Source organism: Vicia villosa, linkage group LG3, assembly GCF_029867415.1.
Source record: "Vicia villosa cultivar HV-30 ecotype Madison, WI linkage group LG3, Vvil1.0, whole genome shotgun sequence".
Taxonomy (NCBI): Eukaryota; Viridiplantae; Streptophyta; class Magnoliopsida; order Fabales; family Fabaceae; genus Vicia; species Vicia villosa.
The window spans coordinates 155,033,580-155,105,668 of record NC_081182.1 but is presented as its reverse complement, the minus strand read 5'-3'; the positions used below and the strand labels follow the sequence as shown (position 1 = coordinate 155,105,668).

The 72,089-nt window shown below is 40.4% G+C and overlaps 2 protein-coding genes across 2 annotated transcripts in view; one reads left to right on the top strand and one right to left on the bottom strand.

Annotated features, from left to right (window-relative positions):
- Window positions 1-26,230, bottom strand: part of LOC131659207 (uncharacterized) — a 43,091-nt gene extending 16,861 nt beyond the window's left edge. The window contains exon 1 of the mRNA XM_058928432.1: window positions 24,886-26,230. Coding sequence (XP_058784415.1) covers window positions 24,886-26,230 — 1,345 coding nt within the window. The remainder of the gene's footprint in view (window positions 1-24,885) is intronic.
- A 10,531-nt stretch (window positions 26,231-36,761) lies between these two features.
- On the top strand, window positions 36,762-62,918 carry LOC131659206 (uncharacterized). Its single transcript, XM_058928431.1, has 7 exons — window positions 36,762-36,800; window positions 37,269-37,434; window positions 37,768-37,967; window positions 52,477-52,642; window positions 52,976-53,175; window positions 61,806-61,890; window positions 62,653-62,918. Exons 1-7 carry the CDS (start codon window positions 36,762-36,764, stop codon window positions 62,916-62,918), a joined length of 1,122 nt encoding a protein of 373 aa, XP_058784414.1.
- The last annotated feature ends 9,171 nt before the right edge of the window (window positions 62,919-72,089 follow it).

Here is a 72,089-nt window from a genome sequence, read left to right as displayed (position 1 = left end):
GATAACACAATCCTTAAATGTTAAACATGATCATCGTCGCTCTTTGAATCAAATATCCTCAAGAAACATTACCTCATAGAACTTTCTTTCTTCTTACTTGACGAACAGGGGTAACTCTACGACTATACACTCAGACAATGAACCTCTTCTCAAACAATTCCTCAAATCTACTCTTCAACTTCTCCTTAGTCGCTTTACACGCTACCAAGTTAGTAAGAGAAGTCTATCTCGTCCAATACGATCTCGTCTTCTATCAACAATAGATTAAGGGTGATCAAGTCCTCAATTTGTCAATAGACAGTCGACAATCATAATGAAACATAAACCATCGTTACTAAACCATAATAGTGTTCCTTCAGAACTCGCACTCAAAATCACTTAAAACACCAATACCCAAAATCTCTCTTAAAGTTACAATTACTTGCTTCAACTCCAAACAGTTCATACCAAAATTCTCATCAAATTGGTCTAGCGGAAAACAAACTAAATCAATCCCAAAATATCTACCAAGATGCTCAACGGATAATTCAAACACGTAAAAGAAATAGAAACAAAGCCACATCAGTTGTGTCAATAACTACACTTCCATGCATAATAGATAAAACATGATCCAATCTTATAGTACAATCCAAAGAATAAAATAATGCGTTGCACCATTATCAATAATAAAGCACGTACCTCAGATTAATTTATCCTTAGAAGTAGTCTCAGCACCAGGCAACGCAAACACTTTTCCTTTCGCTTTATCCTTCTTTGGCTTATCGCACATGGCAAAATTGTGTCCTTGCTCACCACAACTGTAGCAAATCCTACTCGAACCAACTCCACAATCAACAGTTTTGTGACCCGTCTCACCACACCTGTAGCACTTAATCGGAGTAGAAGCTCCTCCCCCACTTGGCTTCTTGCCAAGACCAGATTGTTCCCTCATGTCATCATACGATTTCTCACGGAACTGTTCTCCTCCTCGTTTCAACTGTAGAAACCTCACTTCTTTCTTTCCACGCACATCTTCTGGAAAATAGTTTCCCAAAAATGCATCACGGAAAAGAGTCCAAGTAACTTCAATACCTTCTATTTTAAATCTCCGCACAGTATTACTCCACCAAACGTCAGCTTCTTTTGTCAGCATGTGAGTACCAAATTGTACCTTCTGTTCATCAGTACAACTCACGACTTGAAAGATCTTCTCAATTTCTCTCATCCATGCGTGCGCTTTGTCCGGTTCATACCCTCCTTCAAAGATCGGCGGGTTGCACCTTCGAAAGTCTCCAAAAGCACGGAACTCATCCTTTCCTCCATAACCGACATTCTCTTGCGACGCTTGTCCAATCGCACTAGTCCACCTCATCATTGTCTCAGCATTAATGTCAACATTCCTTCCCGCAGCCATCGTCCTAAACAACCAAACAACCAGACAAAACAGTATCGATCGTGTCAGATACACGAATCAAATACAGCAGGATAAAATACATTAATAACCTTGACCAACTGGTCGACCATGCTCTGATACCACTAATGTAACACCCCTTTTATACCCCAAAATAAATAAGCATATAATCAGAGAATGAGCATGCATATAATAAAAGGGCGTCACATCGATGTTTTCAAAAACTAAAAGCCTTTAAAAACCGACAGCATTTACTTACAATATATGATACACCTGGTCATTTCAAATAACACTTCTCAATTAATCATATGTTATCCAGAATATGCATTCACAGCGGAAACTACTAAATACTCATGTGTTTCTTAAAATGATCCATGTCCCATACCATGATCAAGTCTCAATAATCATATCAACATAAATTAAAACATAATTCAGAATATTTGGCTTGAAAGCCTCTCAAACAACAAGTAGCCAAATAACAAGTTCTCAAGTCATAAACATAATACATAACCAAATAGAAACATGAGTTCAACACGACTAATCTACCCAGTGTTACATGACCAGAGCATCGACTCACTACCTAATCTCCAACAAATACGGAAGAATCTCCGACTAGATCACGCACGAGCTACTAAACTCCAGAACCTGCATGTCGCCAAACGAGGGCAACATTAAAACAGAAGGGTGAGAATACGAACCATTATGAAGAAAGTATAACAGAATACAATGGTTAAATCAACACTTCAAGTAATTAATCACACTATGTTTAACCATGTAGATAATAGTGATCAATCCATATTTCACATGTTATCAAGTATACAACAAGCTTAAAGAGTATAATATTTCAATTCTACTATTATATTCTCAATTATGTACACAATCATAATTCTCACATATTCACACATCTAATCAAATAAGTATTCAAACTACACTCGTTTTCAATTAACAAACTCATACACATATCACAACTACATCAACTTCACATACTCAATTATCGCATAATTTTAATGTGACTCAATGCAAGATATGTGACACTATGCATGTGGTACCGAATTGTGAACCCAAAGTTTCACCGCTTTCCGATTCAATATCTAGAATCCAAGCCACGCTTCCGATCCGGACAAGACCAAAGCCCACCAAACGTAAACATATAGTTTACCGCTTCCGACTCACTTTAGAATCTAAGCCTCGCTTATGTTTCAAAGCAAACCACCTTTGTTTCAAGGCATCCATGATATGAATGTATGTACAATGTTAATCAACCATATGCAATTAAGATCATCTCTACCATCTTAATATTTAGCATATCACAATAATTCACTCAATGAATTATTCCACAATATTGTACACAACATTCTCATCACATAAGCATTATTCACATATAGTAGTCAACACAAAATTCCAATCCACATTGCAATTAACACTAATAATTAATATAATCACATACTATCTCTCAACTTATCAATTATATAGAATTTATTCATTTTCATGCTAAACTAATGATTCATTAAGATTTTTATCATCTAGTTATTCATGAAATTAAATTTTTAAACCATAATAGATATATGCTCCATTTATTATCTCTATTAGGAACCTATTCTTTTTTTTCCCTAGAATTTAATTCCATTCAAACACACATATTTATCAATTATTCTAATACATATATATTTACCATGCATTTTCTATTAATGAAGTGTGATGGTAGTCCATGTCCTTTTATTTATTATTTGACTCAATAACACAGCATCCCCTCACTAAATGGGTTTAACTCACTTTCCCTTTTGGCCAAAGAAGCAGCCACGTTCCCATCATGAACACCAAGAAAAGTTCATTTTCTTTATAGCCAAAAGTACATCATTACAGCATATTGTTTCATTCAATGGCATATATGTCACTCACATTTATTAATTAAATAAACAACTAGCATGTTCTTTCAATTCACTAATTATGTTACTACTAGCTACTTCTATTGATAAGCATGATAGGGTGTTCCACCTATAGACTTTATTAAACTAACATCATTAGCCAAGGTATGTATATACTTAGCATATCATTCCATGTGTTTTACTTGAATCAATGGCATTACTATATATATTCTCTACTAGTCAAAATCGGAGCAGGGCCTAGGGAAAAAGGAAAGATATTAATTCATTCCCCATGTGAACTACACTACAGTAAGTAGCCATAACATCCACATTTCATTGATATATCGTACAGTGAAGGGAAATACATACAACAAGTAGTAGCACTCCCATCACTAAGTGGTGGTACTTCACATTTTCTTTTGGCCAAATGCACACCAACAGTGGCGTTTCCATTTAATAAAAGGTGTTGATTTAAATCACCATGTGAATAAAGCTAACAACTGTAGCGAGTATGAAAAGAAATGAAACGGATACGTTTTTTTAGTGAATACGTTAAGCAGTAATGCTGTCCAGCAATACACTCCTTCCGTCATCAATTCCCCTGCGTGACATCATCCGGGTCTCATTTCCATTCTCAAAATTATATGAATACAACAACGTTTAGTTCCGACATTAAGCTATGGTTTTCATATTTCAATTTATCAACAGATCCACTATACTAAACAGAAATCAAACCATGTATTTTATAAGGTTTAACTATGGATAAATATCAATATGTCAATCTACCAATTACCCCATTATACTAGCCCACAATGATTAGGGATTCTCCCCCTTACCTCTTCAATGTGCTTCAAACCCTAGCTTTTGCCCCTTGTTGCTCTTCCCCTTTCTTCTTCTCTTAGTCTCCTTTCTCCTCTTTTTTTGCAAATGAAAATTATGATACCTCTACTCTTCCAACCCTTACTATATTACTCATATTGGGTTTACCCAATTAATTCAACTTCCTAACTAATTAGGCCCAATTGAAAAAATAGAGTAGTCAAATAAATAATTATGCTCCAACAAATAATATTATTACCCTCAATATTATTTTCCGATTAATCCAATTAAATCCGACTTTATCTCAAATAAATAAAATCCAATAATAATATTATTTCTCTACATATTCCACTTTATTAATTCTTCGATTAACCGAATAAATTCCAACTTCACTTGATAATCCGAACATGTTTCTCAATAACACCGACGATCCAATTAATTATTAAACTTCGTCCAAATTAGGTAAATAAATCCTTATTTAATTTAATTAGCCAAATAATAAAATTCGGGCTGTTACACGTAGCACTCAGGGGGATTAGTCGTTATTACTTGATTGTTGTATTCTATGATGATATTTGTGTTGAGTTGAATTGAAAGATGTCTATAAGTTGAAATTGGAAGTTATTGGATAAAGTTTTGTTTCCGAATGCTATGTATCTTTGTTGATTGCAATATGAGTATGTTTGTTTGGTTAAGTCGAAATGTGACAACCCATCGTTTGATGAATATTTTAAATGCACTCTGATTTTCGATTATATTTGCGGGGTAGATTTAGGGTGTTACAATAGTGGTATCAGAGCAGGTCGGTCTGTCCGGCCAATGTTGTTTATTCCTGTGTACGCGACAAGTGTGTGAAACACTATCGGTACTTGTTATTCTTCTGATCGTTGTCTGCAGGAGTTGGTTTGAAGCTAAGTGGGGGAGAAGCTATGCTTCTCGGATATGTTCAGTTGTAAGGTGTTAGTATATTGCTGCTAGCGACAGTGCAAGTGTTGTTGGAGGTTGCTGTTTCCCGAATCGAAGGTGACTTGGATTTAAGATTTTGGTTGCTAGTTAAGTTGGAATCTCTTGAGGAAGAGGGTGAGCAGGAATTGTTAATGTTTACTACCCGAAGGATGAGGATCAATGTAGTGATTCGTGATATGCAAGTGTGGTTCAAGTTACGGATGTTTCTGAAGGTAACTGTTAAGTAACAAGAATAAATTCTAGAAGATGGAATTTAGAAATTGTGATGTTCCACCACTACTGATGGACTGTGAAGTTGTTGGTTGAGTAGCCTTGCGTAAGATGTCGATGTTGGATCAGTTATTAAGTAAGGTTCTGTTGTAGACCTTACTGTATGATTATTGGTAAGTGATTGGGACAGTGGTAGAAGCTATTATAGTTGTTGAAACATTTTGAAGCGCGAGTAAGAATTGGAAATGCGAAGAGATGAGCATGATTTCAATAATAAGAAGTGTTGATAATGGCATACAAGAATTTTGTTTGGATGTATCGTCAGAGGTGTTTTAGTAGGAAGCTGCAAGACCTCGATGTTAGCTTGTTCAGATGATTTTGGAAGATTAGTGGATTATAGAATTATAGTGCTTCTGGTGATATGAGTACAAGTTGGAAAAGAACATTATTAATGTTGGTAATGATGGCTTATGCCCCATTATGATTGTCGGCTATCTATTGACAAATTGAGGACTTGATCACCCTTAATCTCTTGTTGATAGTGGACAAAATCGTGATTGGATGGCATAGATGTATCTAGCTAGCTTGATAGTGCGTAAAGGGATGAATGTTATGTCGTGAAGATAATTGCTCTCTGGTTGGTGTGAATTAATGGAAAAGTATCCATGAATGGTTGAGAAGCAATGAACAAGTCGGAGAAGCTGATTTATAGGCGAGATAACATCGTAAAGTGAAGGATTGAGAATGTCGAGTGAGCCACGATTTTGTGATGGATGTTTAAGGTAGTCTGAACTAGATTAAGACTTGTGAACCATGTAATTGAATTAAAGATTTAACGTGGACAGTGGCTTAAGATGGATTATCAGAGTTGCGCAGCGGATGTGTAAGTTGGCGCAGTTGCTATGCGTGTGTGTTTGTTAGAGGTGAAGAACTAGGTATCGGAAGCCTAAGAGAATGATATGTTTTGATCTGCATGTTTGATTTGGTGAGTGTTGAGATAAGAACGATGTATCGGAGATATGGTATTTACTCGTGAATACTTGCCGAGTTTATAAGAATAATATAAGGGATGTTAGTTGATGGTGGAGTTGGGTGTATTCGTCGAGTAATCTTGTTAAGTTGATGTTATAGTGATTTGGTTTCTGTTGTCATGATATTGTTGTTGGACTCTATAAGTAAGAAGTGATATTTCGTATCATGACTGAGTTGAGTATGCTGGCTATGTTGATGTCACTATAAGAGTGATACAACGAGGCGGAGAGAAAGTTGTTGGTGTTTGTTGAAGAATGGCATGTATAATTATGGGAATAAAAGTGTGTATGTGTTCTGATGTTAAGGATGTTGTTACGATAATGGTATGGCGTTGAAAACCCAAGTGTATGAGGGTTACGAGTGTTACTACCTTAAGGATCATATGTCAAGGTATTGTTGAGCAAGTGATGATTCGGTTGCTAAGTTAATGACATGAGATTGTATCTCCACGTTTAAGTGTGTTATAGTAGTTGCTACCTTAAGCATTGATAAACCGGGAGATTCCTGAGGTGGTTAGTAAATTGCTAGCAAGTATGTCTTAGAAATGTCGAATAATTGACGTTGGATTTAAATCGGATTGAGTTGTTTTGGTAGTCGAAGTGTTGTCAAACACAACTGAGAATCGGAGAGTTGGAAGCGAAGTTGAGGATGGTTATGTCATATAGATTTTTGAGGACGAAAATATTCTAAGTGGGGGAGAGTTGTAACGCCTCGAATTTAATTAATTATTTTTTTAAATTAAATCAAGGATTTATTCGTTGGAATTAGTCGAAGCCGGGATTTATTGGTATTATTCTAAAGGCGTAATTGGATTAATATGTTGATTTGAGCAGTTAAGTTTATGGTCAGATTAATTAGTCGGAGAAATACAATTGCGAGTTGGAATTAATTAAGTTAAGAAGCAATTGTAGTTGGGGATTATTATTGGGAATAATATTCGTTATGTTATGTAATTATTCAATTATGTGTGTTATTTGGCTTAATTGAGTAATTATAGGAATATTATGAATTGGGCCAAAGTGGAAGAAATATAACAATGAGATTAGATTGTGGGTTAAGCCCAATTAAGAAAAGAAGGATAGTAAGAGAGTTAGGGATTTAGAGACATAACTCTCATTTGGTGAAAGAAGAGAAAGAATATGAAGAAGAGAAAGAGGAGAAATAAGGGAAGAAAGAGGAAAACTATGGCTTGAAGAGGAAGGACTCCATTGAAGAAGGTGAAGCTTTTGCTAAGGTAAGGGTGGGGTTCTTGCTCTCTAAGGGTTGGCATGATGATGTTTATGGTGGGTTAGATTGTATGTTATTCTCCATGGATGTGTGAGTTTGAAATTGTTAGGGTTTATGATTGAAACCATGGAATTGTGCCATTAATCATTTTGTTGATGTTTGTGTATGAACCCATGATTAGAAATATGTTTAGGAACCTTACATGTGTGCTAAATTTGCTTTCAAATGATGTATGGATGGTGTATGGGTTAATGGGTGTTGTATGAGGGGATTAGGGAAGAAAAATAGTGAAATCTGAGTTTTCACGCAGCTTGGGTCGACCTATGCAGAATCTGAGTCGACCTAAACAGTCCAGAAAGCCAAAAATCTATTTTTCCTCCAGTTACATCGACCTAAAGGAGTTTTGAGTCGACATAAAGTAGTTTGCGTCGACCTGGGAGATATTTGCGTCGACCTAGGGGTTCAATTTTGACAGATTTTGTAAAGACCATAACTTTGGATCCGTAACTCCATTTTAGGCGCCGTTCGAAGCTTTGGAAAGCTAACGCAATGAACTATACCATGATGCATTAAAATGATCCATATGATATAGTTTCCTATTATGTTAATTATGATTAAGTGATGAACTATGTTGTGTTAATATATGAAGTATGCTCTTTGCGATGAATTGACATAACTATGTTGTAGTATAACTTGATGTATGTTTTCTTATGATGATACAATGTTATTGAGATAATGATGCATGGGATGATATGCATAATTGATAAAGATGTTGTATGCTATATTTGATTAGTTGTGCGTATTTGATATGTATGAGTCGCGATGATGACATGTGATGAATTAACAATATATATGAAGTTGAATATAACATATTATGATGATTACTTGAATTAAGGAATATGATGAATGTGTTGGTGTTGTTGGCTATATGATGAATTTGTTGTTGTTGTTGTCGTTAACATAATGAATTTGTTGTTGTTATTATTGTTGTAGTTATTGTTAACATGATGAATTTGTTGTTATTGTTGTTGTCGTTAACATGATGAATTTGTTGTTGTTGTTGTTGTCGTAGACCGTATGGTCAATGTTGATAAGTTGTATTGTGATGTATTATGAGGTGAATTATTGTTGTATGACGATGCAACATAGTGATGTGATTGTGAAGTGATGCATTATTATGTATGATGATGATTTTGTTGTTGTTGAAGTTCGACATTATATTGATAATGTTCGATGGTGATTTAGACGATGTTGTGACGTATTGTTTATGTGGTTTGTACGGATGTTGCATTTATTGAGTCACATCCATTGCATAAAGAGACGGTGGCCTTAATGGCAAAAGCGACGGTGGCCTTAACGGCAAATAGCGACGGTGTGCCCAATGGCAAATTTTGAGACGGTGGGAGTTTTAATCCAAATGGTACCACATGCATTTGCACAAGTTTGAGTCACATTCGAGTCGCATTTAAATTGCATTTGAATTGTGTTTGTATTGTCGTGATGATGAGATGTTTGTCGTGATGTGTTGGAATCTTACTTGTGAATTGCATAAATTGTCATGGTTGATTGTTGACATTGTTTCCATTTCATGAGTTGATTATGTGATTTGAATTGTTGAGACGATGATATGTTTGTTGTGACGTGATGATAGTATAATCATGAATTTGAATATGTTGTCCTAATTGATTAATGACATTATTGTCGTTTTTGAAAGTTGTATTATACTGATAAGTTGTTTTGCGATGAAAATATGTTGTGAGATATTATGTGATGTGAAGTGGTGAAATTATGTATGATCTATATCTCCTATATTATTTATCATGCATTCCTTTATATTGTAAGATATCTCACCCCTTTGCTGATATTTCCCCTACCATGGGAAATGGGCAGGTACTCAAGATTAGTCGTGGATGTTCGAGGTTATTGATGTGAAGTCTTTATGTTGATTTATGGCAAGTCGAGTTGGTGTCCATTGCTCTGATACGTAGCACTCGTGGGGATTATTCGTTATTACTTGATTGTTGTATTCTATGATGATATTTGTGTCGAGTTGAATTGAAAGATGTCTATAAGTTGAAATTGGAAATTATTGGATAAAGTTTTGTTTCTGAATGCTATGTATCTTTATTGATTGCAATTTGAGTATGTTTGTTTGGTTAAGTCAAAATGTGACATCCCATCGTTTGATGAATATTTTAAATGCACTCTGATTTTTGATTTTATTTGCGGGGTAGATTTGGGGTGTTACAATAGTGGTATCAGAGCAGGTCGGTCTGTCCGGCCAATGTTGTTTATGTTAGAACAAGATTTGTTCTGATCAATATTCTTAGTTTTGATGATAACAAGCATATGAATTTTGTATGAGATAATGTGGTACTCTAATACTATGCAATTTCCATTTCAGGAATTATATAAAGAGTATGCACAAAATCAGCGCAAGAAGCACTGACTCAGAAGGTTCAGCATGCAACATCAGAACATGGTATGGCAAGACATCAGAAGATGGTCAAGCAGAATCAGAACATGGGTCTATGGAAGCATCAGAAGAACTTGAGATCAGAAGCAGAAGCACTGAAGTTCTCATGGTATCACGCTCAGAAGCACCTCAAGGTAAGAAGACAAGAAGATGCTCTGCACCAAGCTGTTTGACTCTGATGACATTCAAACGTTGTTTACACAAACATCAGATCAGAAGCAAGTACTTGTCGCACGCTCGCGAAAAATGAACAGAGTCGCCACCAATATATTTATCCCATAAGGGAAAGGAATACCAGGAAACCTAACAAAGGAAGGAACAGGGTCTTGCGACCAGAGAATCAAGGTACGGGAGTCGGTTACGCGAGGGGAAGGTATTAGCACCCCTCGCGCCCATCGTACTCGATGGTATCCACCTATGTTTGTTTCTATCTAAAGGGTGTATACTATGTCTATGTCTAAATGCGAATGAATGCCAAATGTAGGGAAAATAAAGAATTGTACTCGCACGGGCCCTACCCCGCTGCCTACGTATCCTTTTCAGGAATCAGAGTTACCGTAGCTCGGCTCAAGATTTTCTGTTTGTTTTTGTGTTTTTTAGTTGGGCGGCGTTAACGCTCACGCTCTTGCACAAGGGGACAGCCTAGGATGCAATGGAGCGGAGATAACTTGCCCTTAGAAAGGAGAAAAAGAGATTGGTTTGTATCTTTTAAGGGTAATTCCATGATGACGAGAACCCACTACAAGGTCTCGCATCACTTCCTCACTTTTGTTTTAAGTCTGAACATTTATTAGGTTTTTTGAAGTGTTTTTGGTTGGTGTTTTTTAAGGGGATTTAATTTGTGACTTAGATCATACCAAAAAGAGTTTTTGTTTTGCATATTTAGAGAACGCACATCGAGGCCTACGCCACAATCGTTTCTCTAAACAACGGTTAAGAAATACATCGAGGTTTCACACCTCAATCATTTCTTCTCCGCTAAGTAAAGGAGATACAAAAAGAGTTTTTTGTGAATATTTAGAGAATGCACATCGAGGCCTACACCACGATCGTTTCTCTAAACAACGGTTAAGAAATACGTCGAAGCTTCACACTTCAACCATTTCTTCTCCGCTAAGTAGGAAAGAACATACATCGGGGCCTACACCCCAATCATTTCCTTCCTACTATGAAATATAATAACGGTATGATCTTCATCGATATTTATTAAGTATTTTAAAAGTCGAAAGGGAAAAGAATGAAAGAAGGGAACTATTTCTAAATCTAGTCTAAGTTGTCTAATATAAGGGATTTAAAATGATAAACTATACAATTACATGGAATAAGCAAAAGAAAATCAATATGCGACAAATGAAATTGAGAACTATAGCAAACAAACGATATTCACAAGCACACATTCATCTATTAATTCTACACAAAAAATCGAGACTAAAAATCAATTCCTAAGTCTATTAGAGAATTATTTACAAAGAAGCTCAAAAACAAAAGAGAATTCGAACATATCGTGAAAAAAGATTTATTAAAAGGATTAAAACAATTAAGGAAAATTAACAAAATCATGAAAATTATTTACACCCTCTAAAATATCTAAAACCATTTTTACGTATTTTTATTTGAGTTAAAAAGAATTAAGAAGCAAAAGCAAAAATAAAAGAAAACAAAAATTAAAATGAGAACTAGAACTAAACTACCAGGGGGTGCACCAGCATTTTCAAATGGATTAAAAAACTGGCTAGAGGAAAATCTGGGCTCAAAACAGGGGGAGGTGGTAAGAGCAATAACGCTCAGAGGCCCGTTCCAGAATGTGGTGGTGCGCTAGCAGTATGAGGGTGCGGTTTGAGAAACGTTCCAGGCCCAGAATTTTCGTGACCCAACTAATCTTCTATTTCATTCACTAATCAGCATGTATTCCATTTTTTTCTCAGCACTTATTTTTATGTCATATGGTTTTTTCAAGAATGAAACGTGACATGCATGCGTAGGAGAAGAAATCAATTGGTCAATTGTGTTTTAAGTGACTAGCAAACAAAAACAAAGCTGAACCAATCACACTGCGACACGTTACCTGCCAATCATTTAAGTAAGATAAAACGCACCAAGACAAAAGGGGAGTGATCCAATGGTGTGGCGCCACCTCAGCGAAATAGAAGTGAACGTGAAAACATGCAGACGCCGGAATTCACTATTCCGGTCGTCTTCCCCAACTCTCCTCTCGCCGGAGATACATGAAACTGCCCAGAAATTAAAGTCGCGGCCACCGATCGACTCGGTTCTTACCACTGAGTTCGAATATGCCCTTAAATTTTGTTAATTCTCCCTTTAACTTGCAAACCGAATAGAAAAATCAAAGCTAAAGCCTCTAACAAATTAACAAGACCCCGAGCTATTTACACCAAAACATTCCCCACGCTGTGCATGATCTAATAACACAATTCATACGTTCAAGTAACCATTATTTCATGCAATCCGAATCATAGTTCAAGAATTGAAAAACTACACACAAATTGCATCGAGTACCGCCACAACACAGCTCATACATTTGCTAACATGTGAGAGGGATCAAGGCTTACCTACTGGTGATTCTTGCAGCAGATCTTTGAAAAAGACTTCCGCTCTTCTTGGAATGCTGACGATGATGATATCAAGCGGAGTAGCTTCAGACCTATGGATGATGATGCGAAGACGATGATTGTTATGACCGAAGGTGATGATGAAGATCAGTGAAGGTGATGAGCGCAAATCGCATATGAAGGTGCAGTTGCGTTGTTGTTGCTCGCGGCGGAAGGATGAGCCGGATGGTGGTGCAGTGGCGGTGATGAAGGTTGTTGTGGTTGCTGCGTAGTGGTGATGAAGGTTGTTGCGGTTGCTGCGTGGTGGTGATGAAGGTTGGAAGGAGTTAGTTATGGTGGAGGGAAAGTTTGTTATGGTGGTTAGAGATGTGAGAGAAACAGTTATGGGAGATGAGAGAGAAAAGAGAGGGAAGAGAATGAGAGTGTGAGGATTCTGAAACTGAAAAAAGAAGGAATGAAAAGCGTGTCTGGATTCGTGAAGGTGGAATCTTTATATAGTATGAAGGTGCATGGTATATGTGGTGAGGATGAGTGTAGTATAGATTTCTCTTCCTATGCTTAGTGAGTTGTAGTAGTGGATGGGTGCATGCATATTGCAACACTAGGCTCATGCCAATGCCTGGTCTAACATGGCCATAACCTTCACTTTGGGTCCCTATTTCTTTCTCCCTAGACACTCTCTCGGCCTAAACTCGGGTTCTAATTCAAGTGGACATGGAAGAGAGCAACAATGGTGTTGCAAATGTCTCGAGAAGATGCCTTGAAGTGAGGTAAAACGATCATGAACATGTGACACCAACACTGCTAGGGATGCACGCACGTGGCATGAAAGCTGGCCCGTTCTTTAGTCCAAAATGGAGTCTTGCGAGGGCATGACTTTAAGGCTTCGTAGCTCGCTCGATATGCGTCCAATTCCCATGATTTTGGTACTATTGGAAAGAGGAGATGGAGATGAAGGGATTAGTATCAAGTTAGAAGTCAAAGGATCCTTGAATTTCTCCAAAACTTGCTTCCATTATGGCACACCACCTGTTTGTGTAAATGCTTCGCGTGACCTGGAATTCTGGCTTTGCTGGACGCGTGACACGAACTTCGCGAGGGCACAACTTTGCAGACTCATAATTGGTTCAATATGTGTCCAAATAACTTGGTTCTTGGCTTATTGAAGAGAAAACATGGAGGAGAGTATAAGCATACCAATTATGTATTTCAAAGACCCTCGTACTACTCTAAAATTAGATTCTAATATGGCACACCACATGTTCGATGAATTGCTCCACGCGTACCCAGCAATCTGCCCAGCTTTGTGACTTGTATTAAATGAAACCTCCAACTTTGAACATTAATAACTCTCCAGCCATGCTTCAGGTGCAAAAACTTTCAACTACAAAGTTGTAGTATGCCATGATGTGAACAATTTTTATGTTGGGAATTTTCTCAAATAAGGCCTTTTGGCACGTGTAAATCAGGACTGAAGTGGGCTGTTCATCAAGATTTAAACCCTCAAAAAAATTCTAAGTATGAAACTTTCCCTTTTTGTTATTCTTTCTATTTTTGGCAACTTTTTGTCAGACTTCCGATTTTATTCATTCTTTGACTTTTCTTGACCGACTTTCCACTAAAAGTCAACATTTGAGTAATTCTTCTGATTTTGACCCGAAAGTCAACTGTTCCGATTTTTCCGACTATTGATGAAATTCCCGATTAAGTCCCTTCCACTCACAATCAGTCAAACAAACACGTCCACACAGTCAGTATGAGAATTTTTCCACACATAGAAGCCATTTCTGATTAAATGTTGACCAGAAAGTCAACTGGTTGACTTTGGTCAAAGAAACCCTGATTTAAAGAACCGGATGATTTGCAGGCTTGTACCCTTTAATCAATGCCCTGATTTGAAGCAGAGAGACACCCCAATCCAGGAGGACTTCAATGAACATAGAGCCACATGGTTATACCTCAGTTTCCTCATTCTCTGATCAAATTTCTTTGCAATGGAGCCTTTTCTTGCTAGCCTTTGAATAGTACCCATGGTATGGATGCATGCATGTGGATTATGACCTAGATGATGTATGTACATGAATGCAAAGCCTAAGCCAGTTAGAAGTAAAGGGGTAGGACAAATTTGGGGTATGACAGCTGCCCCTATTTAATCGTCTTAAACCTGAAGGTGAGATTGGCGTTAGCCTTTCGAACATTCAAGGTAGAAGAAGGTTAAATATCAAGACCTGAAATTTGTCCTGAAGAAAAGATAGCGTGAGTGTTATTTTTGTTTGATATCTGCTGGGGAAAGAGATTTTTGTTTTTCTGATGGAAATATTTACAACGGGTAATGGGTTCGAATGGTGGTATCCGGTGATGTGGTAATGGTGCCGATACAAGGTTCTCGGAAAAGGTGGTATTTACATGGAAATGATTGGGAGAGAAGCAGGTTTGACAGAAAGATAAGGTGACATAGACAATTGTTTTGAGGGAGATACAGACGAGCATCAAAAGGAGGTACAGACGAGTATTGAAAGGATGACACATACGAGCATCAAAAGAAGGTACAGACGAGTACAAAAGAATGACACATACGAGCATCAAAAGAGATACAGACGAGCATCAAAAGAGATACAGACGAGCATCGAAGGAGATACAGACGAGCATCAAAGGAGATACAGACGAGTACAAAAGAGACACCGACGAGCATCAAAAGAGGTGCAGACGAGCATCAAAGGGAGATACAGACGAGCATCGAAAGGGATACAGACGAGTATCAGAGGAGATACAGACGAGCATCAAAGGAGATACAGACGAGTACAAAAGAGACACAGACGAGCATCAAAAGAGGTGCAGACGAGCATCAAAGGGAGATACAGACGAGCATCGAAAGGGATACAGACGAGCATCAGAGGAGATACAGACGAGTATAAAAGAGACACAGACGAGCATCAGAGGAGATACAGACGAGTATAAAAGAGACACAGACGAGCATCAAAAGAGGTGCAGACGAGCATCAAAGGGAGATACAGACGAGCATCGAAAGGGATACAGACGAGCATCAGAGGAGATACAGACGAGTATAAAAGAGACACAGACGAGCATCAGAGGAGATACAGACGAGTATAAAAGAGACACAGACGAGCGTTTGAGAAGCTTGGTAGATGGGCTTACTGGGGATTGGGGATTGGTGACAACCAAGTATCGGCACTGTGGGTGGAGGAGGTTTGCGACGTAGTAGCAGATATCAATTGGAATTTGCGAGGGCGTTTTATGGAAGGATGTATCATTGTCCTGATAGAGGGGTGATTTGTATGATCTGGCTTATGCTTTGTATGCATGTTTGACTTTCTCTATGGCGTAATGTTCCATTTTGATGGATATGCTACGCTTCTGAGGATGCAAATGCTATATGCAATGGATTCTATATGCAAAAAGTGCCAAATAAAGGCATTAGTGAGGGAACCGGAGAGTAGGATCATTGGGGTCCGTTGCCCTGTGATCTTGAACCATCATTGTGGGTGGGCGCTGGAAGCTTCATGGTGCCAAAGATTATTGGCAACTGTGTGGAGGATTAGAACATAACTCTGTTGGGGAGGAAGTGACTTTGCTCGACTTTCTTTACATCCTATACTGCTCGGGGAATCACGAGCTTTTGAGAGACCATTCTTCGTCTGCCCTATGGAAGGGGGATATGGACCTTTTCATGTGCTCCATGCTTACCAGTACTGATGAATTATATTCTGGGACTTTCATGCGGGATGATGATGACCTTTGTGACACGTCCTGAGTCAAGATGATGGCTAGAACCTGCAACCTGCACAAAAAACAACGTTTGGATGCAAATGGTGCCCCTTCGAGCACTTTTATGTTTACGTAACATCATGTTTCGTTTTGATTTTGTGATTATTATTCCCCATGCTTTCAATGCAATGTTTAATAACGAATTAAATCACACCTCGCATGCGCAAAAAATGAAAGGAAAGAAATAAAGCTTTTGCATCGAAAAATCATTTTATTGATGGAATGCCTGTGAATAGGCTTCTGTACACGGAAGCAACTCCTAAATGAGGTAGTTGCGAAAAAGAAAATACAAACGCAAAGAGCGAAATGGCAAAGAGAAATGCTCGGATTTCCACTAAAACTGATATTGCTACAGTTCCCATATCCTTGATCCTCTCAATGCTTTGCTTCAGAAGGGTAGCGGTTGGATTGATCTGTCCGTTTTGCCAAAGGCGTATAGTGGTCTTTGTGAAGGATATTCAGACTGCAGCCTCTCGCTTTTGATCCCTAACTTTTGCCTGGATCGCCCTTTCGGGTTTTCCATCCAGCGGGATACCCCTTTTTGCCTAAGTCGCCCTTTCGGGTTTTCAACTTAGCGGGTTATTCTCTTTTGTTTCATCCCTAATTTTTGCCCAAACCTTTTTGGTTTGCCGGGATGCCCTTATTTTTGCCTAGGTACGTCGACCTAGCGGGTCTTTTATGCGTAGTATTTTTTGACTGAGTCTGAATTGACTGGAAGCGGAACGTCTTCCCCATCCATCTTTGTCAAGATTAAAGCCCCACCTGAAAATGCTTTCTTCACAATGTATGGTCCCTCATAGTTGGGAGTCCATTTGCCCCTTGGATCGGTATGAATTGGCAAGACCTTCCTTACGACTAGGTCACCTGTGTGGAATTCTCGAGGCCGAATCTTCTTGTCATACGCTTTCTTGATCCTCTTTTGGTACAACTGGCCATGGCAGATAGCAGATAGGCGTTTCTCCTCAATTAGATTGAGATGATCAAGCCTCGTTTGAACCCATTCTGTTTCATTGAGTTTGGCGTCCATCAGGACTCTCAACGAAGGAATTTCCACTTCGACAGGTAATACAGCCTCCATGCCGTAGACAAGAGAGAAGGGAGTTGCCCCAGTTGAAGTACGAACAGAAGTTCTATAGCCATGCAAAGCAAATGGCAACATCTCATGCCAATCTTTATACGTTCTAACCATCTTCTGGACAATCTTCTTTATATTCTTGTTAGCAGCTTCGACGGCGCCATTCATCTTTGGCCGATAGGGTGATGAATTGTGATGTTCAATCTTGAACTCTTCACACAACTCTGCCATCATTCTGTTATTAAGATTGGACCCATTATCAGTGATGATCTTGTTTGGAATCCCATATCGGCATATGATCTCTTTCTTGATGAAGCGAGTAACGACTTGCTTGGTCACGTTCTTGTAAGAAGCAGCTTCAACCCATTTGGTGAAGTAGTCGATAGCAACAAGAATAAATCTGTGTCCATTTGAAGCTTGCGGCTCTATCCGTCCAATCATATCTATGCCCCACATAGCAAAGGGCCAAGGTGATGTCAGGACATTCAGAGGAGTCGGGGGAACATGAATTCTGTCAGCATACACTTGACATTTGTGACATTTCTTCACGTACACATAACAATCACTTTCAATCGTCATCCAGTAATATCCTGCTCGCAAGATCTTTTTGGCCATAGAATGTCCACTGGAGTGAGTTCCAAAAGATCCTTCATGAATTTCCCGCATGATCAGTTCTGCTTCGTGTCTATCCACGCATCTGAGCAAAACTGAATCATAGTTTCTTTTGTACAGGACGTCTCCTGACAAGAAGAACTTGGATGCTAACCTTCGAAGCGTTCGCTTATCACCAATCGTAGCATCTTCGGGATACTCTTGCTTCTCAACATACCTCTTGATGTCGTAATACCATGGCTTTTCATCATACACATCTTCAGTAGTGAGACAATGAGCAGGGAATACATGGGCAGGTTCCTTGTAACGGAGGATCGTTATGTCTGGTACTTCTTTAGGGGAGCTAACTCTGAACATAGCCGCCAAAGTAGCCAAAGCATCTGCCAATTGATTTTCCTCTCGGGGGATGTGATTGAAAGTGATTTCCTCGAAAGCGGGCAACAACTCCAAGATATAGTCCCTATAAGGAACTAAATTGGGGTGTCGTGTTTCCCAATCACCTCTTACTTGATGTATAACCAGGGCAGAATCCCCATAAACCTCAAGAATCTTGATCCTCATATCAATGGCCGCTTCGAGACCCATTATGCAAGCTTCGTATTCTGCGACATTGTTTGTGCAATCAAAGCATATTCTAGCTGTGAAAGGGATGTGGGTTTGACTAGGAGAAGTCAAAACTGCCCCAATACCATGGCCCATAGCATTTGATGCACCATCGAACGTGAGAGTCCATCGCTCCCCTGGTTCGGGTCCTTCATTATCATCCAGTTTCATGATATCTTCATCAGGAAAGTCAAACTTCATCGACTGATACTCTTCTAATGGCTGATGAGCAAGATGATCTGCAAGGACACTTCCTTTGATGGCCTTCTGTGTGACATACTGGATGTCGTATTCTGATAAAAGCATTTGCCATCGGGCTAGTCTTCCTGTAAGAGCCGGTTTTTCAAAGATGTACTTTATCGGGTCCATTTTGGAGATCAATAGAGTGGTATGAGTCAACATATACTGCCTCAGTCGGCGAGCAGCCCATACCAAAGCACAGCAAGTTTTCTCGAGTAGTGAGTAGCGGGATTCACAATCGGTAAACTTTTTGCTCAGGTAATAAATGGCGCACTCTTTTCGACCAGACTCGTCATGTTGGCCCAACACACACCCCATAGATCCTTCAAGCACAGTTAAGTACATAAGAAGCGGCCTACCAGGAACCGGAGGCATGAGAATTGGCGGCTCTTGGAGATACTGTTTAATCTTCTCAAAAGCTTCTTGACAATGATTATCCCAACGGATATCTTGATTCTTGCGCAGCAGTTTGAAGATGGGTTCACAGGTATCAGTGAGATGAGAAATGAACCTGGCTATGTAATTCAATCTCCCAAGGAACCCTCGGACCTCTTTTTCATCCTTTGGTGCTGGCATATTCTGTATTGCTCTTACTTTGTCAGGGTCGACCTCAATCCCTCGTTGGCTCACAATGAATCCGAGTAATTTTCCAGATCGCACTCCAAAAGTGCACTTGTTTGGATTAAGCCTCAACTTGAATTTACGCAAACGAGCAAACAATTTCCCAAGGTATACCAAATGTTCCTCCTCAGTTTGGGATTTTGCAATCATATCATCGACGTACACCTCAATCTCTTTATGGATCATATCATGGAAAAGGGTCACCATAGCTCGCTGATATGTTGCACCAGCATTCTTAAGACCAAAAGGCATCACCTTATAACAATACGTACCCCACGGAGTGGTAAAAGTAGTCTTGGTCATATCTTCAGGAGCCATTTTTATTTGATTATAGCCAGAAAAACCATCCATGAAGGAGAATACCGAATACTGAGCAGTGTTGTCGACTAGCACATCAATATGAGGCAGAGGGAAATCATCCTTCGGACTTGCCCTATTCAGATCTCGGTAGTCGACACACATGCGTACCTTTCCGTCCTTCTTAGGAACGGGTACTATGTTTGCAATCCAAGGAGGATACTCACACACAGATAAGAAACCAGCCTTCAACTGTTTTTCAACTTCTTCCTTGATTTTCAAGGCCATATCAGGTCGAGTTCTCCGTGGTTTTTGTTTTACCGGCGGACATTCTGGTTTGAGAGGTAGCCTGTGCATAACTATATCCGTGTCTAAACCAGGCATGTCTTCATATGACCAGGCGAAGATATCAACATACTCTCGAAGCAACTCAATCAACCTTCTTTTTACATCACTTTCCAAAGCGGCGCCTATCTTGACTTCTCTCTTTGCTTCTTCTGTACCGAGGTTGATGATTTCTATGGCTTCCTGATGTGGCTGAATAGATTTCTCTTCTTGTCTCAAAAGTCTTGCCAATTCCTCGGGGACTTCACAATCTTCCCCACTATCCTCATCAGCTTGGTCAATTGGATTCTCAAGGATATCAAGACGTGGAACTGTAACATTATCATTTTTGATGGAATTCGAGCCGGATCTGCACGATGGATGATTTATGCCTTAGAATGTAATACATAAAAGAAAAGGAAAAAGCTTTGCCATTTTTGAAAAAGTTTTTAAAGTAAAACAAAAAATGAAAGAAATGGAACAGTAATTGCATGCGAAGATATGATTTTCATTCAATATTAAACAAATTGAAACAACATGGGGGCCCTTCTTTATACAAGCGGTCAAAATGCTTAGGGCGAAGCATATGACTTATCGAAACAAGAAAATTACATCTCCATAAAAGTGACTCTGGGGACGTCCAAGATAGTCCAATTGTTGAGCTCCTGTCCAGGCGCAGCATGGCAAATGAATCTGGAGAGATCTTCTTCATCATCATCATCCACGGCGAGAACCTGGCTTCCAGAACTGGTGCTTGCACTGACGAACACTTGAGAAATGGGGGGAATCACCTTCTTTCCAGGAATTATGCTGAGCTGAGTAGAGGAAGATGGTTGATACCCAAGGCCATACTTGTCTCGCTTCTCATGAACATCAATCAGCTTACCCCAGGCACTATGGGGAGTACCAGCTTCTAAGAAGGCCTTAGCATCATTCAGAGACGAGAGGGGTGCTCCGAGTTCTTTCTTATTTTCAACCACGGGGAGTTTATCAACCGACACAATCTCTAAGGCCTGAAAAGGTGTCTCTTGTATCTCTCCCTCCACTTCAACATAACGGTATGACGCCAGATTATTGACGATCAAATCCTCTTCACCAGTGATCACAACAATCTTGTCATTCACAACAAATTTCAAACACTGATGGAGGGTAGATGTCACAGCCCCAGCAGCATGGATCCAAGGACGACCCAAGAGGCAAGTGTATGAAGGACTTATATCCATGACATAGAAGGCAATATAGAACATGTGAGGGCCAATCAAAACAGGCAGATCAATTTCCCCTTCTACGGACCTTCTGGAGCCATCAAACGCTCTGACACTCATAGTGCATGGTCTCATCATAATTCCATCCATACTCAGCTTAAACAAAGTAGTCTTGGGCATCACATTAAGAGAAGAACCGGTATCAATCAGAACTCGAGACAACACAGCATCCAGACACTTGACGGAGATATGCAACGCTTTGTTGTGTGCTCTACCCTCAGGTGGAAGCTCATCATCAGAAAAACCCAAACAATTACCGGCAGCAATGTTGGTCACAACCCCTTCAAACTGAGGCACGGTAATGTCTTGAGTTACGTGAGCGGAAGCCAGGACTTTCATCAGAGCATCACGATGGGCTTCGGAATGCACCAAGAGAGACAAGATGGAGATCTTGGCTTGGGTCTGATCAAGTTGGTCAATCACTTTGTAATCACTTTTCTTAATGATCTTCAAGAGTTGCTCGGCATCTTGTGCATTACGTGTTACAGGAGGATCAACAGCAACTTGCTTTCCTTTTGCTTGTGTACTAGCCTCTTTATTGGTCTCTTTAGGAAGTGGAGGAGGGGCAGCAAAGATCCGACCACTACGGGTAATGCCACTAGTGCCAGTAATATTGGTGATGCTCGAATTACCCACTGGAGGGCAATCATATTTCTTCCCTCGAATATACACGGCATTATAGCTCCAAGGAACAGCCTTAGAATCATTCACAGGAGAGGGAACAAGAGACGAGGTTGGAGGAGTTGAAGGAACATTTGGAACCTGAATAATCAACGGAGTCCTCGGAGCCTGAATGACCAAAGGAGTACTCGGAGCATGAATGACCAAAGAAGTGTCCTGAGTCTCTGATATCTCAGCAGGGTAGTAAGGGATCTCTAAAGTAGCCACATCTCCGACAGGAACGACCCTTTCCACTCTAAGAACACCTTTATCCATTAATTCCTGGATTTCTTCTCTCAACCTAATGCACTCCTCAGGATTAGAAGAACATTGCAAACAGTAGTCATGTAGTTCACACAAAACCTTTTGTTGCTCAAGATACTCTCTGACAACTGCTAGCGGCATCCTTACCTCATTAACATCACTTACTAGGATCTGATCATCACATAACTCAATAGCATGGGTCGCACCGGCATGAGGAGGCATAGGATTATTCTGCACATTAGGACCAGTAGGAGTGAACGAGATGAGCTTGTCATCGAGAAGATCCTGGACTTTCCACTTGAATGCCCTGCATTTCTCAATTGTGTGGCCGGGAGCCCCAGAATGAAATTCACAGTGAGCATTCGCATCATACCCAGGAGGAAGAGGGTCAGGTGGAGGACCCATTTCGCGGAGTTGCACTAATTGACCAGCAAGTAATTGGGGAAGAAGCTGAGCATACGACATTGGAACCGGATCTATACGCCTGTCAGGGTATCTTTGCCTCTGTGGACCTCTTTGACCTTGAGGCCTAGGATTCTGTTGGCGATTCTGAGAAACAGCAGCTTGTTGTTGTGGTACGAAAGGCTGTTGGGGTGCCATCCATGGTTGTGGAAGAGCAGCAGCATATGCTTGAGGGACATACGGACCTGGAACAGCATAAGGCATCGGATAATAAGGAGGTGGAACAGCAGAATATGCAGGAGCTCGACCTTGGTCAACAGAGGCAGTGCTAGTCTCACCTTCCTTCTTCTTCACGAACCCAGAATACGGCTTCTTACCATTACCACTTGAGTTGCTAGGATTAGTAACACCTTGAATGGTACCAGCTTTGACACAGTTCTCAACCCTCTCACCAATGATGACCACATCCGAAAAGGAAGGAGAAGTATTACTAACCATGTGCTGAAGATACGGCCCTTTTAGAGTCCCCATAAACAGATCAATCAACTCGCGGTCCAAAAGAGGAGGTTGGACACGGGACGCAAGTTCACGCCACCTCTGGGCGTATTCTTTAAAAGACTCTTCAGATTTCTGTGACATATTTTGTAGCTGGGCACGGCTGGGAGCCATAGCAGTATTGTAGTGGTATTGTTTCAAGAAGGCGTCGACAAGTTGTCCCCAAGTACTGACATTAGACCTCTCAAGTTTCATGTACCATTCCAACGGGGCTCCAGTGAGACTATCCTGAAAGAAATGCATCAGCAGAGGCTCGTTCTCAGCATGAGCAGCCATCTTACGGCAGTAGGAACGAATGTGAGTCTCTGGACAGGTGACTCCCTTGTATTTATCAAAATCTGGCACTTTGAATTTCGGGGGAATAACAATCCCAGGTACCAAGCACATAGCAGCAGTGTCGAAACTCGAAGTTTTAGCAACCTCAACAGCCTTAAGACGTTCTTCAAGAGCTTGGTACATCTTAGCAGTCTCAGTCAACTCAGCAGTAAGATCATGTTCAAGATCAATAACCTCATGGTGGTCGTCCACTACTTTCAGTGTCTCATTAATAGGAGTCTCTTTAGTTTTCACCCCTCCGTCAGCAGAATTGGTAGGAGTATCTTTGACCAAACTAGCGACGCTCTTTCTGAGTTCATCCTGTCCTTGAACGACGGCATGGAGAGTCTCCATAAGTTGGGCCATTCTTTCCCCCATAACATCCATATCCCTACGGAGGGCAGCTTGATTCTGTTCAAATTGTTCCATGATTCTCTCGTTACTCCTGGTGCGGTAAGGATGTAAGAAAGTCAGCTTCGTCGTCGGAAAAGAAATCTGTTGCTGAAAGGGACCCCAATTAGTTTCTTGTACAATAACCTGAAAAATGCAATGTGATAATGTGAATGTATGAGTGCATGTGTGCGTATGACGTGATGTGCCATTTTCAGAGTATCCAAGATTTAATATTGATCCAGAGTAGCTAACAATGTGACAAAAGATAAGTGTCAAGAGAAACTAGTTCTTTTTATTCATAACAAGAATTTTAAACTTGGGCAAGCCATACATTGACAAGATAGTTCAACAAGGGAAATAAAAGACCCCATCCAACAAGTCTGGTGGTGGTCGAGACATACAGACTCAAACATCAATCCATCTGAATATAAAACAGAGGTCCTCCTTGTCTGAAGTGCTCATCGCTCCATTTCTTAGTTTCATCAAACAGCTTCTTGGTTGCTTCTCGATTTCTTCCTTTAAGAAGGCTTTGGATTACCTCATCTTTGCGAAACAAATGCCCATCCAGCTTCTTGCAGCACTCCCTGAGTTCGTCACATCCTTTGCATTCTGGGAGATAATCCTTCTCAGATATGTCCTCCATCATTCGATCTCTGAGCTTGGCATTTTCTTCTGTTAGTCGAGTATTACGGAGGTGACTTCCTTTCAGTTGAGTCTCAATTGCCATTCTTTTAGTGGTCTCTTCTTCCAGTTTCTTTTTCAGATTCTTCACTTCAACTCTAGCATCCCTTTCTATCTTGAGCTTATAAGCTTTCAAGTCTTCTCGGTACTCTCGCTTGAGTTTCTCTTCTGCCTCTTTCATGGCCCTTTTTAGGATCTTCTGGTGATCCTCAACAATAACAGTAGTGTCTCTTTCACCTTTTTCCGTTCTAGCCCTCTTTTGAACTCTGGAAGATCCTCCCTTCAGCATTTTGGCTTCGTGTGTCAACTCAACTCTTTTCTGGTCCACAAGACAATGTTTCGGTTGCGCATCTGACTTCTTTTCGTGCAATTGGGTGCATTCCATATCTACCTGGATACGATTCTCAGCAGGTACAGTGGCAATTGGAATCTTAGGTGGTTGCTCGTACAATGGGTTAACCTTCGGGAAAGGCAACAGGCGATTTTTAACTCTATTTTCAACCCAATCCGTGTAGGCTTGTTTGGCAACGGCATTCTTTTCACCTAGAGAAATCTGATCACTCGTATGGATGTCATTCCAGGCACTCACCACTTTTTCTAAACCTTTTAGATCGGTTCCCTTCTCAAAGCAAACGGATTCAAATATCTCTTTGTCCAAAGGCTTGTTTTCAAGTGCAAAACCCAATTGACGCAGCGCCAGCTTAGGATTATAATTGATAACACCTTTTGTTCCTATGAGGGGAACATTGTCAAAAGCACCACAACTAGTTATAACCTTCTCTAGGTCCATCCCAGTAGGACACCAGACAATGTCATTTCCGGTAAGCCCCATGATCCTTTGAGGCCATTTCTGAGTAGAAGTAATGAAAGGACCACTTGTAGGTAGGTGGGACTTAAACCAGGTGTATAACAACGGCAAACAATTTCTTATGGCTCCTCCTTTCCCATATCGAGAGTGAACAGAATAGTACGTATCGGCTAGCAAAGTAGGGACCAGATTCTTCTCCATAAAAAGACATATAGCAGCCAGATCAACGAACTTGTGAATGTTAGGGAACATCACGATCCCATAAATCAAAACGGCCAGAAGGGCGTTGAAGGCCTCCCACATCTTTTTGTTAGCCAACTCTTGGGCCCTCTCAACCAAGAAACTCATATAGAAACCATGGGTGTTACCATTCTTCTTCCAATTCCCAAGGACGTCTTCTATGCTCAAATAAAGAGCGTTGGCAATGTTGTTCAAATCAGGTTTCTCTGGGACACACACGAAAGGAACCTTGTGTTGAATCTTGATATTGAGAAAGTGAGAGTACTCCTCGAGAGTGGGAGCCAACTGATAGCCTGAGAAGGTGAAACAACGCAAGTCAGGATCGTAGAACTGGAGAAGAGTAGACAAACCCCATTCGTCGACGTGTGAGTCCAAAAGAGTCAAGATGTTTCCATAATTCTTAGTGAACACAGTTTTATTATGACCAGTGATCAATCCACCCAATTGCCCCAACTGAACCAAACCTTCGCGATGGAAACTGTAAGTGTGAGTACGCCTTGTAGCTTCTCTGGTAGCGGTCACGTTGCTAGCCATCCTGGATGAAAAGTAATAACCTCGGATACCCTGAAAAATGGCATGCATATGAGAAATAATACTATTTTTCTTCTTTTCTTTTTTCCTTTTTCTTTTTTTTTTTTACTACATCTTTTCTTTCTTTTCTTTTCTCTTTTCTTTTGGAAGGTAAATATGCCATGATGTAAATGATGCAATGGAGGTTTCCCCACATAGGAGAAGTGTATGTTGCCTCTGGATAAGATCGGACGTTGCAGGATCAAAGGTCCGGCATAGGCACAATGAAACCATGAGAACACAAGTCATCAGCAGAACAGAACGGTCACCAACGGTACCTGTCATGTATATCCCTCCCCACTCACGGGTGTAGTCTAGGTCAAGGTAGGTCAAAAAAGCCAACAGAGGATTGAAAGTAGGCGTAATCATACGATATTGCCTCTTTCAACCAAGCTCTGCCCGTGGATACATGATCGGATCAATCAGACATACGTCTTCTGTCCGTCATGGCCACTCTATTCCTAGTTCCTAAGGTATCACTCATGGCCTGGGTATTGGGCCTTTTACCTCATAGAACAATCCCACCCAACCTGCAAAACAGAACAGAAGACCCCAAGGAACACAGAATATAATCCATATGCATGATGTGCAAACAGAAATAAACATGATATGCAGGCAGAACAGTAAACATGCAAACATATATACAAGGTATAGACATAAAAACAAATAAACACCCAGTAAATAAACAAACAAACGCAGGCTAGGATCGACTCACTAAGGATGGACCAGCAACAGGTCTAGCAACATCCCCAGCAGAGTCGCCAGCTGTCGCACGCTCGCGAAAAATGAACAGAGTCGCCACCAATATATTTATCCCATAAGGGAAAGGAATACCAGGAAACCTAACAAAGGAAGGAACAGGGTCTTGCGACCAGAGAATCAAGGTACGGGAGTCGGTTACGCGAGGGGAAGGTATTAGCACCCCTCGCGCCCATCGTACTCGATGGTATCCACCTATGTTTGTTTCTATCTAAAGGGTGTATACTATGTCTATGTCTAAATGCGAATGAATGCCAAATGTAGGGAAAATAAAGAATTGTACTCGCACGGGCCCTACCCCGCTGCCTACGTATCCTTTTCAGGAATCAGAGTTACCGTAGCTCGGCTCAAGATTTTCTGTTTGTTTTTGTGTTTTTTAGTTGGGCGGCGTTAACGCTCACGCTCTTGCACAAGGGGACAGCCTAGGATGCAATGGAGCGGAGATAACTTGCCCTTAGAAAGGAGAAAAAGAGATTGGTTTGTATCTTTTAAGGGTAATTCCATGATGACGAGAACCCACTACAAGGTCTCGCATCACTTCCTCACTTTTGTTTTAAGTCTGAACATTTATTAGGTTTTTTGAAGTGTTTTTGGTTGGTGTTTTTTAAGGGGATTTAATTTGTGACTTAGATCATACCAAAAAGAGTTTTTGTTTTGCATATTTAGAGAACGCACATCGAGGCCTACGCCACAATCGTTTCTCTAAACAACGGTTAAGAAATACATCGAGGTTTCACACCTCAATCATTTCTTCTCCGCTAAGTAAAGGAGATACAAAAAGAGTTTTTTGTGAATATTTAGAGAATGCACATCGAGGCCTACACCACGATCGTTTCTCTAAACAACGGTTAAGAAATACGTCGAAGCTTCACACTTCAACCATTTCTTCTCCGCTAAGTAGGAAAGAACATACATCGGGGCCTACACCCCAATCATTTCCTTCCTACTATGAAATATAATAACGGTATGATCTTCATCGATATTTATTAAGTATTTTAAAAGTCGAAAGGGAAAAGAATGAAAGAAGGGAACTATTTCTAAATCTAGTCTAAGTTGTCTAATATAAGGGATTTAAAATGATAAACTATACAATTACATGGAATAAGCAAAAGAAAATCAATATGCGACAAATGAAATTGAGAACTATAGCAAACAAACGATATTCACAAGCACACATTCATCTATTAATTCTACACAAAAAATCGAGACTAAAAATCAATTCCTAAGTCTATTAGAGAATTATTTACAAAGAAGCTCAAAAACAAAAGAGAATTCGAACATATCGTGAAAAAAGATTTATTAAAAGGATTAAAACAATTAAGGAAAATTAACAAAATCATGAAAATTATTTACACCCTCTAAAATATCTAAAACCATTTTTACGTATTTTTATTTGAGTTAAAAAGAATTAAGAAGCAAAAGCAAAAATAAAAGAAAACAAAAATTAAAATGAGAACTAGAACTAAACTACCAGGGGGTGCACCAGCATTTTCAAATGGATTAAAAAACTGGCTAGAGGAAAATCTGGGCTCAAAACAGGGGGAGGTGGTAAGAGCAATAACGCTCAGAGGCCCGTTCCAGAATGTGGTGGTGCGCTAGCAGTATGAGGGTGCGGTTTGAGAAACGTTCCAGGCCCAGAATTTTCGTGACCCAACTAATCTTCTATTTCATTCACTAATCAGCATGTATTCCATTTTTTTCTCAGCACTTATTTTTATGTCATATGGTTTTTTCAAGAATGAAACGTGACATGCATGCGTAGGAGAAGAAATCAATTGGTCAATTGTGTTTTAAGTGACTAGCAAACAAAAACAAAGCTGAACCAATCACACTGCGACACGTTACCTGCCAATCATTTAAGTAAGATAAAACGCACCAAGACAAAAGGGGAGTGATCCAATGGTGTGGCGCCACCTCAGCGAAATAGAAGTGAACGTGAAAACATGCAGACGCCGGAATTCACTATTCCGGTCGTCTTCCCCAACTCTCCTCTCGCCGGAGATACATGAAACTGCCCAGAAATTAAAGTCGCGGCCACCGATCGACTCGGTTCTTACCACTGAGTTCGAATATGCCCTTAAATTTTGTTAATTCTCCCTTTAACTTGCAAACCGAATAGAAAAATCAAAGCTAAAGCCTCTAACAAATTAACAAGACCCCGAGCTATTTACACCAAAACATTCCCCACGCTGTGCATGATCTAATAACACAATTCATACGTTCAAGTAACCATTATTTCATGCAATCCGAATCATAGTTCAAGAATTGAAAAACTACACACAAATTGCATCGAGTACCGCCACAACACAGCTCATACATTTGCTAACATGTGAGAGGGATCAAGGCTTACCTACTGGTGATTCTTGCAGCAGATCTTTGAAAAAGACTTCCGCTCTTCTTGGAATGCTGACGATGATGATATCAAGCGGAGTAGCTTCAGACCTATGGATGATGATGCGAAGACGATGATTGTTATGACCGAAGGTGATGATGAAGATCAGTGAAGGTGATGAGCGCAAATCGCATATGAAGGTGCAGTTGCGTTGTTGTTGCTCGCGGCGGAAGGATGAGCCGGATGGTGGTGCAGTGGCGGTGATGAAGGTTGTTGTGGTTGCTGCGTAGTGGTGATGAAGGTTGTTGCGGTTGCTGCGTGGTGGTGATGAAGGTTGGAAGGAGTTAGTTATGGTGGAGGGAAAGTTTGTTATGGTGGTTAGAGATGTGAGAGAAACAGTTATGGGAGATGAGAGAGAAAAGAGAGGGAAGAGAATGAGAGTGTGAGGATTCTGAAACTGAAAAAAGAAGGAATGAAAAGCGTGTCTGGATTCGTGAAGGTGGAATCTTTATATAGTATGAAGGTGCATGGTATATGTGGTGAGGATGAGTGTAGTATAGATTTCTCTTCCTATGCTTAGTGAGTTGTAGTAGTGGATGGGTGCATGCATATTGCAACACTAGGCTCATGCCAATGCCTGGTCTAACATGGCCATAACCTTCACTTTGGGTCCCTATTTCTTTCTCCCTAGACACTCTCTCGGCCTAAACTCGGGTTCTAATTCAAGTGGACATGGAAGAGAGCAACAATGGTGTTGCAAATGTCTCGAGAAGATGCCTTGAAGTGAGGTAAAACGATCATGAACATGTGACACCAACACTGCTAGGGATGCACGCACGTGGCATGAAAGCTGGCCCGTTCTTTAGTCCAAAATGGAGTCTTGCGAGGGCATGACTTTAAGGCTTCGTAGCTCGCTCGATATGCGTCCAATTCCCATGATTTTGGTACTATTGGAAAGAGGAGATGGAGATGAAGGGATTAGTATCAAGTTAGAAGTCAAAGGATCCTTGAATTTCTCCAAAACTTGCTTCCATTATGGCACACCACCTGTTTGTGTAAATGCTTCGCGTGACCTGGAATTCTGGCTTTGCTGGACGCGTGACACGAACTTCGCGAGGGCACAACTTTGCAGACTCATAATTGGTTCAATATGTGTCCAAATAACTTGGTTCTTGGCTTATTGAAGAGAAAACATGGAGGAGAGTATAAGCATACCAATTATGTATTTCAAAGACCCTCGTACTACTCTAAAATTAGATTCTAATATGGCACACCACATGTTCGATGAATTGCTCCACGCGTACCCAGCAATCTGCCCAGCTTTGTGACTTGTATTAAATGAAACCTCCAACTTTGAACATTAATAACTCTCCAGCCATGCTTCAGGTGCAAAAACTTTCAACTACAAAGTTGTAGTATGCCATGATGTGAACAATTTTTATGTTGGGAATTTTCTCAAATAAGGCCTTTTGGCACGTGTAAATCAGGACTGAAGTGGGCTGTTCATCAAGATTTAAACCCTCAAAAAAATTCTAAGTATGAAACTTTCCCTTTTTGTTATTCTTTCTATTTTTGGCAACTTTTTGTCAGACTTCCGATTTTATTCATTCTTTGACTTTTCTTGACCGACTTTCCACTAAAAGTCAACATTTGAGTAATTCTTCTGATTTTGACCCGAAAGTCAACTGTTCCGATTTTTCCGACTATTGATGAAATTCCCGATTAAGTCCCTTCCACTCACAATCAGTCAAACAAACACGTCCACACAGTCAGTATGAGAATTTTTCCACACATAGAAGCCATTTCTGATTAAATGTTGACCAGAAAGTCAACTGGTTGACTTTGGTCAAAGAAACCCTGATTTAAAGAACCGGATGATTTGCAGGCTTGTACCCTTTAATCAATGCCCTGATTTGAAGCAGAGAGACACCCCAATCCAGGAGGACTTCAATGAACATAGAGCCACATGGTTATACCTCAGTTTCCTCATTCTCTGATCAAATTTCTTTGCAATGGAGCCTTTTCTTGCTAGCCTTTGAATAGTACCCATGGTATGGATGCATGCATGTGGATTATGACCTAGATGATGTATGTACATGAATGCAAAGCCTAAGCCAGTTAGAAGTAAAGGGGTAGGACAAATTTGGGGTATGACAGTACTAGACTGGCAGGCTACTCTGACTGACAAAAGGAACGTTAGAAGCTATTAAAGGCAACGTCAGTAGACACAGCGAAAACAAGGCTCGAGGTAGTTGACAAAAGAGTGAAACATTAAATGCAATGCTGTACGGATTATGCAAAGCATTAAATGCTCCCAACGATCATCTTCTCAAGTGCCTATAAATATGAAGTTCTGATGAGAAGCAAGGTTACAACTTACGAATTACAACACTTGCGCATTATACAAAAACACTGTCAAATTCAAAAGCTCTCAAACTTCATCATCAAACTCACTACTTTGCTGTTGTAATATCTTAGTGAGATTTAAGCTTAAACTTAAGAGAAAATCACAGTTGTGATAATAGCTTTATAAGAAGCATTGTAACTCTTAAAAGAATTTGTTTTCATTAATTTGTAAGTACTAGAGTGATCAGGTTGTTGATCAGTATACTCTAGCAAGTCTTAGAAGTTGTCTAAGCAGATTGTTCCTAGAGTGATCAAGTTGTGATCAGGATACTCTAGAAGACTTAGTGTGTTTCTAAGTGGAAAACCATTGTAATCTCGTGTGATTAGTGGATTAAATCCTCGGGTGAGGTAAATCACTCCAAGGGGGTGGACTGAAGTAGTTTAGTTAACAACGAATCAGGATAAAAATTATTGTGCAAATTGTTTTTATCTTACAAGTTTTAAAGCTACACTTATTCAAACCCCCCTTTCTAAGTGTTTTTCTATCCTTCAATTGGCATCAGAGCGCCGGTTCTAAGGTGCAAGCACTTAACCGTGTTTAGAAAAGATTCAGGAAGAGAAAAACACTAAGTCAAGATGGTTGAGACTCCACCACCTTCATCTACATCTACATCTGGCTCAGCTGAGCAATACAATGGAAATGGTAACAATGGTTATACTAGACCGCTAGTATTTGATGGTGAAAACTTTGAATACTGGAAAGATAAACTTGAAAGTTACTTCCTCGGTCTAGATGGTGACTTATGGGATCTTCTGGTGGATGGTTACAAACATCCAGTGAACGCTACTGGCGTAAGGCTTACAAGACAAGAAATGAATGATGATCAAAAGAAGCTTTTCAAAAATCATCATAAATGTAGGACTGTTTTGCTGAATGCTATCTCTCATGCTGAGTATGAGAAGATATCTAACAGGGAAACTGCCTATGATATATATGAGTCATTGAAAATGACCCATGAAGGAAATGCTCAAGTCAAGGAGACCAAAGCTCTTGCTCTAATCCAGAAATATGAAGCCTTCAAGATGGAGGACGATGAAGATATTGAGAAGATGTTCTCAAGATTTCAAACGCTAACTGCTAGATTAAGAGTTCTGGACAAAGGCTACACCAAGGCTGACCATGTAAAGAAGATCATCAGAAGCTTACCCAGAAGATGGGGTCCAATGGTGACTGCATTTAAGATTGCAAAGAATCTGAATGAGGTTTCTTTGGAAGAGATAATCAGTGCCTTGAGAAGCCATGAGATAGAGCTGGATGCAAATGAGCCTCAGAAGAAAGGTAAGTCTATTGCATTAAAATCTAATTTTAAAAAATGCACTAACGCTTTTCAGGCTGAAGAAGTAGATTCTAAAGAATCAGAATCAGAAGAAGAAGATGAACTGTCCATGATCTCCAGAAGGGTAAACCAACTCTGGAAGAGCAAGCAAAGGAAATTCAAAAGCTTCAGAAGTTCAAAGAAGTTTGACCGAGGAGAATCTTCTGGTGGCAGAAGATCTGACAAGAAGAAGGTCGTCTGCTATGAGTGCAATGAGCCTGGACACTTCAAGAGTGAATGTCCAAAACTTCAGAAGGAGAATCCCAAGAAGAAGTTTCATAATTAGAAAGGTCTTATGGCAACATGGGATGATTCTGAATCAGAATCAGAATCAGACTCTGAAGGAGAGCAAGCTAACTTTGCACTAATGGCCACAGTGGATGATGGATCAAAATCTACATCAGAAACAGATTATGAAGAGTTATTTTCTGAACTATCTAGAGAAGAGTTAGTTTCCAGTTTAACTGAACTTCTAGAACTCAAGGCTCATCTTAGTATCAAATACAAAAAGCTGAAAAAGCAATTTGAATTTGAAACTAAGAAGCTGGAAGTGGAAAATTCTGAACTAAAGAAAAAAGTTTTGAAATTATCCAAAGATAGTGGATCTCCTTCTGAATCAGAAAAATCCATTCCTAGCCTCAATCATATTTTGAAAGAATATGACTCGAGCTTCAGAAAGTTCCTATCTAGAAGTATTGGCAGAAGTCATCTTGCTTCTATGATATATGGTGTTTCTGGAAACAAAAGGTTTGGTTTTGGCTATGAGGGTGACACCTCACATAAATTTGAACCTGTTGATGATTTGAAAATCACATACAAGCCATTGTATGATCAGTTCAAATATGGCCACGCACATGATATTAAGCTCACCTCACATGCACAGATTTTTAACACTACACACACCAAGAAGCATGTGACACAACCTAAGAAATATCATGCTGCCAAACCTAAAGAATATCATGTTGTTCCTCCTGTTACTTATCATGCTAAACCCAAGTTCAATCAGAACTTGAGGAAAACTAACAAGAAAGGACCCAAGAAATTGTGGGTACCTAAGGAGAAGATAATTTATGTTGCAGATATCCTTAGCAGCAAAGAAGGCAAAGCACAAAATGTCATGGTACTTGGACTCTGGGTGCTTGCGACACATGACGGGAAGAAGGTCTATGTTCCAAGACCTGGTGCTTAAATCCGGTGGAGAAGTCAAGTTTGGAGGAGATCAGAAGGGCAAGATTATTGGCTCTGGAACCATAAGTACTGGTAACTCTCCTTCCATAACTAATGTACTTCTTGTAGAAGGATTAACGCATAACTTATTGTCCATAAGTCAATTAAGTGACAATGGTTATGATATAATCTTCAATCAAAAGTCTTGCAAGGCTGTAAGTCAGAAGGATGGCTCAATCCTATTTACAGGCAAGAGAAAGAACAACATTTATAAGATTGATCTTTCTGATCTTGAGAAGCAGAAGGTGACTTGTCCTATGTCTGTTTCTGAAGAGCAATGGGTCTGGCATAGAAGATTAGGACATGCTAGTTTGAGAAAGATTTCTAAGATTAACAAACTAAATCTGGTCAGAGGTCTCCCAAATCTGAAATATAAATCAGATGCTCTTTGTGAAGCATGTCAGAAGGGCAAGTTCTCCAGACCTGCATTCAAATCTAAGAATGTTGTCTCTTCCTCAAGGCCGTTAGAACTTCTGCACATTGATCTGTTTGGACCAGTCAAAACAGCATCTGTCAGAGGGAAGAAATATGGATTAGTCATCGTAGATTATTATAGCCGCTGGACATGGGTAAAGTTCTTAAAACACAAGGATGAGTCTCATTCAGTGTTCTTTGAATTCTGCACTCAGATCCAATCTGAGAAGGAGTGTAAAATCATAAAGGTCAGAAGTGATCATGGTGGCGAATTTGAGAACAGATTCTTTGAGGAGTTCTTCAAGAAAATGGTATTGCCCATGATTTCTCTTGCCCTAGAACTCCACAGCAAAATGGAGTTGTAGAGCGAAAGAATAGGACTCTACAAGAAATGGCCAGAACCATGATCAATGAGACCAATATGGCTAAGCACTTCTGGGCAGAAGCAATAAACACTGCATGTTATATTCAGAATAGAATCTCTATAAGACCTATTCTAAATAAGACTCCTTATGAATTGTGGAAGAACAGAAAGCCCAACATTTCATATTTTCATCCTTTTGGATGTGTGTGTTTTATTCTGAATACTAAAGATCATCTTGGTAAGTTTGATTCTAAGGCACAAAAATGTTTTCTTCTTGGATATTCTGAACGCTCTAAAGGCTACAGAGTATACAATACTGAAACATTGGTTGTAGAAGAATCAATCAATATCAGATTTGATGATAAGCTTGGTCTTGAAAAGCCAAAGCAGTTTGAGAATTTTGCAGATATAGATATTGACATATCAGAAGCTGTAGAACCAAGAAGCAAAGCTCCCGAAGCTGAAAGTCTTAGAAGCAAAGAATCAGAAGATCAAGTTGCTGCGTCTTTAGAGAATCTCAAAATTTCTGAAGAGCCAACTGTCAGAAGATCTTCTAGACTCACCTCAGCTCACTCAGAAGATGTGATCCTTGGAAAGAAAGATGATCCTATCAGAACCAAATCATTTCTAAAGAACAACAATCAGAAGCAGTGATCAGAATCAAAAGATGAAAAGTTCTATTCAGTGCCACACAGCTGTCATCAAGAGTATTCCGATGGTGAACACGTGTATGTACGGTTGGTAAAAGCGTGAGTTAATCTGATGGGACGCCGTCCTAGGTAACTGTGTTAAATCATTTCATTTACCACGATCTCTCACCTAACGTCACTCATCATTTAATGCAATTGATTTCATTTGATTCTGTAACTGTTCATTCTCATAACTTTATTGCATTCTTTTTCAAATCCGTTTCTATAAATACATTTCAAATCATAACGTTTATCTTTTTCGCTCCCATTCTCTCTTTCTTCTTGCATGCATTTTTGCAACCTTTTCGGTCTCTTCTCAAACCCTAAGCGCAAACCCAGAAATTGTTCTTCAAATCTCAGTACTGTTTCAATGGCCGCTTCATCATCTCACAATGTTGGCTCATCTGTCCCTCTCCATCTGCAAGAATAAGATCAGTAAATTACTCCGGTTATTGCCTGTTCTATTTCCAAAAAGGAGTTGGAAGTTATCTGTGAACTCATGGTAGACTTTGATAGTCTCGAAGAACATAACTTTCGTCTTAAAGAAGATATTCTTTTTCAAAGATGGACCTCGTTATTTGCTGAGTTCTGTGGACCAGTCTACCCAGATCTTGTTAAGAAATTTTGGGTGCATGCTGTTGTTGCCCCTAAATCCATTCTGTCTTTCGTCCATGGGAAGTTTGTGGTCATTACTGAGAACATTCTGAGAATGATGTTCGATCTAAGAAACCCTGAGGGTGCTTATGAAATTGGTCAAAGGGCTGATTGGGATGAAGTGTTATCTACCCTTTACACAGACGTAAAGGAGACAAAGCGTGTCAAGGACATGAGGGATCTTTATAAAATCTGGACCAAGATTCTTCTGGGGTGTTTCTATCACAGGAAAGGAACACATGCTGCAGACTTCGTCAACAATGAGCAGAAATACATTCTGTATTGCATTGCTACTCAGAAGAAGGTTGATGTTATCTACATAATCTTTAATCACATGTGGAATGCTGTGAGGGATTCTAGGAATGCCTTCAGAGTAAAGAAGTGTACTATCATTCCTTTTGGAAGAATCATTACAAACCTTCTGGTTCATTCCAAGATAGTTGAGAAACTAGAAGCTGAAGGTACCATCAAAGACCTTGTCGTTACCACTGGAAGTTGCTTGAATGCTCTCACTTTGAGAAAGATGAGTTTCATTGATGCTATCATCAAAACCCCTCAACCTCTTCCTGGAGCAAGAAGCCGAAGAGATCCTATTCTTGCTGACTTTGAACCCTTCTTCAGAAGTGAGGTACCAGGAGTCAGAACTAGATATCTGAAGTCACTCAAGGAAGATGAAGGAGTAAAAGATCAAGAAAAAGGTGCTCCTGCTAAGAAAGGTCGCAAGAAAACTTCTACTTCTAGGGCTGCTGCCTCGGAAGATGTTTCAGAAGCTGCTCCTGAAGCCGCTGAAAAGAAGGAAAGAAGGACCAAAAGAAAATTTGATCATCCTTCTGATAATCAGGTGAAGGTAGTTCAGAATGTAGCTGCTGCTACTACTGTTGAAAAAGCTGTTCCAGAAGAAGTTGTTGCTGAAGTTGTTCAGTCTGTTTCAATTGAAATTGAAAAGAATAAGAAGGAGACTGCTGAGAAGAAGAATAAGAAGAAGTTGAATAAAAATGTTGAAACTGGTAATGTTGTTGAGAAGAAGAAGATTAGAAAAAGAAAATTAATAATCAATGCCTCTGATGAAGACGAGGATGTTCAAGAAGCTGTGATTCAGCAAGTTAAAATATCTCAAGGACCAACAACTCAAGCAGTTGGAGGTCAGAAGGTTGTTGCTAGTGAGAAGGAGACACTGGAATCTGCCAGAAGAAGAGAAATTTCTCGTGGAAAGGCAAAGATTGTGGAAGAGCAGAAGAGTAAGAAGCAGAAGAAGCTTGAAGCGGTGTTTGAAGCTGTTCAGAAGGTATCCAAAGGTATACATCTCTCTGAACCTGATTCTGTTCCTGTTTTACGTTCAGAAGTTGCACCAATAGCTGTTGCTCAAACCCTTGAACCAGTAAATCAACCAGAAAAAGCCCCATCAAAATCACCCATAAATGTCCATGTTCTCACACCTCCCTCTTCTCCTGTAACCAAAACTCTTACTCCTCCTTCCTCACCCATCACATATGCCCCCATTCCTTCATCTCCACCCGCAACCAACCTTGCTTCTGACCAGGTCCTTGAAACCCTGTTCTTGATATACCACCCCTACAAACTCTCTTTCCACCTCACACAATTATACCCACTTCTCAACCACCTCCACATGCAAACTATGAACCAATTCCTTCCACCTCTCAAAACAACCCCTCTGGTTCTGGTCTTCCAGATTCTGCATCACATGAGCAGTTGCTCCGTGACTGCAATTACACTCCCAAGCCTCGCCCTAAAGCTGAAATGGTAGTGTTAGATTCTGAGAACGAAGCAGGATCATCTTTTCGGTTGGATAGAGAGCCTCAACCCTATTTTGTCCCTAACCCTGATTCCCCAATAACCAAAATAAAATCCCGCCTAGAGTACCCTATTGGTGTAATTTTTGAAATGGTAAAGAGGAATCTCAGAAGAGTCTTTGATAATCTCAGAATTGTTGAAAGTTCTGGCCTGAACGATGTTGCTATGCGAAAGTTCTGGAGAATCTTCCGAAGAAAAGCAGATGCTTGTTTTGAAGAACTTCAGGAAGTTTGTATAGAAGCTGCTCCACGGCCTTGTGGAATTCTGAGAAGTTATGAAGACTTCTGGTTCGCTCGTCTCGGAGGAAGATATATCTTTGAAGAGAAGAGGTTTGTGGATGAACTTGAGGAAGCTAGAATTGCTGCAGCAATGGAAGCAAATCCTTGCAGAGAAATTGTAGTGTGGAGACCTCAGTATCCAGTTCTGATTGGAGACTTCAGGTCACTCTTTGACTTTCTGAGGGAGAACCCTTCTGAGAAAGATCCAAGCCTGGTCATTCCAGAAGTTGTTGACCCACCAGAAGTTGAGGGTCCTTCTGCCCCAAGGAATCTGGCTGCCATTCTTCAGGCTCTTGAGAATAGAGATTCTGAGGTTCCTGCTGCAGAGTATGGAGATGCTTCTATGGAAGAAGCAGATGCTGAAGATCATCCTGCTGAAACTATTCCTGTTGAGGAAAATCAAGATGATGATTTGACTATGGAAGCTAAGGATCAGAATGCCATCCCGTTGGACAGAAGCTGTGAAGCTTCTTCTGATGAACCTTCTCGTCTCACAAGGACTCTAGAAGTCATTCAGAAGAACCAGGATGAGCAAAGAACGATCAATACGGAGTTCCGTGCTTTCATGGAGAGGCAGACTAAGAGCAACAATGGGATTCATGACATGCTAGCCAAGATCATGTCTAAGCTAGGGTCATCTTAGTCATTGAGTCTTAGACTGTTTTCTTCTGTTTGTTGCATCTGTTTTTTTATGCATCTTCCATGTACTCCTGTACTTCCGTTTTCTCTTTGGCTATCAATGAAAACTATCCTTTTCTTCTCTCATATTGTTTGTCTTGTTTTTCATCTGACTCTTTTATGTTTTTGATGTTATGACAAAAAGGGGGAGAAAATGTGATAAATGATCTGATTTATTTTATCAGTTGCTGGGAGAAAGGCTCCACATTTCTAACAGAACTTGCAAAGTTCTATGTCTTTGAGTGTTTTGCAGGAATTGAAGATCCTCTTTAAAGCTCAACATGAGAAGCAAAGACATGGGGAAAAGCAATTCTATATAGAAACAAGCTCATGGAATTTGAAGCAAGCTGAGTGCTATATAGCTTCAAGATCAGAAGCAAGAAGGAATAATGTTCTAATATTCTGATAGAATATATTCTAACTCATTCTTATTCCTTATATGTTCTGATGCATGTTTTTAATTATAAAATATGCTCTGTAACATTACTTGTTTTTGCTCTGGTACATAATTATATGTTCTGATACATATTTTATGTTCTGATTCATTCATGCTGACTTTTGTCGTTTAGCTTGTTCTGTAACATTTCAGGATGTAGAGATGCTCTGATGATGCTCTGGTACATTCAATAATGTTCTGATACAATCTAGCATGAAATGATTCAAGAAGAAATTCAAGCTCTAAAGCTGTCCAATGGAAGCAAGAATTAGAAGCTGAATGTTCTGAAGATCGAAGAAATTCAAGTTCTGAAGCTGTCCTATGGAAGCAAGACTCAGAAGTTGTGAATGTTCTGAAGATCTAAGCATATGTGATCGTCTTAACTGAAATGGAAAATACTCAGGGAAGTCCTTTATTTATTAAAATTCTTCCAGTATTTATTTCAGGGGGAGATTATTTATCTCAGGGGGAGATTGTTAATCTCAGGGGGAGACATATTCACACACTATGTTTATATGCTTATGCTATAGCTGTGTAATTGTCTTTAGCCGTCTGATATTATGATCGCAAATTCATATCATTTATGTATGTTTTTGTCATCATCAAAAAGGGGGAGATTGTTAGAACAAGATTTGTTCTGATCAATATTCTTAGTTTTGATGATAACAATGTATATGAATTTTGTATGAGATAATGTGGTACTCTAATACTATGCAATTTCCATTTCAAGAATTATATAAAGAGTATGCACAAAATCAGCGAAAGAAGCACTGACTCAGAAGGTTCAGCATGCAACATCAGAACATGGTCTAGCAAGACATCAGAAGATGGTCAAGCACAATCAGAACATGGGTCTATGGAAGCATCAGAAGAACTTGAGATCAGAAGAACTTGAGATCAGAAGCAGAAGCACTGAAGTTCTCATGGTATCACGCTCAGAAGCACCTCAAGGTCAGAAGACAAGAAGATGCTCTGCACCAAGCTATTTGACTCTGATGACATTCAAACGTTGTTTACACAAACATCAGATCAGAAGCAAGTACTAGACTGGCAGGCTACTCTGACTGACAAAAGGAACGTTAGAAGCTATTAAAGGCAACGTCAGTAGACACAGCGAAAACAAGGCTCGAGGTAGTTGACAAAAGAGTGAAACATTAAATGCAATGCTGTACGGATTACGCAAAGCATTAAATGCTCCCAACGGTCATCTTCTCAAGTGCCTATAAATATGAAGTTCTGATGAGAAGCAAGGTTACAACTTACGAATTACAACACTTGCGCATTATACAGAAACAATGTCAAATTCAAAAGCTCTCAAACTTCATCATTAAACTCACTACATTGCTGTTGTAATATCTTAGTGAGATTTAAGCTTAAACTTAAGAGAAAATCACAGTTGTGATAATAGCTTTATAAGAAGCATTGTAACTCTTAAAAGAATTTGTTTACATTAATTTGTAAGTACTAGAGTGATCAGGTTGTTGATCAGTATACTCTAGCAAGTCTTAGAAGTTGTCTAAGCAGATTGTTCCTAGAGTGATCAAGTTGTGATCAGAATACTCTAGAAGACTTGGAGTGTTTCTAAGTGGAAAACCATTGTAATCTCGTGTGATTAGTGGATTAAATACTCAGGTGAGGTAAATCACTCCAAGGGGGTGGACTGGAGTAGTTTAGTTAAAAACGAACCAGGATAAAAATCATTGTGCAAATTGATTTTATCTTACAAGTTTTAAAGCTACACTTATTCAAACCCCCCCTTTCTAAGTGTTTTTCTATCCTTCAGTTTATTCCTGTGTACGCGACAAGTGTGTGAAACACTATCGGTACTTGTTATTCTTCTGATCATTGTCTGCAGGAGTTGGTTTGAAGCTAAGTGGGGGAGAAGCTATGCTTCTCTGATATGTTCAGTTGTAAGGTGTTAGTATATTGCTGCTAGCATCAGTGCAAGTGTTGTTGGAGGTTGTTGTTTCCCGAATCGAAGGTGACTTGGATTTAAGATTTTGGTTGCTAGTTAAGTTGGAATCTCTTGATGAAGAGGGTGAGCAGGAATTGTTAATGTTTATTACCCGAAGGATGAGGAGCAATATAGTGATTGGTGATATGCAAGTGTGGTTCAAGTTACGGATGTTTCTGAAGGTAACTGTTAAGTAACAAGAATAAATTCTAGAAGATGGAATTTAGAAGTTGTGATGTTCCAGCACTACTGATGGACTGTGAAATCGTTGGTTGAGTAGCCTTGCGTAAGATGTCGATGTTGGATCAGTTATTAAATAAGGTTCTGTTGTATACCTTACTGTAGGATTATTGGTAAGTGATTGAGACAGTGGTAGAAGCTATTATAGTTGTTGAAATTTTTTGAAGCGCGAGTAAGAATTGGAAATGCAAAGAGATGAGCATGATTTCAATAATAAGAAGTGTTGATAATGGCATACAAGAATTTTGTTTGGATGTATCGTCAGAGGTGTTTTAGTAGGAAGCTGCAAGACCTCGATGTTAGCTTGTTCAGATGATTTTGGAAGATTAGTGGATTATAGAATTATAGTGCTTCTGGTGATATGAGTACAAGTTGGAAAAGAACATTATTAATGTTGGTAATGATGGCTTATGCCCCATTATGGTTGTCGGCTATCTATTGACAAATTGAGGACTTGATCACCCTTAATCTCTTGTTGATAGTAGACGAAATCATGATTGGAAGGCATTGACGTATCTAGCTAGCTTGATAGTGCGTAAAGGGATGAATGTTATGTCGTGAAGATAATTGCTCTTTGGTTGTGTTAATTAATGGAAAAGTATCCATGAATGGTAGAGAAGCAATGAAAAAGTCGGAGAAGCTGATTTATAGGCGAGATAACATCGTAAAGTGAAGGATTGAGAATGTCGAGTGAGCCACGATTTTGTGATGGATGTTTAAGGTAGTCTGAACTAGATTAAGACTTGTGAACCATGTAATTGACTGAAAGATTTAACGTGGACGGTGACTTAAGATGGATTATCAGAGTTGTGCAGCGGATGTGTAAGGTGGCGCAGTTGCTATGCGTGTGTGTTTGTTAGAGGTGAAGAACTAGGTATCGGAAGCCTAAGAGAATGATATGTTTTGATCTGCATGTTTAATTTGGTGAGTGTTGAGATAAGAACGATGTATCGGAGATATGGTATTTTCTCGTGAACACTTGCCGAGTTTATAAGGATAATATAAGGGATGTTAGTTGATGGTGGAGTCGGGTGTATTCGTAGAGTAATCTTGTTAAGTTGATGTTATAGTGATTTTATTTCTGTTGTTATGATATTGTTGTTGGACTTTGTAAGTAAGAAGTGATATTTCGTATCATGACTGAGTTGAGTATGCTGGCTATGTTGATGTCACTATAAGAGTGATACAACGAGGCGGAGAGAATGTTGTTGGTGTTTGTTGAAGATTGGCATGTATAATTATGGGAATAAAAGTGTGTATGTGTTTTGATGTTAAGGATGTTGTTACGATAATGGTATGGCGTTGAAAACCCAAGTGTATGAGGGTTACGAGTGTTACTACCTTAAGGATCATATGTCAAGGTATTGTTGAGCAAGTGATGATTCGGTTGCTAAGTTAATGACATGAGAATGTATCTCCATGTTTAAGTGTGTTATAGTTGTTGCTACCTTAAGCATTGATAAACCGGGAGATTCCTGAGGTGGTTAGTAAATTGCTAGCAAGTATGTCGTAGAAATGTCGAAAAATTGACGTTGGATTTAAATCGGATTGAGTTGTTTTGGTAGTCGAAGTGTTGTCAAACACAACTGAGAATCGGAGAGTTGGAAGCGAAGTTTAGGATGGTTATGTCGGATAGATTTTCGAGGACGAAAATATTCTAAGTGGGGGAGAGTTGTAACGCCCCAAATTTAATTAATTATTTAATTAAATTAAATCAAGGATTTATTCGTTGGAATTAGTTGAAGCTGGGATTTATTGGTATTATTCTAAAGGCGTAATTGGATTAATATGTTGATTTGAGCAGTTAAGTTTATGGTCGGATTAATTAGTCGGAGAAATACAATTGCGAGGTTGTATTAATTAAGTTAAGGAGCAATTGTAGTTGAGGATTATTGTTGGGAATAATATTCGCTATGTTATGTGATTATTCAATTATGTGTGTTATTTGGCTTAATTGAGTAATTATAGGAATATTATGAATTGGGCCAAAGTGGAAGAAATATAACAATGAGATTGGATTGTGGGTTAAGCCCAATTAAGAAAAGAAGGATAGTAAGAGAGTTAGGGATTTAGAGACATAACTCTCATTTGGTGAAAGAAGAGAAAGAATATGAAGAAGAGAAAGAGGAGAAATAAGGGAAGAAAGAGGAAAACTATGGCTTGAAGAGGAAGGACTCCATTGAAGAAGGTGAAGCTTTTGCTAAGGTAAGGGTGGGGTTCTTGCTCTCTAAGGGTTGGCATGATGATGTTTATGGTGGGTTAGATTGTATGTTATTCTCCATGGATGTGTGAGTTTGAAATTGTTAGGGTTTATGATTGAAACCATGGAATTGTGCCATTAATCATTTTGTTGATGTTTGTGTATGAACCCATGATTAGAAATATGTTTAGGAACCTTACATGTGTGCTAAATTTGCTTTCAAATGATGTATGGATGGTGTATGGGTTAATGGGTGTTGTATGAGGGGATTAGGGAAGAAAAATAGTGAAATCTGAGTTTTCACGCAGCTTGGGTCGACCTATGCAGAATCTGAGTCGACCTAAACAGTCCAGAAAGCCAAAAATCTATTTTTCCTCCAGTTACATCGACCTAAAGGAGTTTTGAGTCGACATAAAGTAGTTTGCGTCGACCTGGGAGATATTTGCGTCGACCTAGGGGTTCAATTTTGACAGATTTTGTAAAGACCATAACTTTGGATCCGTAACTCCATTTTAGGCGCCGTTCGAAGCTTTGGAAAGCTAACGCAATGAACTATACCATGATGCAATAAAATGATCCATATGATATAGTTTCCTATTATGTTAATTATGATTAAGTGATGAACTATGTTGTGTTAATATATGAAGTATGCTCTTTGCGATGAATTGACATAACTATGTTGTAGTATAACTTGATGTATGTTTTCTTATGATGATACAATGTTATTGAGATAATGATGCATGGGATGATATGCATAATTGATAAAGATGTTGTATGCTATATTTGATTAGTTGTGCGTATTTGATATGTATGAGTCGCGATGATGACATGTGATGAATTAACAATATATATGAAGTTGAATATAACATATTATGATGATTACTTGAATTAAGGAATATGATGAATGTGTTGGTGTTGTTGGCTATATGATGAATTTGTTGTTGTTGTTGTCGTTAACATAATGAATTTGTTGTTGTTATTATTGTTGTAGTTATTGTTAACATGATGAATTTGTTGTTATTGTTGTTGTCGTTAACATGATGAATTTGTTGTTGTTGTTGTTGTCGTAGACCGTATGGTCAATGTTGATAAGTTGTATTGTGATGTATTATGAGGTGAATTATTGTTGTATGACGATGCAACATAGTGATGTGATTGTGAAGTGATGCATTATTATGTATGATGATGATTTTGTTGTTGTTGAAGTTCGACATTATATTGATAATGTTCGATGGTGATTTAGACGATGTTGTGACGTATTGTTTATGTGGTTTGTACGGATGTTGCATTTATTGAGTCACATCCATTGCATAAAGAGACGGTGGCCTTAATGGCAAAAGCGACGGTGGCCTTAACGGCAAATAGCGACGGTGTGCCCAATGGCAAATTTTGAGACGGTGGGAGTTTTAATCCAAATGGTACCACATGCATTTGCACAAGTTTGAGTCACATTCGAGTCGCATTTAAATTGCATTTGAATTGTGTTTGTATTGTCGTGATGATGAGATGTTTGTCGTGATGTGTTGGAATCTTACTTGTGAATTGCATAAATTGTCATGGTTGATTGTTGACATTGTTTCCATTTCATGAGTTGATTATGTGATTTGAATTGTTGAGACGATGATATGTTTGTTGTGACGTGATGATAGTATAATTATGAATTTGAATATGTTGTCCTAATTGATTAATGACATTATTGTCGTTTTTGAAAGTTGTATTATACTGATAAGTTGTTTTGCGATGAAAATATGTTGTGAGATATTATGTGATGTGAAGTGGTGAAATTATGTATGATCTATATCTCCTATATTATTTATCATGCATTCCTTTATATTGTAAGATATCTCACCCCTTTGCTGATATTTCCCCTACCATGGGAAATGGGCAGGTACTCAAGATTAGTCGTGGATGTTCGAGGTTATTGATGTGAAGTCTTTATGTTGATTTATGGCAAGTCGAGTTGGTGTCCATTGCTCTGATACGTAGCACTCGTGGGGATTATTCGTTATTACTTGATTGTTGTATTCTATGATGATATTTGTGTCGAGTTGAATTGAAAGATGTCTATAAGTTGAAATTGGAAATTATTGGATAAAGTTTTGTTTCTGAATGCTATGTATCTTTATTGATTGCAATTTGAGTATGTTTGTTTGGTTAAGTCAAAATGTGACATCCCATCGTTTGATGAATATTTTAAATACACTCTGATTTTTGATTTTATTTGCGGGGTAGATTTGGGGTGTTACAATAGTGGTATCAGAGCAGGTCGGTCTGTCCGGCCAATGTTGTTTATGTTAGAACAAGATTTGTTCTGATCAATATTCTTAGTTTTGATGATAACAAGCATATGAATTTTGTATGAGATAATGTGGTACTCTAATACTATGCAATTTCCATTTCAGGAATTATATAAAGAGTATGCACAAAATCAGCGCAAGAAGCACTGACTCAGAAGGTTCAGCATGCAACATCAGAACATGGTATGGCAAGACATCAGAAGATGGTCAAGCAGAATCAGAACATGGGTCTATGGAAGCATCAGAAGAACTTGAGATCAGAAGCAGAAGCACTGAAGTTCTCATGGTATCACGCTCAGAAGCACCTCAAGGTAAGAAGACAAGAAGATGCTCTGCACCAAGCTGTTTGACTCTGATGACATTCAAACGTTGTTTACACAAACATCAGATCAGAAGCAAGTACTAGACTGGCAGGCTACTCTGACTGACAAAAGGAACGTTAGAAGCTATTAAAGGCAACGTCAGTAGACACAGCGAAAACAAGGCTCGAGGTAGTTGACAAAAGAGTGAAACATTAAATGCAATGCTGTACGGATTATGCAAAGCATTAAATGCTCCCAACGGTCATCTTCTCAAGTGCCTATAAATATGAAGTTCTGATGAGAAGCAAGGTTACAACTTACGAATTACAACACTTGCGCATTATACAAAAACACTGTCAAATTCAAAAGCTCTCAAACTTCATCATCAAACTCACTACTTTGCTGTTGTAATATCTTAGTGAGATTTAAGCTTAAACTTAAGAGAAAATCACAGTTGTGATAATAGCTTTATAAGAAGCATTGTAACTCTTAAAAGAATTTGTTTTCATTAATTTGTAAGTACTAGAGTGATCAGGTTGTTGATCAGTATACTCTAGCAAGTCTTAGAAGTTGTCTAAGCAGATTGTTCCTAGAGTGATCAAGTTGTGATCAGGATACTCTAGAAGACTTAGTGTGTTTCTAAGTGGAAAACCATTGTAATCTCGTGTGATTAGTGGATTAAATCCTCGGGTGAGGTAAATCACTCCAAGGGGGTGGACTGAAGTAGTTTAGTTAACAACGAATCAGGATAAAAATTATTGTGCAAATTGTTTTTATCTTACAAGTTTTAAAGCTACACTTATTCAAACCCCCCTTTCTAAGTGTTTTTCTATCCTTCAATTGGCATCAGAGCGCCGGTTCTAAGGTGCAAGCACTTAACCGTGTTTAGAAAAGATTCAGGAAGAGAAAAACACTAAGTCAAGATGGTTGAGACTCCACCACCTTCATCTACATCTACATCTGGCTCAGCTGAGCAATACAATGGAAATGGTAACAATGGTTATACTAGACCGCTAGTATTTGATGGTGAAAACTTTGAATACTGGAAAGATAAACTTGAAAGTTACTTCCTCGGTCTAGATGGTGACTTATGGGATCTTCTGGTGGATGGTTACAAACATCCAGTGAACGCTACTGGCGTAAGGCTTACAAGACAAGAAATGAATGATGATCAAAAGAAGCTTTTCAAAAATCATCATAAATGTAGGACTGTTTTGCTGAATGCTATCTCTCATGCTGAGTATGAGAAGATATCTAACAGGGAAACTGCCTATGATATATATGAGTCATTGAAAATGACCCATGAAGGAAATGCTCAAGTCAAGGAGACCAAAGCTCTTGCTCTAATCCAGAAATATGAAGCCTTCAAGATGGAGGACGATGAAGATATTGAGAAGATGTTCTCAAGATTTCAAACGCTAACTGCTAGATTAAGAGTTCTGGACAAAGGCTACACCAAGGCTGACCATGTAAAGAAGATCATCAGAAGCTTACCCAGAAGATGGGGTCCAATGGTGACTGCATTTAAGATTGCAAAGAATCTGAATGAGGTTTCTTTGGAAGAGATAATCAGTGCCTTGAGAAGCCATGAGATAGAGCTGGATGCAAATGAGCCTCAGAAGAAAGGTAAGTCTATTGCATTAAAATCTAATTTTAAAAAATGCACTAACGCTTTTCAGGCTGAAGAAGTAGATTCTAAAGAATCAGAATCAGAAGAAGAAGATGAACTGTCCATGATCTCCAGAAGGGTAAACCAACTCTGGAAGAGCAAGCAAAGGAAATTCAAAAGCTTCAGAAGTTCAAAGAAGTTTGACCGAGGAGAATCTTCTGGTGGCAGAAGATCTGACAAGAAGAAGGTCGTCTGCTATGAGTGCAATGAGCCTGGACACTTCAAGAGTGAATGTCCAAAACTTCAGAAGGAGAATCCCAAGAAGAAGTTTCATAATTAGAAAGGTCTTATGGCAACATGGGATGATTCTGAATCAGAATCAGAATCAGACTCTGAAGGAGAGCAAGCTAACTTTGCACTAATGGCCACAGTGGATGATGGATCAAAATCTACATCAGAAACAGATTATGAAGAGTTATTTTCTGAACTATCTAGAGAAGAGTTAGTTTCCAGTTTAACTGAACTTCTAGAACTCAAGGCTCATCTTAGTATCAAATACAAAAAGCTGAAAAAGCAATTTGAATTTGAAACTAAGAAGCTGGAAGTGGAAAATTCTGAACTAAAGAAAAAAGTTTTGAAATTATCCAAAGATAATGGATCTCCTTCTGAATCAGAAAAATCCATTCCTAGCCTCAATCATATTTTGAAAGAATATGACTCGAGCTTCAGAAAGTTCCTATCTAGAAGTATTGGCAGAAGTCATCTTGCTTCTATGATATATGGTGTTTCTGGAAACAAAAGGTTTGGTTTTGGCTATGAGGGTGACACCTCACATAAATTTGAACCTGTTGATGATTTGAAAATCACATACAAGCCATTGTATGATCAGTTCAAATATGGCCACGCACATGATATTAAGCTCACCTCACATGCACAGATTTTTAACACTACACACACCAAGAAGCATGTGACACAACCTAAGAAATATCATGCTGCCAAACCTAAAGAATATCATGTTGTTCCTCCTGTTACTTATCATGCTAAACCCAAGTTCAATCAGAACTTGAGGAAAACTAACAAGAAAGGACCCAAGAAATTGTGGGTACCTAAGGAGAAGATAATTTATGTTGCAGATATCCTTAGCAGCAAAGAAGGCAAAGCACAAAATGTCATGGTACCTGGACTCTGGGTGCTTGCGACACATGACGGGAAGAAGGTCTATGTTCCAAGACCTGGTGCTTAAATCCGGTGGAGAAGTCAAGTTTGGAGGAGATCAGAAGGGCAAGATTATTGGCTCTGGAACCATAAGTACTGGTAACTCTCCTTCCATAACTAATGTACTTCTTGTAGAAGGATTAACGCATAACTTATTGTCCATAAGTCAATTAAGTGACAATGGTTATGATATAATCTTCAATCAAAAGTCTTGCAAGGCTGTAAGTTAGAAGGATGGCTCAATCCTATTTACAGGCAAGAGAAAGAACAACATTTATAAGATTGATCTTTCTGATCTTGAGAAGCAGAAGGTGACTTGTCCTATGTCTGTTTCTGAAGAGCAATGGGTCTGGCATAGAAGATTAGGACATGCTAGTTTGAGAAAGATTTCTAAGATTAACAAACTAAATCTGGTCAGAGGTCTCCCAAATCTGAAATATAAATCAGATGCTCTTTGTGAAGCATGTCAGAAGGGCAAGTTCTCCAGACCTGCATTCAAATCTAAGAATGTTGTCTCTTCCTCAAGGCCGTTAGAACTTCTGCACATTGATCTGTTTGGACCAGTCAAAACAGCATCTGTCAGAGGGAAGAAATATGGATTAGTCATCGTAGATTATTATAGCCGCTGGACATGGGTAAAGTTCTTAAAACACAAGGATGAGTCTCATTCAGTGTTCTTTGAATTCTGCACTCAGATCCAATCTGAGAAGGAGTGTAAAATCATAAAGGTCAGAAGTGATCATGGTGGCGAATTTGAGAACAGATTCTTTGAGGAGTTCTTCAAGAAAATGGTATTGCCCATGATTTCTCTTGCCCTAGAACTCCACAGCAAAATGGAGTTGTAGAGCGAAAGAATAGGACTCTACAAGAAATGGCCAGAACCATGATCAATGAGACCAATATGGCTAAGCACTTCTGGGCAGAAGCAATAAACACTGCATGTTATATTCAGAATAGAATCTCTATAAGACCTATTCTAAATAAGACTCCTTATGAATTGTGGAAGAACAGAAAGCCCAACATTTCATATTTTCATCCTTTTGGATGTGTGTGTTTTATTCTGAATACTAAAGATCATCTTGGTAAGTTTGATTCTAAGGCACAAAAATGTTTTCTTCTTGGATATTCTGAACGCTCTAAAGGCTACAGAGTATACAATACTGAAACATTGGTTGTAGAAGAATCAATCAATATCAGATTTGATGATAAGCTTGGTCTTGAAAAGCCAAAGCAGTTTGAGAATTTTGCAGATATAGATATTGACATATCAGAAGCTGTAGAACCAAGAAGCAAAGCTCCCGAAGCTGAAAGTCTTAGAAGCAAAGAATCAGAAGATCAAGTTGCTGCGTCTTTAGAGAATCTCAAAATTTCTGAAGAGCCAACTGTCAGAAGATCTTCTAGACTCACCTCAGCTCACTCAGAAGATGTGATCCTTGGAAAGAAAGATGATCCTATCAGAACCAAATCATTTCTAAAGAACAACAATCAGAAGCAGTGATCAGAATCAGAAGATGAAAAGTTCTATTCAGTGCCACACAGCTGTCATCAAGAGTATTCCGATGGTGAACACGTGTATGTACGGTTGGTAAAAGCGTGAGTTAATCTGATGGGACGCCGTCCTAGGTAACTGTGTTAAATCATTTCATTTACCACGATCTCTCACCTAACGTCACTCATCATTTAATGCAATTGATTTCATTTGATTCTGTAACTGTTCATTCTCATAACTTTATTGCATTCTTTTTCAAATCCGTTTCTATAAATACATTTCAAATCATAACGTTTATCTTTTTCGCTCCCATTCTCTCTTTCTTCTTGCATGCATTTTTGCAACCTTTTCGGTCTCTTCTCAAACCCTAAGCGCAAACCCAGAAATTGTTCTTCAAATCTCAGTACTGTTTCAATGGCCGCTTCATCATCTCACAATGTTGGCTCATCTGTCCCTCTCCATCTGCAAGAATAAGATCAGTAAATTACTCCGGTTATTGCCTGTTCTATTTCCAAAAAGGAGTTGGAAGTTATCTGTGAACTCATGGTAGACTTTGATAGTCTCGAAGAACATAACTTTCGTCTTAAAGAAGATATTCTTTTTCAAAGATGGACCTCGTTATTTGCTGAGTTCTGTGGACCAGTCTACCCAGATCTTGTTAAGAAATTTTGGGTGCATGCTGTTGTTGCCCCTAAATCCATTCTGTCTTTCGTCCATGGGAAGTTTGTGGTCATTACTGAGAACATTCTGAGAATGATGTTCGATCTAAGAAACCCTGAGGGTGCTTATGAAATTGGTCAAAGGGCTGATTGGGATGAAGTGTTATCTACCCTTTACACAGACGTAAAGGAGACAAAGCGTGTCAAGGACATGAGGGATCTTTATAAAATCTGGACCAAGATTCTTCTGGGGTGTTTCTATCACAGGAAAGGAACACATGCTGCAGACTTCGTCAACAATGAGCAGAAATACATTCTGTATTGCATTGCTACTCAGAAGAAGGTTGATGTTATCTACATAATCTTTAATCACATGTGGAATGCTGTGAGGGATTCTAGGAATGCCTTCAGAGTAAAGAAGTGTACTATCATTCCTTTTGGAAGAATCATTACAAACCTTCTGGTTCATTCCAAGATAGTTGAGAAACTAGAAGCTGAAGGTACCATCAAAGACCTTGTCGTTACCACTGGAAGTTGCTTGAATGCTCTCACTTTGAGAAAGATGAGTTTCATTGATGCTATCATCAAAACCCCTCAACCTCTTCCTGGAGCAAGAAGCCGAAGAGATCCTATTCTTGCTGACTTTGAACCCTTCTTCAGAAGTGAGGTACCAGGAGTCAGAACTAGATATCTGAAGTCACTCAAGGAAGATGAAGGAGTAAAAGATCAAGAAAAAGGTGCTCCTGCTAAGAAAGGTCGCAAGAAAACTTCTACTTCTAGGGCTGCTGCCTCGGAAGATGTTTCAGAAGCTGCTCCTGAAGCCGCTGAAAAGAAGGAAAGAAGGACCAAAAGAAAATTTGATCATCCTTCTGATAATCAGGTGAAGGTAGTTCAGAATGTAGCTGCTGCTACTACTGTTGAAAAAGCTGTTCCAGAAGAAGTTGTTGCTGAAGTTGTTCAGTCTGTTTCAATTGAAATTGAAAAGAATAAGAAGGAGACTGCTGAGAAGAAGAATAAGAAGAAGTTGAATAAAAATGTTGAAACTGGTAATGTTGTTGAGAAGAAGAAGATTAGAAAAAGAAAATTAATAATCAATGCCTCTGATGAAGACGAGGATGTTCAAGAAGCTGTGATTCAGCAAGTTAAAATATCTCAAGGACCAACAACTCAAGCAGTTGGAGGTCAGAAGGTTGTTGCTAGTGAGAAGGAGACACTGGAATCTGCCAGAAGAAGAGAAATTTCTCGTGGAAAGGCAAAGATTGTGGAAGAGCAGAAGAGTAAGAAGCAGAAGAAGCTTGAAGCGGTGTTTGAAGCTGTTCAGAAGGTATCCAAAGGTATACATCTCTCTGAACCTGATTCTGTTCCTGTTTTACGTTCAGAAGTTGCACCAATAGCTGTTGCTCAAACCCTTGAACCAGTAAATCAACCAGAAAAAGCCCCATCAAAATCACCCATAAATGTCCATGTTCTCACACCTCCCTCTTCTCCTGTAACCAAAACTCTTACTCCTCCTTCCTCACCCATCACATATGCCCCCATTCCTTCATCTCCACCCGCAACCAACCTTGCTTCTGACCAGGTCCTTGAAACCCTGTTCTTGATATACCACCCCTACAAACTCTCTTTCCACCTCACACAATTATACCCACTTCTCAACCACCTCCACATGCAAACTATGAACCAATTCCTTCCACCTCTCAAAACAACCCCTCTGGTTCTGGTCTTCCAGATTCTGCATCACATGAGCAGTTGCTCCGTGACTGCAATTACACTCCCAAGCCTCGCCCTAAAGCTGAAATGGTAGTGTTAGATTCTGAGAACGAAGCAGGATCATCTTTTCGGTTGGATAGAGAGCCTCAACCCTATTTTGTCCCTAACCCTGATTCCCCAATAACCAAAATAAAATCCCGCCTAGAGTACCCTATTGGTGTAATTTTTGAAATGGTAAAGAGGAATCTCAGAAGAGTCTTTGATAATCTCAGAATTGTTGAAAGTTCTGGCCTGAACGATGTTGCTATGCGAAAGTTCTGGAGAATCTTCCGAAGAAAAGCAGATGCTTGTTTTGAAGAACTTCAGGAAGTTTGTATAGAAGCTGCTCCACGGCCTTGTGGAATTCTGAGAAGTTATGAAGACTTCTGGTTCGCTCGTCTCGGAGGAAGATATATCTTTGAAGAGAAGAGGTTTGTGGATGAACTTGAGGAAGCTAGAATTGCTGCAGCAATGGAAGCAAATCCTTGCAGAGAAATTGTAGTGTGGAGACCTCAGTATCCAGTTCTGATTGGAGACTTCAGGTCACTCTTTGACTTTCTGAGGGAGAACCCTTCTGAGAAAGATCCAAGCCTGGTCATTCCAGAAGTTGTTGACCCACCAGAAGTTGAGGGTCCTTCTGCCCCAAGGAATCTGGCTGCCATTCTTCAGGCTCTTGAGAATAGAGATTCTGAGGTTCCTGCTGCAGAGTATGGAGATGCTTCTATGGAAGAAGCAGATGCTGAAGATCATCCTGCTGAAACTATTCCTGTTGAGGAAAATCAAGATGATGATTTGACTATGGAAGCTAAGGATCAGAATGCCATCCCGTTGGACAGAAGCTGTGAAGCTTCTTCTGATGAACCTTCTCGTCTCACAAGGACTCTAGAAGTCATTCAGAAGAACCAGGATGAGCAAAGAACGATCAATACGGAGTTCCGTGCTTTCATGGAGAGGCAGACTAAGAGCAACAATGGGATTCATGACATGCTAGCCAAGATCATGTCTAAGCTAGGGTCATCTTAGTCATTGAGTCTTAGACTGTTTTCTTCTGTTTGTTGCATCTGTTTTTTTATGCATCTTCCATGTACTCCTGTACTTCCGTTTTCTCTTTGGCTATCAATGAAAACTATCCTTTTCTTCTCTCATATTGTTTGTCTTGTTTTTCATCTGACTCTTTTATGTTTTTGATGTTATGACAAAAAGGGGGAGAAAATGTGATAAATGATCTGATTTATTTTATCAGTTGCTGGGAGAAAGGCTCCACATTTCTAACAGAACTTGCAAAGTTCTATGTCTTTGAGTGTTTTGCAGGAATTGAAGATCCTCTTTAAAGCTCAACATGAGAAGCAAAGACATGGGGAAAAGCAATTCTATATAGAAACAAGCTCATGGAATTTGAAGCAAGCTGAGTGCTATATAGCTTCAAGATCAGAAGCAAGAAGGAATAATGTTCTAATATTCTGATAGAATATATTCTAACTCATTCTTATTCCTTATATGTTCTGATGCATGTTTTTAATTATAAAATATGCTCTGTAACATTACTTGTTTTTGCTCTGGTACATAATTATATGTTCTGATACATATTTTATGTTCTGATTCATTCATGCTGACTTTTGTCGTTTAGCTTGTTCTGTAACATTTCAGGATGTAGAGATGCTCTGATGATGCTCTGGTACATTCAATAATGTTCTGATACAATCTAGCATGAAATGATTCAAGAAGAAATTCAAGCTCTAAAGCTGTCCAATGGAAGCAAGAATTAGAAGCTGAATGTTCTGAAGATCGAAGAAATTCAAGTTCTGAAGCTGTCCTATGGAAGCAAGACTCAGAAGTTGTGAATGTTCTGAAGATCTAAGCATATGTGATCGTCTTAACTGAAATGGAAAATACTCAGGGAAGTCCTTTATTTATTAAAATTCTTCCAGTATTTATTTCAGGGGGAGATTATTTATCTCAGGGGGAGATTGTTAATCTCAGGGGGAGACATATTCACACACTATGTTTATATGCTTATGCTATAGCTGTGTAATTGTCTTTAGCCGTCTGATATTATGATCGCAAATTCATATCATTTATGTATGTTTTTGTCATCATCAAAAAGGGGGAGATTGTTAGAACAAGATTTGTTCTGATCAATATTCTTAGTTTTGATGATAACAATGTATATGAATTTTGTATGAGATAATGTGGTACTCTAATACTATGCAATTTCCATTTCAAGAATTATATAAAGAGTATGCACAAAATCAGCGAAAGAAGCACTGACTCAGAAGGTTCAGCATGCAACATCAGAACATGGTCTGGCAAGACATCAGAAGATGGTCAAGCACAATCAGAACATGGGTCTATGGAAGCATCAGAAGAACTTGAGATCAGAAGAACTTGAGATCAGAAGCAGAAGCACTGAAGTTCTCATGGTATCACGCTCAGAAGCACCTCAAGGTCAGAAGACAAGAAGATGCTCTGCACCAAGCTATTTGACTCTGATGACATTCAAACGTTGTTTACACAAACATCAGATCAGAAGCAAGTACTAGACTGGCAGGCTACTCTGACTGACAAAAGGAACGTTAGAAGCTATTAAAGGCAACGTCAGTAGACACAGCGAAAACAAGGCTCGAGGTAGTTGACAAAAGAGTGAAACATTAAATGCAATGCTGTACGGATTACGCAAAGCATTAAATGCTCCCAACGGTCATCTTCTCAAGTGCCTATAAATATGAAGTTCTGATGAGAAGCAAGGTTACAACTTACGAATTACAACACTTGCGCATTATACAGAAACAATGTCAAATTCAAAAGCTCTCAAACTTCATCATTAAACTCACTACATTGCTGTTGTAATATCTTAGTGAGATTTAAGCTTAAACTTAAGAGAAAATCACAGTTGTGATAATAGCTTTATAAGAAGCATTGTAACTCTTAAAAGAATTTGTTTACATTAATTTGTAAGTACTAGAGTGATCAGGTTGTTGATCAGTATACTCTAGCAAGTCTTAGAAGTTGTCTAAGCAGATTGTTCCTAGAGTGATCAAGTTGTGATCAGAATACTCTAGAAGACTTGGAGTGTTTCTAAGTGGAAAACCATTGTAATCTCGTGTGATTAGTGGATTAAATACTCAGGTGAGGTAAATCACTCCAAGGGGGTGGACTGGAGTAGTTTAGTTAAAAACGAACCAGGATAAAAATCATTGTGCAAATTGATTTTATCTTACAAGTTTTAAAGCTACACTTATTCAAACCCCCCCCTTTCTAAGTGTTTTTCTATCCTTCAGTTTATTCCTGTGTACGCGACAAGTGTGTGAAACACTATCGGTACTTGTTATTCTTCTGATCATTGTCTGCAGGAGTTGGTTTGAAGCTAAGTGGGGGAGAAGCTATGCTTCTCTGATATGTTCAGTTGTAAGGTGTTAGTATATTGCTGCTAGCATCAGTGCAAGTGTTGTTGGAGGTTGTTGTTTCCCGAATCGAAGGTGACTTGGATTTAAGATTTTGGTTGCTAGTTAAGTTGGAATCTCTTGATGAAGAGGGTGAGCAGGAATTGTTAATGTTTATTACCCGAAGGATGAGGAGCAATATAGTGATTGGTGATATGCAAGTGTGGTTCAAGTTACGGATGTTTCTGAAGGTAACTGTTAAGTAACAAGAATAAATTCTAGAAGATGGAATTTAGAAGTTGTGATGTTCCAGCACTACTGATGGACTGTGAAATCGTTGGTTGAGTAGCCTTGCGTAAGATGTCGATGTTGGATCAGTTATTAAATAAGGTTCTGTTGTATACCTTACTGTAGGATTATTGGTAAGTGATTGAGACAGTGGTAGAAGCTATTATAGTTGTTGAAATTTTTTGAAGCGCGAGTAAGAATTGGAAATGCAAAGAGATGAGCATGATTTCAATAATAAGAAGTGTTGATAATGGCATACAAGAATTTTGTTTGGATGTATCGTCAGAGGTGTTTTAGTAGGAAGCTGCAAGACCTCGATGTTAGCTTGTTCAGATGATTTTGGAAGATTAGTGGATTATAGAATTATAGTGCTTCTGGTGATATGAGTACAAGTTGGAAAAGAACATTATTAATGTTGGTAATGATGGCTTATGCCCCATTATGGTTGTCGGCTATCTATTGACAAATTGAGGACTTGATCACCCTTAATCTCTTGTTGATAGTAGACGAAATCATGATTGGAAGGCATTGACGTATCTAGCTAGCTTGATAGTGCGTAAAGGGATGAATGTTATGTCGTGAAGATAATTGCTCTTTGGTTGTGTTAATTAATGGAAAAGTATCCATGAATGGTAGAGAAGCAATGAAAAAGTCGGAGAAGCTGATTTATAGGCGAGATAACATCGTAAAGTGAAGGATTGAGAATGTCGAGTGAGCCACGATTTTGTGATGGATGTTTAAGGTAGTCTGAACTAGATTAAGACTTGTGAACCATGTAATTGACTGAAAGATTTAACGTGGACGGTGACTTAAGATGGATTATCAGAGTTGTGCAGCGGATGTGTAAGGTGGCGCAGTTGCTATGCGTGTGTGTTTGTTAGAGGTGAAGAACTAGGTATCGGAAGCCTAAGAGAATGATATGTTTTGATCTGCATGTTTAATTTGGTGAGTGTTGAGATAAGAACGATGTATCGGAGATATGGTATTTTCTCGTGAACACTTGCCGAGTTTATAAGGATAATATAAGGGATGTTAGTTGATGGTGGAGTCGGGTGTATTCGTAGAGTAATCTTGTTAAGTTGATGTTATAGTGATTTTATTTCTGTTGTTGATATTGTTGTTGGACTTTGTAAGTAAGAAGTGATATTTCGTATCATGACTGAGTTGAGTATGCTGGCTATGTTGATGTCACTATAAGAGTGATACAACGAGGCGGAGAGAATGTTGTTGGTGTTTGTTGAAGATTGGCATGTATAATTATGGGAATAAAAGTGTGTATGTGTTTTGATGTTAAGGATGTTGTTACGATAATGGTATGGCGTTGAAAACCCAAGTGTATGAGGGTTACGAGTGTTACTACCTTAAGGATCATATGTCAAGGTATTGTTGAGCAAGTGATGATTCGGTTGCTAAGTTAATGACATGAGAATGTATCTCCATGTTTAAGTGTGTTATAGTTGTTGCTACCTTAAGCATTGATAAACCGGGAGATTCCTGAGGTGGTTAGTAAATTGCTAGCAAGTATGTCGTAGAAATGTCGAAAAATTGACGTTGGATTTAAATCGGATTGAGTTGTTTTGGTAGTCGAAGTGTTGTCAAACACAACTGAGAATCGGAGAGTTGGAAGCGAAGTTTAGGATGGTTATGTCGGATAGATTTTCGAGGACGAAAATATTCTAAGTGGGGGAGAGTTGTAACGCCCCAAATTTAATTAATTATTTAATTAAATTAAATCAAGGATTTATTCGTTGGAATTAGTTGAAGCTGGGATTTATTGGTATTATTCTAAAGGCGTAATTGGATTAATATGTTGATTTGAGCAGTTAAGTTTATGGTCGGATTAATTAGTCGGAGAAATACAATTGCGAGGTTGTATTAATTAAGTTAAGGAGCAATTGTAGTTGAGGATTATTGTTGGGAATAATATTCGCTATGTTATGTGATTATTCAATTATGTGAGATATTTTGCTTAATTGAGTAATTAGAGGAATATTATGAATTGGGCCAAAGTGGAAGAAATATAACAATGAGATTGGATTGTGGGTTAAGCCCAATTAAGAAAAGAAGTATAGTAAGAGAGTTAGGGTTTTAGAGACATAACTCTCATTTGGTGAAAGAAGACAAAGAATAGAAAGAAGAGAAAGAGGAGAAATAAGGGAAGAAAGAGGAAAACTATGGCTTGAAGAGGAAGGACTCCATTGAAGAAGGTGAAGCTTTTGCTAAGGTAAGGGTGGGTTTCTTGCTCTCTAAGGGTTGGCATGATGATGTTTATGGTGGGTTAGATTGTATGTTATTCTCCATGGATGTGTGAGTTTGAAATTATTAAGGTTTATGATTGAATCCATGGAATTGTGCCATTAATCATTTTGTTGATGTTTGTGTATGAATCCATAATTAGAAATATGTTTAGGAACCTTACATGTGTGCTAAATTTGCTTTCAAATGATGTATGGATGGTGTATGGGTTAATGGGTGTTGTATGAGGGGATTAGGGAAGAAAAATAGTGAAATCTGAGTTTTCACGCAGCTTGGGTCGACCTATGCAGAATCTGAGTCGACCTAAACAGTCCAGAAAGCCAAAAATCTATTTTTCCTTCAGTTACGTCGACCTAAAGGAGTTTTGAGTCGACCTAAAGTAGTTTGCGTCGACCTGGGAGATGTTTGCGTCGACCTAGGGGTTCAATTTTGACAGATTTTGTAAAGACCATAACTTTTGATCCGTAACTCCGTTTTAGGCGTCGTTCGAAGCTTTGGAAAGCTAATGCAATAAAATGATCCATATGATATAGTTTCCTATTATTAAGTGATAGATTTTCCAATTACTCAAGATTAGTCGTGGATGTTCGAGGTTATTGATGTGAAGTCTTTATGTTGCTTTATGGCAAGTCGAGTTGGTGTCCATTGCTCTGATACGTAGCACTCAGGGGGATTAGTCGTTATTACTTGATTGTTGTATTCTATGATGATATTTGTGTTGAGTTAAATTGAAAGATGTTTATAAGTTGAAATTGGAAGTTATTGGATAAAGTTTTGTTTTCGAATGCTATGTATCTTTGTTGATTGCAATATGAGTATATCTGTTTGGTTAAGTCGAAATTTGACATCCCATTGTTTGATGAATATTTTAAATGCACTCTTATTGTCGATTATATTTGCGGGGTAGATTTGGGGTGTTACAGTCGATGTGTTTTGAATTTGACGTAGGCGGGCAAAGTTGCTATGAAGAGATTTTCGAGACAGACGAGGGCGAAGTAGACGTTGTTGAACTTATGCAAGGACCCCCCTTATTTATGTAAAGGGTTAGCACATTCAAATGGCAAGAATCCGGTCGAACCGGATAAGGGATTTGTGTAAAGTACAAATAATATTTTTCTTCAATCTTAACGACTAACACACACATATGGTATCTAAATTCCTCGTCTCTCCCACTCACACACACGCACCGGAACCAAACATAATTCTTAATTAATAGTATGCTTGTTACATCCTAATTAAAAGTAAGTCTTAAGCTTGTTCTATGACCAATTTAACAACAAAATGTGAATCAATTTTATCATAAATAAACATATTTTAATTAAGCTGAATAAGACCAATTTATTTATTAGGTGGATGCTGATTAGGCTTATTGTATTTTTCATAAGTCAATGAGGTGATAAAGGTAAATGAGGAAATCCTAGCTCGGTTGACACACACACCCTTTATCAACACCTCAAAGCAAAATATTATTAAAATTTGCAAATGAGAACATACATTTTATGGGTGAGTAGGCCAAAATTCAATGAATGAACAATTCTATGCATCAACCTCGTAAAAACCCCATAAAAAACCTAGTGGAATAAAATACGAAGAAAACGTATAGTGTATATATGGCAAGACAACTTAATGACATCTGAAAGAAGGTAAGACACATCCGTCTTTTGAAAAATCTTGTCTAAATTAATGAGGTAATGAGATAGGTTATTCCACCCAATAAAACATTTCTAACCAAAAGCAACATTAGAAAGACCATCAACACACACACTTCATTCTCTCTCTCTTTATATATATATATATATATGATTGTACCTGATCAGACGGATCATCAAGGCCTGCACAGAACTGGATCTTTGAGAAGTGGAGGGGGGTGTACCTGCAAGGTACTCCGACGCTAAAGTAAGAAGATGAGCAATCAGAGTGCAAGTACGAGCTAAAGGTTAGAAGAGAATGAATACCTGACCCTCTAGTGAAAGAGGGTATTTATAGCCCCCAGCGCTGGGCGATGATCTCGCTACTGGGCTGGATTCCCAGGCCCAATTAGGAGACTGTCAGGTTTCCTAGGCAGAAATATCGGAGACGCGTGAGTGCTCTCCGTCCTGGTCAACCACTCCGAACTTCAAGGGAGATGCGGTCTTTTAGGGACCACGTGGACTTCGTATTATTCGGTGGGTTGGATGTGAAGGAACCCTATGAGGAGGAGGGTCCTCGGCGGAGCAGGTGCTCGCGGGGAGCACGCTTGACCTACTTGGGTCTAGGTGATGAGGTAAGTCCTCTTCAGGTGGGGTGCTCGCGGGGAGCACTCATGTCGGGCACCAAATAGCTTGCTCCAGTGTCGTCGGGTCCTCGAGGAGACGAGCACTGTTTGACCTTTATGGGTTCAGGGATGCTTTAGGCCTCTAAGGTTAAGTGGGACGAAAGTAGATTGGGCCGAATCTTGGCCCAGTCCAGAATAGGAGCCTCCCAAGTTGGAGTTTCCGAGCAGGAAACTTCTACTTTGCTAATGCTCGACCCATGTTCAGTTGGTCCCTATCTGTAGGTTGTGCCCGGATGGAGCCGTTCATGGGGGAAGATGAGGAGCCGAGCATGTTCAACACTTGCTAACGTGGCAGATAACCAACGGAGTAATGATTGCTTAGGGGTAGATGGCGGCGCCTAGGGAGGACGTGTCAGCCGACGTGACTTTTCGCATTTCGAGTGTTTCCCTATTAAAAGGCTTAAACCCTCTCATTTAGGGTTTTTCACTCTCCGTTTTCGTGCTCGGCCTCAGATTGATACTTTCCAGAATTTCAAGGTTGCATCAACATCTAGTTAGGAATCACGCTCCAGCCACTTGAATCATGTCGACAACAGGTACGATTATGACCCTATCTTGCGATTTCAAGTGCCTTTTGTTGATTTTAGGGGGTTTGCAGAATGCGTCCCCGCTGCCTTTATCATCTACGTCGGCGGTTTCTCTCAGTGAGATTCAAAGACATCATCATCTCCCCGGGTTATTCAAGCAATGCCCGGGAATGGTTCATTAGGTAATTGATTTTTTCTGTTACTGCCCGACACATTCATGATTTGGCCCGGCAAACTCATGGGTTTGGTCGGCGCTTTCATGTTTTCCTTCGGGAACTGCCGGTTCCAGCTCGGCTTACTCATGATTATGCCCAACGCCTTTAGGAGTTTCCTCGGTCGTGTTACGTAGGACTCGAGGGTGCACTGTGTTTAATTTTTTGTTAAGTTTAATTGGGGTGAGTCCTCGGCTGGTGGACGAGAATGTCCTCGAAAGAGGGTTTAGCCGGGGGCTCCGCTGCTCACCGCTCTACCCTTTCACTTGTGTTACGGTGGAAGGGTGGATTTGATGAACCTTCGAATTCATTTTTTCCTTCTGCATACAGGTGAATTCAGTTCGGGATCTAGCTCGGCATCTAACTCGGAGTCTAGTTCATGGTCTAGTTCGTGGGACACGGCCGCGAGCAGCTCGGAGGTTGAGGAGGTCGAGGTCGAGAACTCGCATCTTTCTATTATAGAAAAGGAAGAAGAACAGGGGGGTTCCTCCAACCCCGAAGCCGAGGAGGATGTTCTCTCGATTCCGCTCTTTGATTATGACTGTGAGGTTAATTTAGATTGGGTGACCGACAAGCCTATGACCTTGGTCTCATGATACACTGAGTCTTTGAGCGGGGCTTTTAGAGAGGTTGAAGACAGAAGGTCAAGTGACACTTGTAATTTCCAGGTTGGTTGCCCGTCCGTAAATGACCAGATTTGTTCTCGTTTTACCCGGGACAGTTTCGCCATGTACGAGCATGTGTTCAGGGAGCTTGGATTTCGCCTACCTTTCTCCAGATTCCAAGTTTCTTTGTTGGCCAGTATCAGCTTGGCCCTGTCTCAATTGCATCCGAATGCCTTTGCTTTTATGCGGGCCTTTGAAATTGTCTGTGACTACCTGGGGATCGTGTAACTCGGTTTTTCGCGAACTGACTCCTTGCTCTTTTTTGTTTTTGATATATTTTTTTTTGCAAGAGTCGCCATCGACTTTTATTTTATCCAAATAGGAAAGACATAAAAGAACAGGAAAGGCCTTTTGACATATTTTGGGTTCGGAGGGTTGGTTATACAAAGGGAAGGTTTTAAGCACCCTTTGTATCCATGGTTATCCATGGGCTCTTAATTGCTTAGCTCACTTTTGTTTAAATGCTTTATTGATTTGAAAATAGAAGAAGTGAAGATGGACAATAGGTCACATAGGTCTCTGAAGAGTTTCACCGGGAATAATGCCCTTCAAATACCAGATGAAAGTTTTTGGAAATAGATGAGAAGTTTTGAAAACACGTTGTTTGTAAATGAAAGGTGTTTGAGCAAGCAATTAGGAGTTACCTACTCTCAATTTATAAGATCTTTCCTTTGCATTTAATACTTTTCTTAAATGATGGTATGATTAAAAAAAAGTAATAAGAGGGAAAACCATAGAGGTGCAAGTGTGCAAAGTGTTTTTTTTTAAGTTTTATCTTGATTATTAATGTTTTAGCTCAAAGGTAAAAATATGGTCCAAGTGGACAAAAGGAAGATGACAGAAACATAAACAATGCGTCCAAATGGACAGAAAAAATAGCGGAAGCATAAATAATATGTCCAAATGGACAAAGAGAAAATAGCGGAAACATAAATAATATGTCCAAATGGACAAAGAAAAATAGCGGAAACATAAATAATATGTCCAAATGGACAAAGAAAAAATAGCGGAAACATAAATAATATGTACAAATGGACAAAGAGAAAATAACATAAACATAAATAATACGTCCAAATGGACAAAGAGAAAATAACAGAAACATAAATAATACGTCCAAATGGACAAAAAGAAAATAACAGAAACATAAATAATACGTCCAAATGGACAAAAAGAAAATAACAGAAACATAAATAATACGTCCAAATGGACAAAGAGAAAATAACAGAAACATAAATAATACGTCCAAATGGACAAAGAGAAGATAACATAAACATAAATAATACGAATGATAAAATAAAGCATAAAACAAGAAATATAAAGAACAATATAATAAAATGCGGAAATTAAAGTCAATTGTTAGTATGTTAGCACGCGAATCATCTTGAAGCTAGTCAAGTATATCCACGATGTTAATGAAGATCGATGGTGAGTGAATGATGATCTCGGATTTAAAGTTAATGAAAAATTATCAGAAGCTTGATAGAATCATAGCGACTACACGATAAATTTCTAAAAGTCTTAAATCAACTGCATACAATCTCTGCCATATTTGATCTTTTATTCCAATTCGGGACAAAGAAAAAGATAAGAAATAATATCAAATAATATACAAAAATAAACCTGAAATTGTGAAAATTTTACACAATAATAAGAGAGATATTTTGAAAGTATAATTAGGTTAAGAGAAAATAAAATGACAAAATCTTAAATCTAAAACAAATTAAACCTAATTCATTTTTTTTGTGATTTTTTTTGGAATTGATTTTAAGTTAATTAACAAGCTAATTAAACAAATAATTATACAAATAATTAAACTTAACAAGAAAAATAAATATAGTTATGTATAAAATTAGTATATAATATATAAACCTGATCGTACCTGATCAGAAGAATCGTCAAGGCGTCAGAATCTGGCTTGAAGAGCAAGATGGGGGGGGTACCTGCAAGGTCCTCCGATGCTAAAGTCAGTAGCTATCAGAGAATGAAGGTTTAGAGAGTGAAGAATATGATATCTGACCCTCTAGTGAAAGAGGGTATTTATAGCCCCCAGCGCTGGGCCAAGGTTTCCTAATTGGGCCAAATCCAATTGGAGGCCCACGTGCTAGGAAACTGCCAGAACGTCCTTGTGCTAGGGCTGAGTCAGCAGGTGACCCACGTTCTGGATGAGCGTGGCGTAGGATCCGGAGGAGGTTGACCGGATCCTTCGCTGAGTGTGACGCGTGATCTTCGCGCCTGGTCAATCCGTAACGGCTACCAAGTAAATGGGCCCAAACGCTTTGGGCCTGCTCGGCTGGTGGGAAGAGCTGGGCCTGCTCGGCCGAGTCCAGAACAGGAGCCCCCCAAGTCATTAGTCTTGTGAGAGTGATGACTTTAACCAAGAGGCTGGCCGAGCAAGAGTACGAACGTTTGTCGTCAACTGGGCTCTCCTCGTACGCTTAGGCCGGTGGGGAGAGGAGTTGCTGCTGGGTGTAAGGCCAGAGGGTGATCGGCTCGCGTTCTCGGAAACTGGCCGGGGAGGCGGCTGTCCCTTTAGTTTCCACTCGACACGTTTCGGTTGCCTCTTGTCAGAGTGTGACTGACAGGTGGCGGCTGTTGAGACTGCCATCATTGCAGCGCCGTTTTAAGCATAAATGCTGAATGCATTGTTTGGGTTTTCTAGGATACTTTACGACACGTGGCGCCTTTCCATGGTTAGAGCCGCCTTGGGGGTGTAGGCAATGATGGCGCCTCCTAGGCTACCTAGGCCATCATGACACCCTTTGGTCTTCTCCCTCTATATAAGGAGTGAGAAGATCATTCATTTGTCACTTAGGATTTTGAAAACTTCCAAGACTCGCTCACAGCTCTCTTCTTCGTCTCGTGCATCTCTCCTCCACTTCTTCAAGTAAGTTCCTCGTCTTCTCCTTGTGTTTATTTAAGTTTTATGTTCTGGCTTTGAGCGCGGCGGGCAGGATTGATGAGTGTAGCGAACAAGGTTGATGAGTGTGTCGAGTAAGTTTAGGAGATCGTTATTCTTTCTCATGTGTTTGCCGAGTGAGACTTGAGTAAGCCGGGCAAGAACGGTTGAGTGAGACGTCTAGCCTTAGGATTATTCGAGGAGAGGTTGAATGCGATGGGCGAAAGAGGTTGCATGCCTCGATTAGGGTGCGTGTTTACCGGAGAGCTAGATGCGTTTGCCGAGCATCGTTGGTTGCGGTTACCTTATCTTGCGAGCGTCTCTTTCTAATGTAGTTCGCCGGTAGGTAGGATTCTTTCCTCATCTTCTTTCCTCGCCCTTTCACTTGACTTGCGGTGGAAGGGTGGATTTGACAAGTCGAATTCACTATTTCCTCTGCTTTTCAGGTAAATGGCTGACGAAAACAAAGACGACATCGTCTTCGACATATCAGACGGGGATGAAGCTATTGGTTGCTTGCAAGACGAGGGAATTCCCATCGTCGAGACCTCACCGAGGGAACTTGAGGAATGGGTGCCTGTCGCTCCGAGGACGATCGCGTCGCGTTTCTCGACGCGTCCTAAGGAAGCCTTTAATGTCATTGAGGATCTTGACTCGAACGAGGAGCCTTCCTGGGATGCCTTCGTGCCTAAGTCTCATCAGAGGATCTGCTTGCAATTCCCTGGTCCTCGTTTCGCTATGTACGAGTTCGTCTTTAAGGAGGTCGGTCTTAGGCTCCCCTTCACTCATCTGCAGCGGAGCGTCTTCGGGTGGTTGCGTTTGTGTCCGTCTCAGCTTCATCCCAACGCCTTTGCGTTTCTGAGGGCCTTCGAAATTGTATGTGGATTCTTGGAGGTCGAAGCGACTCTGCCCCTATTCTTCAGAGTGTTTCATCTGCAGATGTTGCGCGACTCGGATGGCAAATGGAGTTGGGTGTCCTTTAAGCAGCCGAAGAAGCTGTTTGCCATCTATCAGGACTCCATCAAGCATTTCACGAGTCGATATTTTATGGTCAAACCACTTACTCCTAAGGCCGAGGACCACTTGTTCGAGGACCGCGAGTATATCGAGGACGGGGTGAAGAAGGTGGGTCCATCTGCTCGGTTCCCGTTGGAGTGGCAGCCTGATCACTTCGAGCGTGGGACTGACTACTATATCTTCCGGGATGAGGATCATAACGAGCGCGATACAGGGGGGTATCAGCGGCTCGTCTCCTTCATGGACGGGTTCAGGCCGGCAGTGTGCACCTATCCCAACGGGGACCCTTTATTCGAAGAAGATGGAGGTCCTATGCTGGAGCCTCGGTATATCAACACCAAAGTTGTCCTCGAGTGCGGGGGTTACGAGGATGTGATGATCTTGCTTGGTGAGGAAATTATTTTATGTTCGAATAATACCTCTCCGGTACTAACTCATTTTGTTTTGCAGGACAAATGGCCGACTTGCATGACAAAGTCGTGAAGATGAGAGAAAAGAACAAGGCGGCTACCAAGGTGGCCGTGAAGCGGACACGGGTCGAGGAAGTCAAGGCGGCCGCTGCGGGTGCTCGTGATGGTGGCTCTCCTTCGTCGGTTGGGACGACTTCGGGTGATTCCCCGGCCGGGAAAAAACAAAAGAACGAAGGGACTCCAGAAGTTCGTCCTCTCATCAACGACAACCCCTCTGATGACGACATAGTGCTGCCCTCTTGTACTTTGCATAGGGGACTCTTCTCGAAGAAGAATGTGCTGCTCGAGCGCGAGGAGGTTCGACACATAGTCAGGCGGGACTGGGTGTCTCGGGACAAGGACTTATCTGAGGATCTCGAGGGGATGATGAGGGTGGCCGCCTTGGCCTTGGCCCTCAATGCTCAAAGGGTCTGTCCTCAGAAGGATTACGATGCCCTACAGACCAAATACGACAAGCTGGAGCACGAGTTTGAGAATTATAAGGACAAGTATGAGATCCAAAACGGCATTGTTGAAGACCTCTGCAAGGCGCAGGACAGAGTCAGGGCCTTGGAAGCCGAGGAGAAAAGGCTGCGTGACCGGGTTGCCGAGCTGGAGAAGTCTTACCTCCCCGCCGCTGAGGAAGATGAAGACGAGAAGGCTTTGGTGACTCGCTCTCAACTTCTGGGTAAGGTGAGGGAGCTGGAGGTCGACTGCGTAGCTACCTTGGGGGTTGGATTCAGGGCCGCGGTGGATCAACTCAAAGTTCTCAACCCGTGCTTGATGACGAAGGGAATCGGTCCATACAACAAAGTCGTGGATGGGCGGATCGAATCAAATCCCGAGTTCGAGGACTGGGAGGACGAACAGGATGCCCAGGGTGAAGACAATGGTGCCGAGGAGGAAGACGGCGATATTTGATCAGTTTCTTTTTTTTGGCCTGCGTGCCAATGTTTTTGTGGCCTGCGTGCCAAGGTATTGTTAGCAGGGCGATGCCCAGATAATTTTTGGGGTCTGCGCGCCCGTATTTTTTGTAATATTTGGATATCCCCGGCCAGTTTGGCCGGTTTTTAATACTATTCTGCATTTTATGCTTCGCTCTAATGCTTATTTATGCTGATTCAATGTTTATTGTCGAATATTTATGCTTGTGCTCGGCCGAGTTTTATAGCCCGTGCGTGTGGTGTACGGTCCAGGTACGCAGAGCAGGTGTGCGCCATTAGCGAGCGCGAGATCGCGGTCGGGGCCAAGTGCTCGCGGCGTGAACGGTCCCATCGCGAGCTGGGGTTCTGCCATGCAGGTACTACCGCGGCGGGTCTTGTCGTAAAGCCCGCCGCGTAGTCGGTCTCGCCTTCTGATAGGGGTTTTCGACTGTTGCTGTCGTGGAGCATTCGCGCCTGCACCATGGCGCGAGTCCGTGTCCGGTTTCCCCTCGTGTTCGATACGAGCGGCCGGGGAGCGTTAGGTTGTATCTAACTGTAATAGCGTCTGAGTTTTTCAGCGTTCCAAGGCCGAGCAAGTTTTTCCCCGAGAAGGTTCTCGAGATAATAGGCGCCATTTTCGGTTTTATCGTAAACTCGGTATGGGCCTTCCCAGTTCGGGGCTAGTTTGCCCTCGCGGGAGTCTTTCATGTTTCTGCGGAGCACTAGGGCACCAACTTCGAAGTCGCGCTTGATGATTTTGGTGTTGTGGCGTAAAGCTATCTGTTGTTTCAGCTTTGCCTCTCGGAGGGAAGATCCTGCTCGGATTTCCTCGACCATGTCGAGTTCTTCCCTCATAGCTTCGTCGTTGAGTTCTTCTTCGAGAGGTGACTCGGTCCGACGAGAAGGTTCTCGGATCTCCACGGGGATCACGGCTTCGGTGCCGTAGGTTAACCTGAACGGGGTTTCGCCTGTGCTCGAATGAGGGGTCGTCCTGTACGCCCAAAGTACACTGTGTAGTTCTTCGACCCAAGATTTCTTCGCCTCGCCCAACCTCCTCTTTAGTCCTCGGAGGATGACTCGGTTGGCGGCTTCAGCTTGCCCGTTCGTTTGGGGGTGTTCGACCAAAGTGAAGTGTTGTTTCGTTCCGAGTTTGGCCACAAACTCTTGAAACTTTCTGTCTGTGAATTGGGTGCCGTTGTTGGTTATAATCGCCTGTGGCACCCCGAACCGAGCGAGTATGTTCCGCTTGTAAAAACGGAGCACGTTTTGGGACGCGATTTTAGCGAGCGCTTCGGCTTCTATCCACTTAGTGAAGTAGTCGACGGTGACTACCAGGTATTTGTTTTGGTATGAACTGACCGGGAAGGGTCCGAGGAGGTCCATTCCCCAGGTGGAGAAGGGCCAGGGTGAGGATAAAGATTTAAGCTCGTTCGGGGGAGCTAAGTGCATGTCGGCGTGACGTTGGCATTTGTCGCATTTCTGGACGTGCTCCTTGGCGTCCTACTGCATGGTCGGCCAGTAGTAACCGGCCCTGAGGGCCTTTCTCGCGAGTGACCGGTCGCCTAGATGTTGTCCGCTGATTCCCTCGTGGAGCTCTTGAAGGATCTCGAGAGCTTGCGAAGCATCGACACATTTGAGGAGAGGAATGGAAAAACCTCGTCGGTATAGTTTGTTCTCGACGATGGTATACGAGTAGGCTCGTCTTTTGATTGCTGAAGCCTCTTTTGCGTCGGTTGGGAGTTCGCCTTTTGTGAGAAAGTTGTACACCGGGGTCATCCAGCAGTTGTTGTCGCCAATGGCGAGCACAGGTAGGGGTTGCGCGCCCTTGTCCACGCTCGGCCTTGATAGGATTTCCTGGATCACCGACTTGTTCCCGCCTTTCTTTCTTGTGCTTGCGAGTTTGGATAATACGTCAGCTCGTGAGTTGTGCTCTCGGGGTATATGCTCTACTTCTGCCTTAGCGAATTTTTTCATCTTGTCCTTGACGAGTGTGAGGTACTCGGCAAGCACGTCGTTCTTGGCTTGGTAGTCGCCGCTGATCTGGGATGCAACGAGTTGGGAGTCGGTGTAAATCTTAACCTCCCGAGCGCCTACATCCTCCGCGAGTCGTAGGCCCGCTAGGAGAGCTTCGTACTCGGCCTGGTTGTTCGACGTGTTGAAAGAGAGAACCAAGGAAACCTCGATGATGAGTCCCTCGTCGTTTTCCAAGATGATGTCGGCCCCGCTTCCCGAGCTGCTTGAGGCGCCATCTACGTAGATGGTCCACTTATTCTCAGTGAGGGCTGGGGGTTGACGATTGAGGTCATTTCAGCTACGAAATCTGCTAGCGCCTGAGCCTTCAGTGCTCTCCTGATTTCGTATTGTATGTCGAACTCGGAAAGCTCGAGGGACCACCTTAGCATTCTCCCGGCCATGTCTGGTCGGCTGAGTAGCTGTTTGATAGGTTGATCTGTTCGAACGACGATGGTATGGGCGAGGAAGTAGTATCTCAGCCTTCTGGCAGCTGTCACTAGGGCCAAGGCGACTTTCTCGATCTGCTGGTATCGCACCTCTGGTCCTTGTAGGGCTTTGCTGGTGAAGTACACGGGCCTCTGCCCGTCTTTAACCTCCCGGATCAGAGCCGCGCTGACTGCCTCGTTTGAGACGGCCAGATAAAGGTATAAGGGCTCGTCGCCATTGGGTCGAGAGAGGACGGGTGGTTTGGAGAGCACTTGCTTGAGGTGGGATAGTGCTTGCTCGCATTCCTCGGACCATTCGAAGGTCGCTTCTTTCCGTAATAACTTAAAGAACGGAAGAGCGTGTTGGGCGGATTTGGCGACGAAACGGGATAGTGCCGTGAGCATCCCGTTTAAGACTTGGATGGATTTTTTGTTGTTAGGAGTTGGGAGTTCCGAGAATGCTCGGCATTTATCCGGGTTGGCTTCTATTCCTCATTCGGTCAAATAGAAACCGAGGAATTTGCCTGCTCGGACCCCGAAGGTGCATTTTTCCGGGTTGAAGCGCATCTTGCAGGATCTTGCCTGCTCGAATACCCGCTCGAGGTGGGTGGTGTGATCGGAGTCTTCACGAGATTTGACGATCATGTCGTCCATGTATACCTCGAGAGTATCGCCGATCTCTCCTCGGAAGACCTTGTTCATCATCCGTTGGTAAGTGGCTCTGGTGTTTTTGAGTTCGAAGGGCATTACGTTGTAGTAATAGTTGCCCGACTCGGTCATGAACGCCGTGCACTGTTTGTCGCTCTCCGCCTTGGGGATCTGGGTGTAACCTGAATAAGCATCCATAAAAGACAATAATTTGTAGCCGGCCGAGTTGTCGACCAGCCTATCAATGTTAGGTAACGGATAAGCATCTTTGGGACATGCCCGGTTAACATCAGTGTAATCAACGCACATTCTCCATTTTCCATTAGATTTTTTAACTAGTACAACGTTTGAGAGCCAAGTTGAATATTTGGCCTCGGAAATAAAATTTGCCTCTAAGAGGTCTTTTACAGCTTTCTCGGCAGCCTCCGCTTTCTCAGGAGACTGTCGACGCCTACGTTGAACTACTGCCTTCGCGGCTGGATCAATGGAGAGATGGTGGCAGGCGACCTTAGGGTCGAGTCCGGGCATTTCCGCTGCGCTCCAAGCGAACAGGTTGGAGTTGGCTCGGAAGCAAGCCACAAGCTGCTTTCTTGGTAGGTCTGGGATGCCCTTACCGATCTTCACCGCTTTGTCGGGGTTGTCTCCCAGCGGGACAAGCTCGAAGTCTCCGTCCGGGACAGGTCGAACGGGATGAGCTGCCTTTGGTTGCGCCTCTTCGCCTTTCTTCAGCT

Bases quoted from the DNA above. Each gene is read 5' to 3' on its own strand.
- LOC131659206 (XM_058928431.1), top strand. From the start codon at position 36,762: ATGTGGAATGCTGTGAGGGATTCTAGGAATGCCTTCAGA. The intron at 53,176-61,805 runs GTCCTTGAAACC...CCCTATCTGTAG, and splicing joins CCAACCTTGCTTCTGACCAG to GTTGTGCCCGGATGGAGCCG. The intron at 61,891-62,652 runs GTAATGATTGCT...TTCTGCATACAG, and splicing joins CGTGGCAGATAACCAACGGA to GTGAATTCAGTTCGGGATCT.